Below are 72089 nucleotides of genomic sequence, written 5' to 3'. Positions count from 1 at the left end.
TATTGATGACCTATTGTAAGAACTTCCCAAAGGCAACTAGATTGCATTGACAAAAACCAGACCAGATTCCATACACCTTTGATCTAATCTAGGAGAAATAAATGATGGAAAAGGTTGGAGGGATTCATGTAAACCTTTGCCTAAATTTAACAGATGTCTTAACAGATAATAACAGATAATCAGAGTTGGACGGGACCTTATAAATCATCCAGTCCAACCCTCCCGCCTAAGCGGGAGACCCTACACCATTTCTGACAAATGGCAGTCCAATCTCTTCTTGAAAGTCTCCAGTGACAAATCTAGATATCTCCCTATTCCCTTCAAAGTAAAATAAAGGGATTTTTACTCCTTTCCACTTCTTATACCTTTGTAATCTAGATCAAAAATGTTAAAAAACCAAGATCTGAAGTATGATAAATGAGATGCCACTTACATCTTGAAGTGGAAAGGGACAGGACTTCCTTTATTTCATCTTTGAAGGGAATGAGATCTCTAGATTTATCAGAAAACATCTGTTAAACTTAGGCAAAGGTTTACATAAGTTTTTTTCTTTCCTTTTCCATCATTTATTTTAATTAATTATGGTATTTTAATAAGCATCAAACCCATGGACTATACATTGCTTATGTCTGGTTTAGATAAAAGTATCTCTGCTAGAAGCATAATCAGATGCCTTTTAAATCCTACCCACAGGGAGGATGTTGTGCATTTATTTCTTTTGCTGTGCCACTATATAGTTGAAAACCCACTCTACGCATCACACTGTTACCTAACACAGAATCGCCATTTTACATGCCCTCAATCCCTCATTTTACTTCCATTTCCTCCAGAGACATACCTATGGCTGAATCCAGAGGTGGTATTCAGCAGGTTCTGACCAGTTCTGGAAAACCGGTAGTGGAAATTTTGAGTAGTTCAGAGAATCGGCAAATACCACCTCTGACTGGAGATTTTACAGTATCCTTCTCCTGCCCAAGCCACACACACAGAACGGATAGTAAAAACATTTGAATCCCACCACTGGCTGGGGCTAATTTTATTTCTTTTAGAGCTCAGAGTTCCCATCTGGCCCAAGGACATAAGAAACACATAAAATATAAAAGCCGTCATCATTTCCTTAGTCAGGAATACAGTCTTATGGCAGTTTTCATTGTGACATTGCAACACATATTTTACCCCTTGCCTTGCTCCTGTGTGTTTCAAAGGCTCCATGTGAAGATATCTCTAGAAGATACAAATGACTCCTTGGGAGACCTTGTCCTTGGGTGGGGGAAGGGCTTTTGAGACACGCAGGAGGAGGGGAAATGGTAAAATGTGTGTTGTTGTTGCAATGTCACAATGAAGACTCTGTCCATGGCATATTGGTGGGTGTTGTTGTAATACAAACATGAAAGGATGGAGCTTCTATCATGACATACACTTTTCGTTATTTTGACCTATCGTTTTGGTTGGGAACAGAACCACATACTTTGAGAATTAGACTCCAGTACTGCCTATTATATTTTAAAATATATATATTTCTTTAGTAATACATAGATTAAAAAGGGAAGGAGTTGGATATTATTTCTGTAAAAGCAGGAGCTCACAATCTAGATTGGCATTATATCATGTAGGCTTTTTTAAATGTAATTCATGGCTATATTTAAAGGCATATTTTAGCAGAACTCAGATTTTAAATAATTCCAATGATGTTTAAATGGTTGGTTTTAAATTCCGTGTTGCAGCCTTCTGAGAATTCTGAACTTGATTTCCCATTATAAATTGCAGAGAACATAGTTTTCAAATACATTTGAACATCATGGCTAAAATGTCATTCCCTCCCCTTCTTGTTTTGCATGTAGATGCCTTGGCTCAAAACTGAAGCATACTAACTTGGGAGAGGAGTTCAGCTAAGGGCAGAGGATGCAAATTATATGGATTGCATCCAGAGTTCCAATGAATGAAATTCTACTCATGGGACACACCCATTTAAACAAAGAGGAAGGGAATTTCACAGATTTGTGCTTCCTCACAAATTGTTCTTGGTGATTGAATAACCTTTTAGAACAATACCAGTGCAGAATGATAAGAGAATGGAAGGATTGGGGAAGTCATTGTTAAAGTCTCCATTGCAACTCAGATCTTTCATAGAAGTTCTGTGAGTCATGAAAAGATAATCTAAGTTCTTGGCCTTCTGTTAAGTGCAACATTTTACAAGTCAGGAAGATATATTGATGAGTTACATAGGCAATTTCATCCAATATTATGTTTGCAAGGACATGTATCCAAATGTCTCTTGAAATTTCACAAGTGAAGCATGATGTTTATGACCCACACTACTGATTTTATTTTCAAACGATAAGAGGGTAATTTTGAGTATAATATTTCCAGATAGTAATAGCAGACCATGGGTTCATCTTCCATCAATTTATATCATACCTTTTTAAAGCCTTCTAAGGCAGCAGCTATAACCATATCTTGTGGTAACAATTTTGATGGATAAATTCATGCATCATGTGAAACTGTTATGCTTTTGGCAGAGCAACTGTAGTTTCTAAATGATGTTTTACTATTTAAAGTGTTTCAGGATTCCACAATATTGTAATTTTTTTCAGAAAACAGAGTTAAACAAAATCTGGCTTAGCGCAATCTTGAAACTCAAATTATTACCAACATCTCCCTCCCTTCTCCCCCCGCTTCTCTTTCATATGCTGTCCATTTGGGGAAGAAAAAATTCAATGCACGTAAATTAAGAACCTACTAAATGCCTCAACACACACAAAGTCTTCCAAAATAAATAGGCCTTTGGAAGACTATTTAATGCAAGATTTTTTTTAATGAGATCTTGAAGAAAAAGGATCTGAAATACTGACTAATGAAACTGTACAGGCCCTTATGCTGTGTGATACACTGTCTAAAATTGTACGGGAAGATTCTCTAAAGCAGGTCATTCCTGAAACATGAAGCACTATAAAAATAACTATTTCCAAGCACTTATTTCAAATATGGTTTGATATCTTGTTGTCATTTCCTGGGACTAGGAGACAAGCATCAAAACCTTCTACCTCATTTTTTTCTTTTTAGTCATCTTCAGGGCAAGTGGCACATAAAGTTGATATGGATCAGCATAACAACGTTCTTATGCCTTACCCACCACAAAAGCTTCTGGAGGCAAGTTGTTCCTTAATTAATAGTTAAGTAATTAATTAATTAATTGTTCCCACTGTCAGGAAATTTCTCCTTAGTTCTAGGTTGGATCTCTCTTTGATAAGTTCCCAACTGATACTCTCTCGGGTGCTTCAGAAAATAGAACAATTCCTTCCTCTCTGGGGCAACCACTCAAATACTGGAAGACTGCTATCATGTCATTCCTAGTCCTTTTCTTTGTTAAACCAAGTTTACACAAAGTTCCTGCAACCATTCATCATGTGTTTTATCCTCAAATTATTGTTGTTATTCTCTACACTCATTCTAGAGCAGGGGTTCCCAACCGGGGGTGCGAGACGATATTACAGGGGGTGCGAGAAAAGTCCAGGTAAATAATAGGATATTGGCTATATGTTGGCATTTTTATTTATTATTTATTTCAGGGGGTGTGAGGTTCAAGTGAAATTTCTTTAGGGGTGCGGGGAGAAAAAAAGGTTGGGAACCAATGTTCTAGAGTCTCAATACCATTTTTTGTATCCTCGTGACCAATCGTCATGGCCAGGGAGGCATTGGCCTCCCTCCAGGTAGATATAGTTCAATTGAGGAATACACTTTAAGTTTTGTTGGTCAACCAGTTACGAATCCATCTGGTAATGATACTAACCAGCACAATTTTTTTAAATCTTATCACAAAGTAGGCTGTGGTCTGGGTACCTTATCAAATGCCTTGCTGAAGTCCAAATATACGACGTCCAAAGCATTTCACTGGTCCACTAATTTAGTAATTTTGTCAAAGAGTTTAGTCTGACATAATCTGCTTTTGACAAACTGATGTTGGTTTCTAGGGGTTTACAGATCTGTTGCTTGATTATCTTTTCCAGGATCTTGCTGGGTTTCCCTCAGTGCATGATTGCAATGCTAGAATTGCAATGAATAAATACATTGAAGAAATATTGCCTGTCATTTAGCTCCTGTCATAAATATATAACAAAACTCATGAAACAAAATTGTGAGAAAGTAACGAAGCAAAAATGCATTTTTTAATATAAAAACTCTGCTCATAGGAAACCCATTTTCAAATACAACTCTTGGCTTCCTTATCTTTTCCTATTCTAGCCTGGCAGCAATAAAGTAATATGTGCATTGCTTTACAAAGAGGAAGTCATATCTACTTTAACAGACTGCCACAATTCTTTCTAGAGGGTGGAAGGGAAACAGTTTACCAGTATAAAACAGAACAAATGGAACACATCCAAACCAATTATATAAAATGAAATATGGAGAAAATGGAGAAGAGCATTAAAATAGTATTTATCTATATATTTGTTATATTTATGTTATTCTTTTTCCTCCAGGAGCTTTATCCTACATTTTCCCCAAAAACACATTTAATAGGTAGGTTGAGCTGGAAAAGGGTTGACTGGCCCCAAGTCACCAAGAGAATTTTTATAGCTTAGTGTGGATTTCTTTCTAGTGCAAAAGTCAAAAGTATTATTAGAATAAATAGAGATGTGTCAGTTACATTATTATTTATTCTTAACTCTCAGTTACGCCAACATAGACATACTTAACTACTCTGGCTAGTGAGTTGTGATAGATGCTATTCCTTTCCTATTAAATGGAATTAATTTTGCAAAATACATTTGCTTGCTTGTTTGTCTTGGGCATGTAATGAATTCAGTTTTACGACTTGAGAAGGGCTAATGGAAAATGTATAATCTTGAGTCAATTGATACAACTAAGGATAAATGCAGGACATCATAGCTTTTCAGACTCCCAAGTAACCAGGAAATGGACATTGCAAGTAATGGAATAACGGCAAGCTTGTTAAATAAGGATTTCCCCAATTGCAGACATAATTGCTCTTCAACCCACTAATTTCAAGCAGGATTCCAAGGAAAGTAGAAAGCCTCCTCCAATCCAATCTACTTACCATAGTAATTTATCTACAGGATGAGAAACAAAAAGTTTAACTTACAAGGAAATAGATGTTGGTTGAAGAACAGGAATATTTTTCTAATGGTAAAAGCTATTCAATAGTGATATGACTGTGTCAAGAGATGAAGGGTTCCCTTTGCTAGAGGTGTTTAAATAGAGAACTCCAAGGTCTCTTTCAACTTTCCATTCTATAATTCTAACACTGTCCAGTAGAGAATTTGTGAATCCCACTTTTTTTGCTGTCCATAAAAATGATTCAGCTTAAATATCTGATGTTTTTTTTTAAAAAAAAACCACTTCTACAGTAGGGGGAAATTTGCCTGCAAGTATTATCTAAATCTCTCAAATATTATCTAAATCTCTCTAAAACAAGAGAGGAGGAGGAGGAGGAGGAGGAGGAGGAGGAGGAGGAGGAAATGATGATGATGATGATGATGATAAAAGTCTCCTGTGCAAGCCAACCTACTTTTTTCTCTAAAATGGGATAGTCTAAATCGGAATGTTTTCATTCTGCTGAAAAGCAAACAAAATAAATTAAAACAAGGTGTACTTTTCCTATGCTAGTGAAAAAAAATAACCTTAGACTTTAAAGCAGTTGATTTCTTATTGACCCAAATTGAAATTGGTTGTTATTTTTCCCTTAAGGACAGAAGAGCTGAAGGATGCAGTCAATTTAATTTGCATTGGGTCAAGATGAGACAGCACCTGCACAATTTAATTTGAATAAGAATATTAATGATTCAAGACAAAGCATAGGGCAATTAAACAAGAAGGATTCAGAGAAGAAGACCAAAAACTGATTTGTTAAGATGCATTCTGTATTCCTGACCCTAATTCCTATATTATAATGCGGTGAAAACAGATCTGTGGATCTTAGAGCTAGGAAGGATGAAATGTTCTAACCATAAATTTATTCTTAGGTTGGAAAACCTCAGGGAACTGACAAATATACTGTTAAATAAGGCTTCATAAATATTCAGATTTTGGAATAAGATCTTACCTATGTAAATCTAACCCAGGAATATATGCATTGACTTTAAAAGTTTCTTGCTAGAAGAATATGGTGTTATCTCTGTCTGTCTATTTAAAAATATCCATCAATCATAAAAAACACCTTCTCATCCCTATGGGTGGTATATGCCTTTGTCACTCATGTCTTCTGCCAGAGACCAGGGAGTTTGTATCTTGGACACAATGTCGTTGGTCTTTGATTTATTGGCGTCACTCTCCTAATTTAAGAGTCACAACCCTGAGTATACTGGGACCACTTTGGCCTTTATGTTCCACAATCTTTCTAGTTCTTTTTTCAGGTCTTGTACTTCTCCAGCTTCTCGTACTTTTTCTTCCTGAGAAGAAGTCACTTGGCATCACTATATCTATCACCCTCACTGTCTTCTGGTCCTTATCTACTACCACGATGTTTGTCTCATGTGATAAAGCCCTGCTTCTACCACAATGTACCTGCCTGTCCACCTCTAACTGGAAGTCCCACATAGCCCTGTTATTCTCCGTGAACCTCTGTAGAATCTTCCTGGACTTGGGAGGGACTAGTCCCTTTGCAGAGGTTCCTGTACAGAATGCCAGATATTTGGTTGCACTGTTCAGCATATGGTCTTCCTGCTTGCATCTTACACTCTGGTGCTATTTTGGGGACTGGCTCTGAGGCCTTTCTCTGCAATCTGCACCTCAGGTCCTGTCTGGTGTGGTAAAACCCTGCTTCTATAGAAGTGTTGCTTATTGTCGAGACTTGTGTTGCTGTGACTCAACATGAAGCCACTTTAGCTGTAAGAAATAGGCAATTCTGTTTCTTATTCTTTGCGGTAATTCAGGTGGTTCTCTTAAACAAATTATTTTACAGGTGGTTTTTTGTATATAAATGTGGTTAACTTTTTGTGCAAATGCTGTGCTGAGCTAAACCAATTTTTATAATCTTTTGATACTAGTTTTGCTTGATACACATCTTATTGAAGATCTGGATTTTAATATAAAGGCACAAAAACTCTTGTGAGATGATTTAATGTTAAAGTACTGTGCATTTAAGATATCCTACATTAGACAAAGGAAAAAAATTAAACTATTTCTAATTTTTTTTCCTGGCATACAGAAAGAGCTGGCATAATTATATGGTGGAAAGATCCTTCTTGTCAACTTTCTTTGTTAATTAAAAACCATTTTGTTGATTCTTTATATAAAAATACAATGATACGCTTAATTCAAGGGAAGCTCCGGCTTTTGCAGCTGAGTTAATTGCTAGCCTATTGTAGCAGTTTCACTTGATCTCTGCTCACAGTCTCATGCCCCAACTTTGTTGACCTTTTTTAGATACACCAAAATGAAGACCGCCACCAACATTTATATTTTCAACCTTGCTCTAGCCGATGCCTTAGCAACAAGTACGCTGCCATTTCAAAGCGTGAATTATCTGCTGGGAACATGGCCATTCGGTACCACTATTTGCAAGATTGTAATATCCATAGATTACTATAACATGTTCACAAGTATTTTCACTCTCTGCACCATGAGTGTCGATCGCTACATAGCAGTTTGCCACCCGGTCAAGGCTTTGGATTTCCGCACCCCTCGAAATGCCAAGATTGTCAACGTGTGTAACTGGATTATTTCTTCAGCAATTGGCATTCCAGTGATGGTGATGGCAACCACCAAAGAGAGTAATGGTAAGTTAGAATTTCTTTTCTTGCCTTCAAATGGACACTGAATGTTTCTTTACCTGAACGCCCATAGCTGGGTCTGGGGCAGGTTTATGAGGAAACAAATTCCTAAGGTAGTAGTTCCAAAACAAATTGGGAAGAGCCATTGTGGCACAGTGGTTAGAATGAGGGATTTCAGGCTAATTCTGCTGACTGCCAGAGGTTCGATCCTCACTGGCTCGGAGTTGACTCAGCTTTCCATCCTTCTGAGGCAGTGGTGGGGTTCACATTTTTTTACTACCAGTTCTGTGGGCATGGCTTGGTAGGCGGGGCAGGATGGGGCTTGGAGGGGATGGCAGGGGAAAGATGCTGTAAAATCTCTATTCTCACTCCATTCCACAGGGGAAGGTTACTGCAAAATCTCCATTCCCTCCCCACCCCACTAACCTGCTTTCCAGCTCCATTTTCCTGGGCAGGGCAACAAAAGAAGACCCAGCCAATCAGCTGGGACTCAGGAGGCACAGAATAGATGGGGGAAGGGTCAGTCAGAGGTAGTATTTGCCAGTTCTCTGAACTACTCAAAATATCCACTACCAGTTCTCCAGCACTGGTCAGAACCTGCTGAATACCACCTCTGTAAAATGAGAACCCAGATTGTTGGGAGCAATTTAATGACTTTGTATGCCACTTAGAGGGGGCTGTAAAGTACAGTGAGGCAGTATATAAGTCTAAGTGCTATTGCTATTGCTAAATTAGAATCAGGAACTGTACCAGGACTGCAATTATGCTATTTATCATATTTTAAATAAAGAATTATTGTGCCTTTTGAAACTCGCTGTTTTCTAAATGTAAGCCTCTCTCTCTGTCTCTCTCTCTCTCTCTCTGTCTCTCTCTCTCTGTCTCTCTCTCTGTGTCTCCCTCTCTCTCTCCCTCTCTCTTTCTCCCTCCCTCCCTCCCTCCGTCCCTCCCTCCCCCCCTCTCTCTCTCCCTCCCTCTCTCTGATTTTATACTTTGCCCTACTAACAGGAAATATATTTCCAGAAATCCAACTGGTTCTTATTTCCAAAATTACCTGCCTTACGGGGCTTGACATTAATCCTGAAAGCCTGCTAAACTCTCCAGATCACTTTACACCTAATTAAGACAGAGTTACTTTAAGTTGTTTTCTCATGCTTCCTACCTTTCCTGGGCTGACGGGTTGCTTTTTTCAATTTTTGTGTTTTCTCCCTCCATCTTCCCAGAAAGGCATTCCTAGGCATCCCTTCAAACTGTCTATCAATTTAGGTTCAAGATTTATTTCAGAATGACCCTTCAACCTGAGACCAAGAAGTATAGTTTGAAAGGCCCGGATACTCTGCAGAAAGAAGGAAGGGAAGAGAACCAAGAGTTTCACGAATATGCAAAAATTTTAACATTACTTAAAATAGGCATTGGTTACTAGAAAAAGTCTCAGATTTGGGCATTTTCACTTGAAGAAATGCATTTCCATCTCTGCCTCCTCAATAAAACAATTGAGTTTAATGGAAATACTCCCAAGTGCTTAACTAAGTATCAGAATGTAACAGTGGAAAGGACTACTCAACCGTTGGGTGTAAATTCCATTGTGTTTGATGAGGCTTTACTTTGGACTAAGTGTATATAAGAATACTGTCTAAATGTCAGATATTTAAGAAATACTAATAGATAAACCGGACCATTTGTGCTTCTCTCAATTTATTCATTTATTAATAAAGCCATGCTATCTTGCATTAATGTGAGCAGAATTTTAAAATTAATATAACAAGTGTTTTAGACGGGGTGTGTGTGAAACCCTGTAGATAGATATGCATTTATTTATATGTTTATATAAATGTAGCCATATATAAATAACTATTCACATATGGAAATTTTTAAGTCCATTTTAAAGGAAGAAGTACAATGCAAAATTTGAAAAAAGCAACCATGTTTCACTCCAATCACGTGGCAACATTTAGACAATGCTGAGTGGTTTTTTAAAAAGCTAACCATCGTTTGGCCTGGTACTGTCTGAGTGGGAGACTATCAGGAAATAACACAATTATACATTACGCTGGGAAATAAAATCACACAAAACATTATAGAAGAATGTTTTGTAGAAGAGAAATGTTTTTTATTTTGATATCCAGGAAGTTTCCAAGAGTTAAAGAGTTAAAGAGAAGCTTCTATTTTAATTGTTTTTCTTTTAACAATATGACTTCAAACTAACTTTGCAAAAATCAGATTTTTCAAGCATCCTTAAAAAAGCTTCTGTCTACAGTTCTCCCTCAAATTACCCAATTACATCTCTCTCTCTCCCTCATTACATCGGACTGTCTCATTAGATAAGCCACCTGGGAAAGTCAAGGAAATCATCAAAACCGTAAAAAAGCAAAAGTTACAATATTTTGGACATTGTGGGAGTTCAATAACCAGTCATTTCAGTGTGCAAAGATGTCTGACTGCCCGAGCAGCATTTATTACCTTTTATAGGGTTTTTACAAGTAGACAAAGGCAACATAGATACAGCATTTGGATTGGTGAATCCCCTCAACCAATCCTTAAGAATAGTGGTGATGTTAGTAAGGTGAGATCATGGACAAGTCTGGGACTTTCCAGCCCAAGATAGTAGGGAGTGAGATCATGCAGAGGCCCCTGTATTAGCAGTTTGTTGCTTTCGCCATCTACAGGATCTCTATTGCTACTACAGGTCATGTGATGCTACACCCAGAAAATAAAAATAGGATAAAAATAGTTGATAAAAATAGGATCGCCAACATGATCACCAATGTCCGATGATGGATATGGCACAAGAAGAAGAAGAAGAGTCTCATTAGATCTGGCAAGAAAAAAGTGTTATGGCCAGGGACTTGCATTTGGTAGGTCCCAGAGAGATGGGTCTTCCCTGCCATGGCACCCTCCTTGTGAAACATTGTCCCCACCCGAAGCAAGGCTTAACTACTTTAAGAAATCCTTCAAAATCTGGTTATGTCCTAAGGAATTTGAGAACTGGAGACAATACTTGCTCTTTCCCTGGTTTGTAGATTTAATTTTTTTAAAACTGATATGCTTATTTAAACAATTACTTTTTATCTTGAAAGATGGCTGTTTTTATTTGTCTGCTGTTTTATTCAATTATTGAACGTCACCCAGAGTTGCTTTGTGTGAGATGGGTGGCCACGTAAATATGGTTAATCAATCAATAAAGAATAGATGTGTTTTTAGATTAATACAAACTGTTTGTGTTATCTTTTCTCCCAATGGTGGCGGTGACACTTTGTTTTGTTCACAAAACAAAGATTGCAAGTAGGTTTCATTTCAAGTTACGTAAAAGCAATGGTTTCTTATCACTTGTTCTTGGGAGGGGGTGGAGGGACAATAACAGTGAAAGAAATTTGCTTAAATTCATTTGTCTTCTTTTAATTTTCATAGGATCTATTGATTGCACGCTTAAGTTCTCGCATCCAGCCTGGTACTGGGAGAACCTACTGAAAATCTGTGTTTTCATCTTTGCCTTCATCATGCCCATCTTAATCATAACGGTCTGCTATGGATTGATGATTTTACGCCTGAAGAGTGTCCGAATGCTCTCTGGCTCCAAGGAAAAGGACAGAAATCTTCGGAGAATCACCAGGATGGTTCTTGTGGTTGTGGCCGTTTTCATTGTCTGCTGGACTCCGATCCACATTTATGTCATCATCAAAGCCTTGATCCATATTCCAGAAACTACTTTCCAAACCATCTCCTGGCACTTCTGTATTGCATTAGGATACACAAACAGTTGTCTCAATCCCATCCTTTACGCCTTCCTAGATGAAAACTTCAAAAGATGTTTCAGGGAATTCTGTATCCCGACAACTTCGACCATTGAACAGCAAAACTCCACCCGCATCCGTCAGCACACCCGTGAGCATGCCTCCAGTGCCCATACAATGGACAGGACTAACCAGCAGGTATGACTAGAAGTGGAGATGTCAACCTTGGAAACAAGAATTCCTCCTGGAGATGACATGAATTCTGAAGTCACGGTCTTGACTGAATTGTAGCTTCTGGAAGTTTTATAAAAATTCTTCCGGTTTATTTTTCCCTGGCTGAGGTGATACATGAAGATGGAAAGACTTATCCAGATGCACTAGGAAGGTTGTGCCAGTCCTACTATGATCCTGGGGAAGCTAGAGAACTCCTCAAGTTGCTTCTTGTATAGCCAGAGTCGGTCTGGGTATCATTGTGTTATATATTCAGTACGCTGAAAACAGAAGAGATGCTTTCATTGTCTTTGCTTACTGAATGCTTGCTACTCCAGCTTTCGAGAACTTTGTGTATTTAGAAACTTCTTATACTAAATCAGAGCATTGGGCTATGTGACCTATGTGAACTAGCAGCTGCTTCATAACCAGTTCTCCAATATTTAATAGTCCTGCAATTACTGGTAGTCCTCAACTTACAACAGTTCATTTAGTGACTGCTCAAAGTCACCATAAAAAGTTACTTGGGATCATTTTTTACAGTTGAAACCTTTATAATTGTGACTTTGTGGCATCCCCATGATCGCACGTCCAAAATTCAGACACTTGGCAACTGGCTCATACTTCTCACCATTGCTATGTCCCAGAGTTACTTGATCCCCTTTCGCAACCTTTTGACAAACAAAGTCAATGGGGAAGCCGGATTCATTTAACAACCGTGTCACTAGAGTGATTCACTTAACAACTGCGCCAAGAAAGGTCATAAAATGGGACAACACTCCCTTGACAAATGTCTCACTGAACAACAGAAATTCTGCTCTCAGTTGTGGTCATAAGTCAAGGACTACCTGTACTAGAGACTTCTTGCAAATATATAAAGGCAGTCCTTGGCCTTACGACCATAATCGGCACCAGAATTTCCATTGCTAAGCAAGGTAGTTGTTAAGTGAGTCATGTCCAATTTTATGAACTTTTCTTGCTATGGTTGTTAAGCAAATCATTGCAATTGTTAAGCAAATGTCATGGTTGTTAAGCTAATCCAGCTTCCTTTTTGATCATGGGAATGCTAGAACAGTTGTAAGGGTGAGTGATTGGATGAAAGTCACTTTTTTCAGTGCCATGGTAACTTTTAGTAGTCACTAAATGAATGGTTCTAAATCAAGGACTACTTTGTATAGGCAAGTTAGCATCACCACAACTGATACACTTACAGTACACTGTTTTTTTTGTTTTTTTATATTTTGTGACTATTACCTACCGCACAGGTGTCAAAGTTGTGGCGTCATGTTGCCATCACATGACATTTCATCTGTTAAAACATTTTATTAGATTATCAAAGTATAAAATACAAAAAAAAAAAAATAACATGGAAAAGTAAGAAAAAAGGAAGGCAAAAAGTGAGGATATAGTGTAATGGGAGAAAACAAGGAAAAAAGCACCAACATTCGACTGTCTTTGGCACAGTCAAAGGTAACAACAGTACAAATACAACTTTTTGCTTTTACAAACAGTAAAACCCGTAGGCCGCCAGTTTGACACCTCTGACCTACTGTATGGGATTGCTGGAATGTAATTTAGCTTGCCAATTAATTATAGTTAACATATATATCCAGGGGTGGGAGTCAAATTTTTTAACAACTGGTTCTGTGGGCATGGCTTAGTTGGTTGGCATGGTTTGGTGGTCATGTGACTGGGTGGATATGGCTTGGTGGTCATGTTATTGGCTGGGTGTGGCCAACTCAATATCACTCACATCGAGGCACGCATCTCCTCGCCTGGCCTCTCATGATTGTGGGGATGCTGCAACAGTCATAAGTGTGAAAAATGGTCATAAGTCACTTTTTTCAGTGCCATTGTAACTTTGAATGGTCACTCCACACAAGCAAAGTACCAGCAAAGGAAGGAAAAAAAACTCCAGAGAAGTTCCTGAGACAGAAAGTCTAGTCCTGCCAAGAATATAATAAGGGTTAATGGAGAGGCAGTTTCTGTAAGCAACACCAGAATGTTTCCTTCCTGCCTTCCTTACAGGATTAGGCCAGTAATTTCTTCTAACAACTGGTTCTCCAAACTGCTTAGAATGTTGACAACCGATTCTAGCGAATAGGTGCAGACTGGTAGAATCCCACCCCTGTATATATCCCAAAAGGAACATTCATTATGAGAAATCCACCTTGAGGAAATATTACTGGAGGTTTGTTGCCTCAAGTCAATCAAAAGGCTCAAATCAAGTGGCTCACTCTGTGAATAAAAGTGGGGTTGCTTCAGGTCCTCCTCAGGGATACATGTCTATGGAGATTCTCAGTCATCCAAGGCATGGTTGACCCAAAGGTTCTTGTTCAAAAGGCAACTGGATTTTATTGGTTTTTCCTTGAAGATGTTTCATTTCTCATCCAAGAAGCTTCTTCAGTTCAGATTTCTCACTTTTCTACTTCATCAAAGGAAGCAGGAATTGAGCCACATAAAATATTCACAGTGTAGAAATGAGGGGAATATAACCAAGGTGGAAATCAGAGATGGTATTCAGCAGGTTCTGGCCAGTTCTGGAGAACCGGTAGTGGAAATTTTGAGTAGTTCAGAGAACCAGCAAATACCACCTCTGCCTGGAGATTTTACAGTATCCTTCCCCTGCCATGCCCACCAAGCCACGTCCACAGAACTGGTAGAAATTTTTTTAAATCCCACCACTAGTGGAAATGATATGTTTTGATAACTAGGGAGGCAAGATAACCACAGTGATAGCTCACAAGCAATTTGGGTGGGTAGAAATAACTGAGTCCGAAATAATGGAGGCATCTCTATGCTTATTTTGATGGCAGATTTGAGTATCCAATCTTTCTTTCTGAGATTTGATCTGTGTTATCATTTGGACACCACAACAACTGTGATTTTTCTCTAAATTAAGTAGAAAACTTTTAATAGAAAAGAAAAGCTATAAACAATCTTCTCTCAGTTCTTCTGTTTTTCAGATGCATGTCTGAGGGGGAAAATTACCTTGGGCATAATAAATGGGCATATCTCCGCTCATGATCAAAAGAAGTAATAAAGGTAACATGTTTTAGAAAAAATATGCAGAATATTGTTCTAATTGTCTTTCCTATTCCAAAAATGGATATCTCTAGGCAAATCTGAACTTAATAATTGTTAAATTTGATAATTAAAATTATGATATCATAAATTATTCTTTAAGACCAGTAAATCCTTGGATTTTCCTCCTATTCTTTGGACCAACCAACATAATGGAAGTTTCAATTGTATATAATTTGCCAAGCAGATGGCAGCAACTTTTAAGCCATGCCTACTGTTGCAGTCTTATATATTTGCCTTTAAATTAGTCATTGTGTTGTAGGAAATTAGCACCCACCCCTCACCTTGAAAAATGAAATATACTGGGAAATATTAAAAAGGCAGAATATTTCCCCTAAAAAGAGAAATAGAAACTTCAGGGAGGCAGAAACTCAGCCCCACCACCTTTGCTAATGGGCCATTAAGGCCTAGGCCAGAGGCCTACATAATAAAGGCCTCTACCCATCTCACCACCTGGCCTGGAAAGATTGAATCAGCCAACACTCAGGTGAAGCCACGTGGTCCAGACAGCCTACAAAGTTAGTTAAGCCCCCACCCCTGGGAGTCTGACAGCCAATGGGATACATTTCTTGCACAGGAACAGGAAACACTAAGGTGGGGCCCAACAGAGGGTATATAAGGATCTCTCAACATCTTGGCCTCCCTTTTTCTCTTTTTCTTCACCTTGGAGCATGTGATCATACTTCTAAGCCATATGGTCCTGTCCACCATTAAACCATCTTTCCAAATAGCCTCCATGTTTCCAGTGTCTTTTTCCCCACTTCGAACTGAACCCAGAAGGATAATTATTTCAACAATTTTCTCTCTCTCTCTGGGTTTCTATTTCTCTTTTTCGCGGAAATATTCTGCCTTTTTAATATTTATCAGTACATTTCATTTTTCTAGGAGAAGGGTGGGTGCTAACTTCCTAATGCATCATCCCACATTATATTTTCATGCAGTTGAAGAAATAAGCGTAGCATATAAAATTAAAGGCAAATATCAATACACTACTACATTGTTATCTTCAGTTACTATTGTGTAGTGTTCAAAATATTCACACGTGCAATACTTGGACCCATATTTCAAATCATAATGACTTTTGAATGCAGTATGCCAATTATTAATAATAGTGTAGCTGTTGTTAGTATGTCTATAATTAATGTTTTAATGATATTTTCTGACATTATTCATATTCAATAGGTATAAGGTTCCCCCATAAGAAGAAATAACCAGACATAAATGTACTGTATATACATAATATAGTTCTATAAATTAACACATTGTTTTACTGATTACTTTCATATTTACTCTCTAGGCAAGAAATATCTCTTGCTACAAAGGTTACTCTCACAGATAAACTGAAAGGTGTTAAAAAGACTTGCTAAAATTCAAAGATGGCTTTTTGCAATTATTATTATTATTATTATTATTTTGGACGTTGGTTATTCCTATCACCTAACACTCTTTAAATCTACTGAAAGGCTCAGGCTTAAGTAACAACTCACAAAAACTGTCCCTTGTGAGTGTTTCTGCCATTAAATTTCTAACCAAGACTGTCAGGAAGGTGCTTTGTGGGTTTGATTGCTAAATGGTGCTGATCCTTTCCTTGCATCTTCTTAACAGAGAACGAGAAGAATCCATTAAAGCTGGTCTCTTTATTATACAAGAAAGATCCCCACAGAAAACAAACATCACAATATTTTGTTTTTTGTTTTACTTGAGAAACCCCGTTAGGAAAATGGAAATCAATGAGTGTAAAAAAACTATGTGCATCGCTGAAGTAGTTGTTCGTTCATTCGTGACAAAATAAGGTTTACAGAAGGGTATCTCCAGTTTTGAAGTCTTTGAAACAGTGTGCACTAGATCTCTTGCAATCCCTGGCTTCGGTGCGGGGATCAGATTGACTGATTGGAGCTGACCATTTACAGACCAGATGCCCTTCCTGATGCCTATGTGGAGTTCACAGCAGACAATTACTCTCCTAGAGAGAGAAATATCTGCCACTACCTGGGATCGAACTGACAGCCTCCTGATTGATCATGAGGCGAGAACTCCACCTCTAGGCCACCACACTGTTCACTAGATCTCTCTATTCTAACCTGTAGAAAAGCCTCTGGCAATAAACATTCTCAGAATGTGCAAAAATTTAGATTGGGTACATGCCAACGATCCTTCTATTAAAGAAGGAAGCTATTATATTCATGCAGATCTTCAGGAATAGACTGAATGAAAGCATAGCAAGGGCAGGGCCCAATTCACTTCTGAACTGATAGGGTGGCCTTGTTCTTGGTCTCTTCCTTCAAATATTGCCATTGTTGGGAGCTAGGGAGCATGCCTTTTCTGTGGCAGCCCCTTCCTCTTGAATTTTGACAAGCTATCCTCCTATCCTTCTCAAAAGCACTGGAGACCTGGCTTTTCCTCCCAAGGACTGTAATAGGATGAGCATCTTCAAAGCTTAGGAAAGCTGATGGTTTTCAATGACATTACTGGATTACTCAGCATGCTCAGCATATAAGGATTACGTTAAGGCAAGCACAGTAGCTTTTCACCCATGGCTCAAAGCAAAAAGAAATACAGGAACATGTTTTCTACCAATATGTTGACAGAAGCCATTTAAAACCTGCTGTATATTATCCCTTGTGTCTGTTAATATATGTTTGTTAAAGATTTCTCTCTGTTCAGTGTGGCTGGTTTTGAATGAATAGGATGTGAACTGGTAATATCATGTTTGAATAAGTGAAGAACTGCCAATACACAAGATGAGGATCTGCCTGACATCTTACAATGTCTCTGCTAGACAGTCCCAATTACTGCTGCTGATATTTATTACGGAGAACCTTGAAAAGTTTGGAAGTATAGTATTACCTTGATGGCAGAACTCTCTAGGTAAACACAAACCAATTTTCAAAGACTCTTCTTGCATCTCCAGACATATTTGGAATTCAAAGAGCTGTGCAGGAGAATTTGTTAGAAGAGAAATAAAAGTTTGAAACCATTGCTGGAGAGATCTCAAAGACTCTTGAACATGAGAGGTGCAGATGAGTAAGGAAAAGATGGCAAGAGTTTACAGCTTAACTTTAAGAATCAGAGCTGATTTTGAGTGGGATAACAAAGATTGATGATCTACTGCTAATTCTTTGGAAGCTGAGAAGCAAGTATTTTAATATAACGCTAGAGAGGTATTTTTAGTCTTGGAGCTGGCAATCTTCTTTCTGGAACAATCGGTTAGAGATTGCTATTTTAAACCAAGCCCAAACTCCATGCAATGCAAGCTAATTCCACTTCCATCTCACCCCATAAATAATGTGTGTCATGGAAAACAAATGTATGATAAAGACCTATCAACATATTAAGTGCAGTTGTGTATAGGCGTTTGAAACAAATCCCCTCAGGTATAAATAATTGTAAAGATTTTTTGTTGGTGAAAATATTCTTAGCATCTAATCCTTTGCGGGGTGAGGGGAGTACAAGCTAGCTGCAATGATAAAATAGGTCAGAGCTAACTCTGAGATATTGAAAAAAGACATTCATATGCTAAAAGTACAATCCACATCAACTGAAGATCACCCTTTCATAATAATTGAAGCTTCTATCTATATTGTCTGTGTTCCCTTCAACACCAAACACCTTTGTTACATGTGGAAAAATAGTGTGAACGAACCATCTTCTCCAGCCAGGTACAATTCCAAAATTACCAGAAGTATCAGATTATGTAAATATTCTTTTTCAGACAGATCATATGTGAACAATAGCTAGGTAGTAATTCACATTAATTTTGCATTTTGTATCAAAAGTGGCTAGTGATAGCCAGTTCTGTAAATACTATTGTCAATATCTGTACAATGCTAACATTTGGGCGATGAAATATATGACAGTACTTCATTTTTAAAGAAATATATTCATCCAATTTGATTTTATACCATGTATTTAAATAATAAATTTTCTGTTTCAAAATCTGCATATGTTGAGTAATAGAATAAGATTACATGTATATGTTATGACTCTTATAAAATAATGTCATTATGTATAAATGTGTGCAAAAATGTAAGTGTAATTGTATATGTAAAGTAGTGAAGCATTTCTACGTATACATTAAGAAAAAATATTGACGCAGCATGAAATTAAACAATTTGTTTCAAAAATAAAATATAGCTTTATGTATATAATATATACTGTATAATGCATACAATGTGTTATACAAAGTTTTCTACATCATTGCAAATGTTCTCATTTGTCTCTTTGTGATTGCCACTACAGTAATTAACTTACAAATGTATATTCAAGTCAAAATAAGAAGCTTTTGGAACAAGCAAGAGTAATAATCAAACAGATCATTTGTAGTTAAATAATATGTTATACTTGTTTAGTGTTTCTGCAATTAAATTGTCAAAATGCACATGGGAAACAAAAAAAGAGTATTTTTGTTCTGATTATAAAAAAAAACCTTACCCATTGCTCTCTTTTAAAAATGTCTAGCACTGCATTTTCACTGCTAGTTTGTGAAAGAAAAAGTTTGTAGGAAGAAAATGCACATCTTGAGTGAAAATGTGAGTTGAATAAAATCAGATCAAATTATAAAAACTTATGTATTTATGCATGGAGACTCTCTGTAATCATGCTCTTATCAGGTTCAACAATTGGCAAATCACTTCTCTGTTAATTTATCACTGGTGTAATTTATATCAGTCATACAGGTAGTCCTTTACTTACAAAAGTTCATTTAGTGACCATTTGAAGTTACAACGGCACTGAAAAAAAGTGAGCTACGAACATTTTTGACACTTATGTCCATTGCAGCTTCCCCATGGTCATGTGATCAAATCTCAGAAGCTTGGCAACTGACTCATATTTATTACATTGTACTGTCCTGGGATGATGTGAACATATTTTGCAACCTTCTGACAAGCAAAATCAATCAGAAAGCCAGATTCATTTAACAACTGCATTACTAATTTAACAACTGGGGTATTCACTTAACAACGGTGGCAGGAAAGGTTGTAAAATGGGGCAAAATTCACTTAACAAATGTCTCACTTAGCAACAAAAAATTGGGGGATGGATTGTGGTCATAAGTCAAGGACTATTTGTATTTTCACCCTCACTGGCCATCTGGCCAGCATCTGAAAAGAGTTCACTCTACCCCAACCAATTGATGTGTTCCAATCCTTCCTTTTCAGAAGTTCCTTATTTAATCCATTTTCAATATTTGGATCTAATCTGCCTTCGAAGAAAGAACAGAAAGAAAAGCAAAATAACAAAGGATCAAATAACCATACCAGCAATTAGGAATGGATAAGAACAGCACACAAGTAGCTTTCTCTGAGGCTCATTTAAGATTTAGTAAGAACAATTTGAAGCAATCACATGACAACTGCAGCAGGTAACTTTGCCTTCAAACATGGACAGACAGTTCAAAGATTCTTACTCTACTCTTCCAAGAATTACCAATCTCCCCTGAGAAAACTGCCCAAAATGCCCTTGGAAAATTTGGAGAAAAGAAATTAGCAATGCAGTCTTCTATTCTTTCCACATTATTTGAAATATTGTAGATAAATTTCTCATAGCAGTCAGAAGAAAATTTTTGATGCTAAACATAGATTATTTCTATAGCTAAACTCATCCAATGCCTTTAATTTGTTTTGCAAGATTGCACAGTGTATTAAATCACAATGTGCATTTCTTCAATGCCAAATCTTCAAAGAATTTACCAAAGACTAAAATTAACCAATTGCAATAACATGTAATAGGAATGCTGCCACTAAGTTTTAAACTAATCTAGTTAAAGATACAAACCCAGCCACTAAATAGCCTAAGTAACTGAGAAAGGTGCTGGCTGGGGAATTCTGGGAATTGACATTCACACATCTTAAAGTTGCCAAGTCTGAAAAACATTAGTCTAGATAATGGTCTACCTGAGATGTGTGGCTGAAATGAAGCTTGCTAACAGAACATTTCTAAGTGCTAAACTACTAAGCTGTGAAATGCTTACAGTAGGTTTTGCAGGCTCAGTCAATAGATTATGACATGTTTTCAGCAGCTATCGATCAAGACACACACCCCAATTCCTGAGTTTTGGTAATCTCTCCATCAACCATATACTCATGTTTCATTTTTCTAGAGTCAGATGCAAATAGAATGGGAAAAATAGTCACTAAATTCCAAAACATCTGGAGATACCAGGTTCAAGATGTTTATATAGTATGGTACTTCTATGAAAAGTCAAGGAAGGCTACATTTCTTTGGATTTCTCTGTATGGTGAGCTGCTGAATTGAAGGAAGCTGTATTCTATCAAAATAAATTCATTCACAATTTGCCTTGATCCTAACCACTTAGAATGGATTTTTCCACATAGAAACATGTCAAAACAGGGATTCCCAAACACAATTACATTTTGTATCCTTTGATATCCTTTGGTGTATCACATTGGATTTGTCCTTCTATAGTTTTGATAGGTGTGGCTGCATTTTTACTTTTTGGGGGAGGATTAGAATTTGAAAAGATAAAAAAGTAGAGAATTAAAATGTTCCCCCTAAGCTCTTCAAAATTGTCCAGTAAGGCACTGCTGGGGTTGATGGGGAGTTAATATCTGCAAGGGTTAAGGCACTCATTTTGCCTCGTAAATTCTAATTTTCAGAAATCAGAACATGCATGGGGTGCCTTTGGTGGTACATAACCAGCTGGTGGTTCCTATGGTCCCTGGGTCTCCCCTCCCCTCTACTCTACAAACAAGCAATTTTAGGGACATGTCTTTCTTTCTTTCTTTCTTTCTTTTGTAAATTTTATTTGAGTTTTCACAAAAAAAATACAAATAAAACATCTTTTTTGAAAGTAGCGTAATCCCAGGTTACATTTCTTCGTATAGACACAAATTCAATTTCATGCTCATTCTTATGTTCTATTCCATATCTTATTACTGTTTTACATTTTCTACATAGCTTCTCCCCTCTTTTAATTTTCTCAATTTTATTTTAATTATCTCATCTCAATTCAAATCATTATATTTATACTTTTTGTCTGTCCTGTTTCAATTATCTATTATCTTTTCTCATTAAACAAAATTTCTCCTGTAGTTACTGATTGGAGTATGACGCCTTTATATCTTTTAAGTTTATCCATTTAACTCTTATTTAGGCTTCAATATATACCCTAAAGTTATAACATTCAATATAATACATAACTTCCATTCGGATTCTGCTTGGTACATTCTTAAAATACACACTATATTCATTAAAAAAGAAAGATTATAAATATATGTAATTAAAACAACACATTCCATTCCAATTCAATTCTATCATTAATGTTAATAGTCACTAAAATCTTAACTTCTTTAACATTACTTTTCAATTAAATATCATACTTCTATGGGAACAGTTATAAGCTTTCCATAATTGATTCCCCCTCCCTCTTCACTTATATTTTAACATTAACTAATTAAAATGTTCCCGTCCCTTCCTAATTCAATTTTCTCATTTATTTTATTTCATTTGTTTTATTAACAAACATTTCACTAAATTACACTAACTATTTTATTCCTCATTTTAATCATACATTGTTTCCAATTTTCTAAAGTTTTTTCTATTACTAATATAACAATACAATCTTATGTACCTTTACAGAATCCCTTTTTCAGTTAAATTTTCACCCATTATCTCTAAATAGGCCCTGTTTCTCTATATCTTGTTTCAGTCCTTTGTAACTTCTTTTCCTTTCCTTCTTCCCTCTCTTCTTCTCTCTCTCCTTTTTACCTCCTTGTCTCTCTACCTCTATTTCTCTCTTCTGTATTCCCCTCTTCTGTTGCTTTCCAGTATTATACTTATTTTTCGAATTATTTTTCTTTTCTTTGGTTGTTTTTTTAAGTCTTAAATTCTCCATTCTCTTTCCCCCCTTTCCTTTTTCTTCCCCACATAGAATTACTTGTTCATTAAAGATGGCTTCTTCTTTGTCCCAGTCTTCTTGTTTTGGAGACTTTTCTTGTTGTTTCTCATAGTTCCAAATCTCCATTTCTAAGAATTGAAAAACGAAGCCAAAAGAACCCCTCCCTTCTTATTCATCTTCTTTGTACTTTTTAAGTTCCGTTTTCAATTCATCCAGAAGTAGTGCCATTGTATAAATTTTTAAACAACTACCCGATTAATTTTAGTCATTCAAATGCAATAACCAAGAATCCAAAGATCACCAAGTAATCCAAATACACGCAAGCTGTTTCTTTTTGCTTTTTTTCACTCTTCCTGGGGTTCTACTGTTTAGTTGCCAAGTTTCAGTTAAAATGTATCTTTTGTAAAATGTATCTGTCTTGTTGAAGTTTTACTGTAGATTCCTTTTAATTCCAGGCAGTCTCCTCCCTCTTTCCAGATCCTGCCCTTTTATTCTTTTTCTCTGCTTTCCTGTTTATAAAAAAAATTTTTAGTGTTCAGAAATCTTTATTATCCCTTTGACATTTTGTATTTATTTTCAGTTTAATTGCCTGTTAATGTCAAAGCGGATTTTTCCAATTTCTTATTTAAGTCTCTTACTTGTCAGTATAGGGAAAGGGAGAGAAGAAAAAAACCCCAAACCTTTCCCTTTTCACTTTCCTTCACTGCTTCAGGCTCTTCTTTGGGAACGATGTTATTTTTTTGTAAGTTTAAATTCCAGGATACCTTAGTTGTTGCTTTTGCAATTTAACCCAGTCAGCCAAAACTTTCACTTCTTATCTTCCTCCTGCACATTCTTTTCCAGTCAAGTTCTTCTTTGAGGTGGCCATTTCTGACCACCGCTGCAACTGCCTTCAGGAAAGGGAGTAATGGCCAGCTGAGGAGGAGAGATGTGGCTCTCCTCAACCCTGCTGGCAGTCTCCACCCTCTTCACCACCTCTACAGGGTGGCTTAGCCCCGAAACCAGCCAGCTCGGGGCGCTCCAACGGCGAGCCCAGACCGAAATCATGCACGATCACGGATTTTTGTCTGTCGCCGAAGAAGCTCAAACCGGAAGCTGAGACATGTCTTTCTGAGAATGGTAGGCAAAATGCATAGCTAGACAAAGCATCAGTCTGCTTACCCACCAGTTCCTTTGCTAATTTATGATTATGAAAAGAAAACAATGGAAGGGAAATGTTCATGACATTGCCTAAGCATGAAAAATTGTGATTTAACTGTTGCATGTACTGATGGATGTGAACTTATGGCTTTAAACAAAGGGTGGAATGATTTTGTACTGACGCAAAATCCAATGTTTTTTTTTCCTCTTCCCAATTGTTTCCAGCCAATTTTCTTTTATTTCTTGGAATGTTTTTTTCTTTTTCTTTTCTTTATAGTGGATACTGCTTTTTTTTAAGCAGAATGCCTTACAGCTAAATTTCTTTTCTTAAATACATATATCTCTTTCCTTTGGTATTTGATAATAGATAGATAGATAGATAGATAGATAGATAGATAGATAGATAGATAGATAGATGATAGAAAAGAGAGACTGCAAAATGTTTTCAGATTTAACTAAATTATGGTGTTAGCATCTTCAAGTGACTAAATAGTATTCAATTTTTTTTTTTAAAAATGAATACAGTAGGAAAAATAGAGTAATTGCCATTTGTAACCCCCTGAAATGCCACAAGGTTGCACTCATGTACCATATCAGTTTCATAGCACTTACATGCAGCAAAAGCTTACAATATATGTGGCTTAGTTTGAAAAAAATAAATTAGATTCTTTCCTTGAATAACCTGGAAAGGAGATGGAGGAAATGGTGATGTTGGGAAATACATTTTTTTTTCTTCTGAAAAAGAATCTGCCTGAGTATTTTTTTAAAGATGGGGATTTATTTTTTCTACCATAGATATTATTACATCATTCATCCAAAATGGTGATGAATTCAGGCTACATTGAAGTTATGATAAGAAAGAAAGAATTCCATATCTGTTAATCGTGTACTTTGGAGACTGTAATCCTATAACCCTACATAAGATTGACACGTGATCAATCTTTTAGCAAACCCTAGTTTCAAAGGAAGTATTTTAAGTGATTTTGTTTTAGGTAGATATTGGCTGCATTTGCACTTAAGAAGAAATTAAACTTATTGAGCCCATCATTTTCAGACTGGTATTCTGTTGGTTGCAGTCATCACTCACGATCAGGCCACATGTAACTGTTCTGATCATGGTCTCGTACTCAGTTTAAAATACTTTAACATTGCATTGCACATTTAATGTGCAAAGCAGCAGAAAAAGAAGCCATTGGTAACTTTTCTTCCAGAATATTGAGAGAATATTGGGCCCCAGGAAACAGGTCACCATTGGATACTGTTATATGCAAGGTGATGGATAAATCCCTCCCTACATGCTTAAATGTTCAAACCTGCAATTGTTCTGCACAAGCATTCCCTTAATTTTCAACTCAGCCACAAGGCTTAAATTGGCAATTGTGTGCCAGTAGTATACTTTCTGGGCAGCAGCAGGTGCTGCAACCAACAATCCTAACAATTCAACTCAACCCTTAGCATTCTGAATATGGTCATTAGGCTGACCAATACAGAACCCTTTTTTAAAAAAAAAATTACTAGTTTTCTTTCTCTGTCTTAGGGCAGGCTTATGTCACAATAATAGAAACCACAGAACCTTCTTCCTGTTGTTAGAAAGTTCAGCCATTCTGTAAAGTTGCTTTTCCTTGATTAGTGGCCATTTCATGATTTAACTACTTGTGCATGTGTAAAATTAGGTCTAATTTCAAATAGGGGACTGCGACCAGAAAAGGACATGCAAAATGCAAGCATAATGGTGTGAGCTGGGTGACCAATTGTGTGCATTTTTATAGGGATTCCCTGCAGGAAAAAGGGCAATATTGAAGTGCTAGGCTTTGTTTAGATGGACTGTTGACTTGCTTCTATTTCATCCAGCTAATAAATATACTAAAGATATATATACGCATGCAAATTTGGAAAGGTTTCAAATTTGAGAAGAACTGTCAAGATGCCTGTCATAGATACTGAGATTTAAGAGTCGTGGTGGTGTTAAAATGCAGTATTGCAGGCTAATTCTGCTGACTACCAGGAGTTCGAGTCTCACTGGCTCAAAGGTTGACTCAGTCTCCCATCCCTCCAAGGTTGGTAAAATGAGGTCCCAGATTGTTGGGGGAAATATGCTGACTCTTTAAACCACTTAGAGAGAGTTGTAAAAAGCACTGTAAAGCAGTATATAAGTCTATTGCTATTGCTATATCTAAGTAGTTTTCAGAGCAACAAATACAAACCTTGGCATGTATTTGTTGTCTCAAAGTCATTTTACTGATAAGTAGCAGCTATAAAAAAAATCTAGAAAACCTGCAGAAAACCTGCCATTGCTTATCTATGGACTGTTGTTGTTGTTTACTTCAAAATCTAATTTATACTACTTGACTTTCCTCACGATCTTCTATCCAAGGACAATTCAGGTCTGGTTTGGCTTAGCTTTTTGAGATCAATCACATATGGCTAAGTGAGACTGAAAAAATATCTACATTTTCACAAAAAAAAACAGAAGCAAAGCTTATATGTCTGTGTTTTGTATTTGTTTTCATTTACAGTTAGGTTTATGCTCCATAAAACATTGAGGAAAGGTGGACACATAACATTTTGCCCAATGAATTTATTTGCTCATAAAAACCAATTCAAACACAACTTCGCAGACATGATAAATGGATTTTTTTCATAAACTTGAAAATATTATGGCTGCAACTGTGTCCTTTGAGTAGATCATGAGAAGGCTACATAGAATACAAACACCAACCTTCTTTTATTTATTTCTTCTGTGACTAAAAACCATCCATCAGCAGGAGCAATTAAAGCATTGACAAGCTGTTGCAAAATAGTGCATTTTGTATAATTCTTCCCCTGGTGGTTTTTTTTCCAACCTGAAGTGTTCTGCTTCTCTCTCAACCAAATTTTAAATGGCCCAAGTCTTCTTGTGTACATATCCTACATTCAGAAAACTGACAAAACACGTTTTCTAAAATATTATTCTTATTGCAAAGTTGGCTGATTTTACAAAAGATCATCTCAATTCTCATCCATCAAAGAAATATTCTTCTTAGATTTGTAACAATAGTGGTATCATGATGTGATCATTAGAGGAGATTTTTCCTATCTTCATGAAATTTCAAAAAGGGAGGTCATGCTCTGGACAACAGACTCTGTGTTCCAGGGCCAGATTAATATCAATTGATGTTCTAAACCTGATAATAATAATAATAATACTCTAATAATACTTCTCCTCAATTTTTCCATTGATTAATTGACAAGACATAAGACCAGTAGTGGGATTCAATTATTTTTACTACTGGTTCTGTGGGCATGGCTTGGTAGGCATGTCAGGGGAAGGGTACCGTAAAATCTCCAGTCAGAGGTGGTATTTGCCGGTTCTCCGAACTACTCAAAATTTCCGCTACCGGTTCTCCAGAACTGGTCAGAACCTGCTGAATACTGCCTCTGATTAAGACTTAGTAAGTGTTGAAAACTAAAGCTGAGTGTGGCAGTGAAAGAATTAAAGACATGATCACTAGGGGAAAAAACCTCTATGCCCCCCTTCCTTGGTACCCTGAGCATATGCTTATTTTTCTTGTTGGTTGTTGGTTAATCCAGGGCTGCTCATAGAAAGTACCAGTACCTACAGAAGCAAAACCTGAAGATGTAGCAGTTTAAACAGAATGACTGAAGAGATCAGTGATAAAAAGTTCCTCAGATAGTATTTCCAGTCAATACTTTTTATCCAACAAAAGATGACTGTGGGGTCATTTCTGATTCTGTGTTGTCTCCTTCAGTTGTAGACATAGTGTCTGGTGGCTGATAGATATCTTGAATCAAAATGGAGTTTGTATTCTTCCACTCTCTATACTTTCTTGCTGTTAGCTTATGATCCTCCAGCAGCTGGTTTATCATGGCCAAGTCATGTTCTTTGCACTAGTCAACACAAGAAGAAAAAACAAGTTACTAGAAGTAAACATTGGGAAAGATAAATGACCCAAGTCTTCTTGTGTGCATATATCCAACATTCAGAAAACTGAAAAAACAAAAACAAAAAAATGGTCTGTCAGCTTTGGAAGCCATATTAGCACCAGATGCTTCCACACTGTCACATTCTTGAGCCTGGGAAAATGAGAGGGGGGATTTCTTGAAGTGTATGTGGTTAGACATAATAGCATTCTTCTTCTAAGTCAAGGTCATGTTATTTCTGCACCTGGTTGAAAGGACATCTCAAGTTGGGACTGATGATGATTGGAGCATGCGATGGGTGCAGGGGGTGAATTTGTAATTTTTTACTTATTGCAAGGAAACCGGAACTTTCAGATTTAGGATTTCCCAGATGTGCCAGTTTACTACTCTAATAAAAAGAACCTTGGAGAGGATGTCTGGAGTGGAGGTTTTCTGGAACACTGACACCGTCTCTCAAATGTCAAGTCCCCTGATCTTTCCACTACTTGTTTTCAAAGAAAAACTATTTCCCATAATTACTAATAAGTTCCCTTGTTTTTTAAAAAGTAATCATTTCATAATAGATAAAAATATTTTTAACTGTTGTTAAATATCCTACTGGTCATAATAGTTATATTTGCATTATATAAATAATAGACTGCATTACAAAGTAACTAAATAACTGGGTTTTTACGAAAAGCTAAGCTATAATCATACATGCATGCACATATTCACTAACCAGAACTAAAATTAACTACTTGCAGTCCATCAGCTGAATGCAACCATTGCTCTTTTCACTAGTCTAATTAAGCTGTTCATGTGAATACACCCAAAGTCTCTCTCCCAAATCCAAAATAGCTAGAAAGAACATCTCTCCTTCATCAATCTTTACCTTTAAGGTGCTATTCAGAGCTCGGATTTTATGAAGTTTCTCATTTACAGAAGGGTTTTTGCTCCTTTTGATAAAGGACTTTCTCAACTCTTTCTTAGTAGAAGGTCGCCGGTCCCCAATGGGAGATAAACTTGCTTGCTCTAAAGACTTGTACAGCTTCTCCATTTCATCCACAGAACACTTGGTACGATCTGCATGGGAGACAAAAGAGAGGATTCAGTGATAGAATGCAGGTGAGCTAGTTTTTTTTAAGAAAACCATGTTTGGTGAATGGGAGAGGGCATCTTCTGGTGGTCTGGAGGAAACTAGGGGAGGGAAGCAATTTATGAACTATTTTGACATTCTCATCCAGGAGTTGCTCTGTGGAGATACTGTATGAAGAATACTAAAAACAAGACTCAAGATTTCAGGTGCAATAGCCAAAAATGTACACGTATCAGAAATGATGCATTAATGATGGATGTCTCTATTCTAGCAACTTATGATTGAAATGTCTGGACTTTTATAGGAAACATTTTCTCCACCTAGCACTCTATAACTGTGCATATGATTGTACCAGGTCTATTATTTTATTTTTAATAGCAATGTTATAATACAATGGTGCACCTCAAACATTTGTAATTAAATACTCCCTAATATGTCTGTTTCATATATTTTATAGAATTATGCAAGTATAAACATGCCATAATTGTCCTTGGATAAAGGCTAAATTTAGGTTACTACTTTAGCCCAATGCTGAAGAAAATGCCCGGACTCTAGCAGAACAGCCTGTTATAATAGCCAATATGACCTGGATGACTGAGAATCTCGAAAGACTAATAGCCAATATGCTATTTTACTGTTTCGTTCTGACTGATCACCTCACTAAATGTGACTCAGTTTGTTGTAGGAAAAATCCAATGTAAGCTATAGTTAATTAAGCAAGAGCCAGTCAGGCAAATTTTATCTCCACGGCTTGAATGAGAATAGGTAGAAAAAAATGTAGAATTTCTCTGCATGGTGTTAATTTCAACTTTTGCTAAACATCTACCTAAGCTTAGCAGTTAAAGAACTGAGGAGGTAGTCATCTTTGGAACCTATACGATCCACTGTCTTTACTTGAAGTATACTAAGGTTTTTTTAGGTCTTATTCTCTGACACAATCAATCATCTTAACTTTTTTCAAAGATCTCTAGAATCCTCCATAAGGGAGTGGATGACATTGATAAATTAAAGCCTTATTTCTAAACTGGAATTCTTATAAAGATCTCACCAAAATCTAGTAAAATCAAGGTGACTCTGCTCTCTGTACTTTGGAATGCCACCTAGACATTCAAGCTGCCAATTCCCCACTGACAATGTGCAAAAGTATTAAAATAACATTATTCCAACAAGCTTTTAGCCAGGATTAAGGGTTTCTAGTGTCTATGATTTCTAGACTTTGAGTGACTTTGGATCAATTTAATTTATTTCCACGTTTTCCTTTAGGCCTTCAGTAAGTACCCTTATCACTAGGAAAATGTTTTGGCCACAATTATTATTATTTTTTTCAAATGAAAAAAATATGGATGATATCCCACTTGGATAGAAGAGCTTAAATTCTAGATATATCAAAGCACTACTCCCACCCTTCTGCATTTCAAAGGTACCTAGAAGCTTCTGTCTATCTCGCTTGAATCCATTCATTTCTGAAAATCAAGTCTTAGAATTGTTTAAAGCCATTGTCTCCCAAGTATACCTTCTAATGAGGCAATAAAATACAGAGAAAAATTATTGAACATAAAATGCATTGGACCTGACTCGCCTATAACAATTGTCTGCAAATGTCTCTAAATATCTCAGAAAAGAGAGTGTTACTGCTATCATAGATGAACAATACAACGTAAGTAAGGCCCATTCTGTTGTAGCTGTGTTTCTATAATTTCTTCTTTATTATTATTAGTTTTTATAGCCTCCTGTTAAAACCAAGCATATGCAACTCACATCAAATGAAAAGAAAAATGACAGCAACTAGCTGTTGCTTCTATCTGTTCTTTAGATTAGAAGTAAACCTCTGGATTAAAGATACATGTGCCAATCCTTGTGTATAGTTTTACAATCAAACATTGTACAACTGGGAATTCTGGATATTTTTTTACCATGTGCTCCTGCTTTGTTGTTGTTTTCTGCTTTTAATAAAGATAGCTAGTCAATCATGGCAGACTGATTTACTCTCTTTTTCTCTAGTCATTTATCCAGGTTTTTTTTCCACAGAGGCCACATACATGTTTGCATATATTAAAAAGCATGTATTTCCTTTCACAGAAGGAAATAATAGAAGCCACATAAATATTTGCATATATTGATTAAACATATGTATTTTAATTAAATTAAATACATGTATTTAATTAAAAAATTAAAAAGTGTGTATTTTAATACATGCAAACATTTGAATTTTAAGTTTAAAAATGGGCATTCAGTAGTGTGTGTGAAAACGGGCATTCAATAGCATGTGAAACTCCTGTGATACTAGTATTTGGTTTCCTGCTTCTTGAAAAGCTTTTAAAATCATTTCACACTTTTCATAAGAGGACATGCAAATGATTCTATTCAGTAAGAAACTAGCTAAAGTTTCCCAACAGAATAAGCATCTATCAGGATTCTGTTAACTCGTGTTCAAAAATGCAGTAAACCCTCCATTTAAATAGACAATTCAGAAGGCAGAAAAGGTATATCCATCATGAATGACTATTAAATCCCTGATGGATGTAAACTGTCTGTGCTGCAATTATTCACTATTTTGACTTGACCTCTAGAGAGAAAGTTTGTCTGTTATATTTGAAGTCTGCTAAACAATTTTTTTTTTAAATCAAGAATTTGGTATCTATAGAAAATATATTGCTATAGGAATTTCAATGAATTTGGCATCTTGTTAAGAATTGTTAAACCAATAGTAGAAATGCAGCTGTGTGGCAGAAGCAGCATCTGGATTGACTCAATCCAGTTTAATTATATAGACTGGAGTTATGAATACACATATGTGATTATTCTAAATAGAAAAAGAAATACATGCACACACACATACACACAATGAAAATTCCAATATATATCATCCCTAGGGAGTTGTATTAATATAGAACATCTAGGATTGCACATAAACAATAGTTTTCTTCCCATGACAATTTCTCATGACAGTTTTCTTCCAATTAAGACAGCCAGTCTGGGCAACCAAAGCAGTTTTAGTGCTTTATCTTGGTCTAAAATGAAAGTGAAATGGCCCTTGATCATTGGCTTCTTTTAAGTATATCTGTGCACATCCAACTACAGATGTCTTGGAAAAAATGACTAATCAAGATCTATTCCAATTTGGTTTCAGGCCTGAATAAAAGCCAGGTCCTCAAAATTCAAGGAGAGCGCTTTCTTTCCACATAATAGGTATAATTCTTTTCTTAACTCAGAAGCCAAAGGATTTAGATCTCGGCTGAATTGCAATATATGTGAAGGCTATTTTTTAAAATTATTGGAAAAACAATACAGCTACCTGGATTTTGAAAGTACAAGAGTATTGGACTACATTTCATTAAAGTTCAGACAATTTTATAGGGTGCCTGCCTGCTTCCAACGGCGGGGGGCGGGGCGAATTCAGCTGCAATGACTCAGATATTAAATCACCTCCTGGGAAGCTTTGAACCACACTTTCTATCAAGCAAAATAATGTGCATTCTTGGAAATGTTTATTTTTATTACAGTATCTATCTTGTCTTCCTGCCTGCATAAGTAATTCAGATTCTTGCCAATGCTTTCTTTTTTTTTATTTGCCAGCTCTTTTGCTGGTAGTCCTCAACATATAGCTGCAATTGAGCCAGAAATTATATAGGTTGTGGGAGTTGTTAAGCAAGTGACTATGTGATCATACTCACTTTATGATCTTTTTACTGGTGGTCATTAAGTAAATGCAATGGTTGTTAAACAAACCCATTTTTTTCAATGGGAAGGTTTTTTGCCAGAAACCAACAAAAACTGCTGAACATCGTGATTGTGTAATAGCAATAGCAACAGCACTTCCACTTATATACCACCCCATGGTACCACGGTGCAATATGGGCCAATTGTTAAGTACCACACATGACTAAGTGGGTGGGCACAGTGGTGAGATTAAAAAAAAATTAGTACCAGTTCTGTGGGCGTGGCTTGGTGGGCGTGGTTAGATGAGCATGGCCATGTGACTGGGTAGGCGTGGCTTCTTTTTCTCATCCACCCCCCACCCAATTTTTTAGGCCTTTTGGGCCTCAGGGAAGCCTCCTGGCGAGGTGTTTTTGCTCCCAAAAGGCTCCCCTGGGGCTCAGGAAGGCAAAAAAATGGAGGGGGGCTGTGCCCCTCCCTCCATTTTTTGCCTTCCTGGGCCTAAGCAAGGAGAATCCCAGCACAGTTGATCGTATAAAAAGATAATTGTTGGGAGGGGAAAAAAAGAAATACCTTAAGGGGCAAGAGTCAGGCGGACAGGGTGAGCAAGCATTGGGTGGGTGGGGCAAGCGAGACTGGGAGACTGGGCAACCAGGTCAGGGCATGGCCAGCCAGAACTTACTACTGGTTCGGTGACCCACGCCATGAATACCACCGCCTGAATACCACCAGTGGGTGGGCATCTTTGGAACTCCAGAACTGGATCATAAGTACCTTGAGGGAGGAGGGGGGTCCATCATAATGTCAAATGGGTGACTGGTTGTTAAGCAAGGACTACTTGCTTAGCTTTAAATAAACTATCTTTTAGTTTCATAAGACAATTTTGATTTAAAAGATGGATTAAAAGCAAAAGTGGAGGAGCTACTTGAATAATGTATAGGGTTGCTTTTTTTTCCTTTTTTTTTTTACTCACCTTTACTTAGAGTTGCTGATGCTATTTTTCCAGGTACAGCTAAGTTATCATTGACCTTGCCTAATGAAGATTTGTCTTCATTCACTGTAATCGGATTGCTTTCCTTGGATCTGCTGGTACCGCTTTCCACGCTTTCATTACAGTCTGTCAACCTGCAATCAATGTCTGAAGAGTCACCAGAGGCAGCTGGAGGTTGATTGTCCACTTCGTCTTGAGCAGAAGAGCTGTCAATTAAGTCCAGCCATGACTGTCTCTCTGAATACAATAGGTTGCACAGCGAGGAAGAAGAGGAGCCTGGAGATTTCATCATGCTGCTTTCTGGGGAAGATAAGAACTGTGGTACTTCATTTAGAAGGTGTGGTGTTGAGGAAAGCTCTTGTTGGGCCTGGTTTCCAGAACAAATAAAATAAATAAATAAAAGATAAAGGCTTGTATTATTGTTATTGCCTGGAACTTAGGACTACTCTCATTTCATACTTCTAATATTATTAATTAATAAGTAATTAATTAATTATTAATATTATTAATATTAGCCTGTGATCTCAACTGGGCTAACCACCCCTTGCAGCAATTCTGAAACAGAAAACAGATGCAAACTGCAATATTAATCCTGAGGTAGGCTTAACACATTTTCAAAAACAAAGAAAAATAATACCCCATCGCTAGAAAATGGACAAAAATATCCAGCCTTGTGTACATGTATGGTGTGACTCTAAGCACTTTGATCCAGGAAATATACTTATTTACTTTAATATGCCCCTTGTTAAGTTTGGGGCCTACTCAAGAATTGGTTGGCTATCATTCTTTACGCTGTAGTTCACCCATCATTTTTACATAATATTTTTAGGTTTAGGGCCAGAGTTTCCACAGGAAGTGCTCTTCTCAAGGACAAGATGATTTTTTTATGGGTACAGGTAGTCCTTGATTTACAACAATTCCTTTAGTGACTGTTTGAACTTAGAACAGGATTGAAAAAAAGTGACTCCTAATCATTGTCCACGCGTATGATTGTTGCAACATCCCTGCAGTCATGTGATCAAAATTCAGCTGCTGTACAACTGGTTCATATTTATGACAGTTGCAGTGTCCTGGTGGGGATGACATGATCCCCACCTGTGACTTCTGACAAGCAAAGTCAAAGGGGAAGCCAGATTTACTTAATAACCATGTTACGGACTCAACAATTTCAGTGATTCACTTGACAAGAAAAATCGCAACATGGACAAAACCCTCTTAAGAAATGTTTCACTTAACGACAGAAATGTTGGGCTCAATTGTGGTTGTAAGTCGAGGACCACCTGTACATTTTTTTCCCATACAAAATCTATTCTGAAGGTTGGAGGATCTCTCAGAATCGCATAGGAAGGCTGCAACGAAAATGACAAAAACAGGGAACAATAGACAGGGACCCTCACTCTGTCAAGGACCTTGGAGTTCTCATCTCTGATGATCTAAATGCTACAGCCCACTGTAACAACATTAGGCATTAAGGCATTAAGGCATTAAGACTTGTCAACCTAATTCTGTGATGCTTTTTCTCCAGTAATATTGTACTACTGACTAGGGCATACAAAACATTTGCTAGACCAATTCTTGAATACAGCTCATTTGTCTGGAATGCACACTGCATGTCGGACATTAATACAATCGAGAGAGTCCAGAAATATTTCACGAGAAGAGTCCTCCATTCCTCTACTTGCAACAGAATACTCTATGCCTTCAGACTTGAAATTTTAGGCTTAGAAAACTTAGAACTATGACTCCTTCAGTTTGACCTAAGTATAGTACATAAAATTATCTAGTTCAATGTCCTACCTGTCAATGACTACTTCAGCTTCAACCGCAGCAATACACAAGCACACAATAGGTACAAACTCAGGGTAAACTGCACAAAACTTGATTGCAGGAAATACGTCTTCAGCAGAATGGTCAATGCCTGGAATACTCTACTAACTCTATGGTTTCTTCCCCAAACACTTTAACCTCAGACTGTCTACTGTTGACCTCACCCATTCCTAAAAGGTCTGTAAGGGGTGTGCATAAGCACACCAATGTGCCTACCCTCCCTGTCTTAATGTTCCCCTTTATTCATATCTATTTATTATCAAATGCATGCTTGACAAAATAAATAAATAAAATAAATAGCCTATTCCTCTGGTAAGGAGGTTTTCAGAATTACAGACCTTTTTCACCATAAAATAGGAAAATGTGTTTAATTAAATTTATTTTTTTTCCTACCATGGACTTGCATAGGCAATGTGCATGTATGTGTGTATGGGTGCATATCTCTGCATGTGGGTGCACCATGTAATTGAACTGAGTTGGAGGCACATTGCCTATGCAAGTCCATGGAAAGGATTACCTTATCTTACTAAAAACAGAAGAAAACTATTAGGAGAAAATATTGGCATGCGCGTGGCCCTCTGTTCTAATAACATAATTCCTTATTTGATATTTGCAAACTTGACAAGTCTAAAACCTGTATGAGCCAGGCATCTTTCCTTTCCCCCAGCAAAAGGCCATTAATTCTATGTAAAATACCTCACTGGTGAATATTTAGAAGTAATTGTTGGGGATAACAGCTAGAAACTGGGCTGTCTGAATTACATGGAACCATAATTCAGGATAAACACTGAGGCAGTTTAAATCATTTTAATCCTCAATGCTTTCATAGAGTCTGTCGCAGATACATTACGTTTATTTTTACAAATTTTACCCTACATAGTCCAGAAGATGCTATTTTGAAAGGCTTATTCTCTAAACCAAGAATGTGAAATTTATCTGACTGCGGTTCTTTTGATAAGTTCTTACTAATGCTGGCTAAAATATTCTTTCCCCGGAACCTCTTTGTTCTATCACATATCCCAGTATTTCTCAACTTCAGCAATTTTAACATACATGGGCCACAAGTCAGCATACTTGCTGCGGAATTCTGGGGCTTGAGGTCCAAACAACTTAAAATTGTTGAGGCTGAGAAACTCATTATAGATGCTGATAGGCTTCCAGAAGAAGCACAACCCAAATATTTTACTATATTCCAGAGGTCTCCAATCTTGGCAACTTTAAGATTTGTGGACTTCAACACCCGAAGTCTACAAGTCTTAAAGTTGCTAAGTTTGGGGACCCCTGCTGTATTCCCTTGGTAGCTGGAGAATAGTACAAACTCTTGTTTCCTCTAGCCTCCTTCTTAGTTCCCATCATCTCTAATCTCCTCTTCAAATGAAGGTGCCATTTTTCTGTTCCTTTCCTGATGCTCTGAGGGATGGGCTACAGCATATCCCAGTCCCTAATGTGCCTGCTTGTTTGTTCTCTCTTTAAGTTTCAGCCCCCAAGTCAGCTCTCATTGGCTGACCTTGTTACTAAGCTCTGTTCCAGTTCATGAATATACTCTGACAATTCTTTGATAAATAAATCAAACTGTTGTAAGGGAAGAGAACCATGGTGTGCTTGTGTGATGAACCTTTCCTCGTGTGATGATTCTGGGAATTGAAGTCTGCAAGTCTTAAAGGTGCCAAGTTTGGGGACCCCTGCTGTATTCCCTTGGTAGCTGGAGAATAGTAGAAACTCTAGTTTCCTCTATCGTAGAAACTTTTCTCCTCAATTCCTTGCATCCCACTGTGCAAGGTTTTTTTTTTAAACCAACAGGGCAACCTTTGACCTTTGGTCAAAAATCCACCTTTGGTATGTGTAGTGCTTTGATTGTACCACCCTGGCCATCATCTTGAATTTGTTATGCATTTTGAAATTATAAACTGCCTGGAGAGGATTACATGACTGGTAGTTTAAAAGAAATGATACTTTAAAAGAAACAAACAAAAAAAATACCATAGCGAATCGCTTAACATTTCTTTCGTCACATGACTAGTTTTAAACAGTATAAACAATTCACAACTCTTTCTACGGATTGCTTGTCTTGGAGCTCTCTTTTAAAACGTACAGGGTGACATTTGGACAAGGCCATTTAGCAAATGGAAGCAAGTTAATTACTATAATTCATACCAAATTAGACAGCAGCAACTGATCTGAATATGGAGGGGGTGGTGTCTCTGCATTTATTTCTGGATCTTCATGCTCACTTTCACTATAGCATTCTGAAACAAGATTGCAACCATTAAAAATGTGGAAGACATTCTATTTTTAATGCCCTGTAAAATAATGCATATTTTCACGATCACTTTAATTGAAAGCAGAACACATTGATTTCTGACCCTATCGTTCAGAAAGGGTATTTTGAATGCAAACTTCTTTCCTGAAGAACAACTTTTGTTTTTTTCTACCCACTTTTAGAATAGAATAGAATAGAATAGAATAGAATAGAATAGAATAGAATAGAATAGAATAGAATAGAATAGAATAGATGTATAAAGCCTCTTGTAGCAAGAAATAACAAGAGAAGTAGCCAAATGTTCACAAAGGCAATGCAAAAGTCACTGTACAGGAGCAAATAAAATCCTTGTGTAAACTACCGTTTTAATCACCAGAAACATGGTGATTACATCTGTTAGAATGGAATGAGTTACCATATGTTCAGTCTATATTAGAATAGACTTTGGACTGAACAATACATAAGCCCTAGTAAATAGAAAAAAGGAAGGACTTTCTGCATTTACATCATTGGCAAAATCACAGTTTAGCCAGACTCAAATTACCAGTAAATCTATATTATACGATAATCTGATTCCATCCCACTTTTTCTTTACTCTTTCTACATTTGGATTTCTCTTTCAAATGATTTCTTTTGCAAGTCAGTGTGGTCACTTTTTAAAGTATCCAAGGATGCTATTTGTATAGTTCTACCTTTACTATGGGTTGCTGGATTAAACCTCCTCTTCTGCTTTTGTTTTTTTTTAAACAGATTATTAGTTGATGCTTTCTATTGGAAATATGAAAAAAACCCAAAGCTCTGGATATTTACGGATAGCCATGGAGGGGTCAGAAAAGTCAAGATAGTGGCTTTGATGACATCATTGAAGCCCTGCCCCTTTTTACATGTGTTCCTTGTGTCACCTGCTTCAAAACAATTAGGGCTGCAATCACACAATCATTGATACCATCCTGGATTTTTTTACACCCCATCCTGATTCACATGGGAAAAGAATAGGCCTTTTTAAAATATCACATATAGTGCAACAAAACTGATTAGCATCATCTAATCAAAGCCCAACCCTTAATTGCACCTACGTAATCAGGAACATCAAACAAGAAAGTCACTTGATTCCCTTCCTGGGTTGAGGTATTAGGTCTTTATAACTCTGCCTAACAACACACAGTAACCCAGAGACTGATTAATTTCTTCTCTGCCCAAAACTGTTCTCCTTTTGAAAATTACTGTTTGGATTTTATAGTAGCAAAAGCCATCCTGCAAGAAGAGGCTAAATTTTTCAGGCCATCAGTGATACTTACATCTATCAAGAACATGCCCAGAAATATGTCACTCATTTTCATCCTTTGTTTCAGATGAGACTCAACAGGGAAGTGAAATTTTGCTAGGCTTTGACAGTATTAGGATAAAACAAGCCTGTTAAAGTGACTGAACTTGCTAAACAGAGTAGCTGCTTAGTGTCTGCTGCTCTTTAGAACTACTGGTTCTACAGAACCAGGCCAAACCAGTAGCACCCTTGGTAACTGCTATATTCTTTGTTTTGGTACAAATAGAAATTGAGTCAGATGGCTTAAGAATGTACACTGAACCAAATCCTCTCATATCCCAGAACTAATCCTGTCCCTATCCTGCAAAATGTTAGAAGTTGTTCAATACTAAGGATTCATTTTGGTCTAATCAAATATTTAAACTCCCTATTGTTTTTTTTATAAACAGTAGTCTTCATATACAAAAGCACAGTGAGATTCCTTGTAAAAAGTTGACATCTGAACTTACCTTCTTCATTTTTTTTATTAGCCTGTTGCTCTAGGACTGCCACACCTAATTTATTTAGCCATCTGAAATTTAAAATGGAGATACATTTAAATAGAATGTCATATCAAGTCTGTCTTTAAAAAGTGTGAACTAATTAATATGTGTTCACGTAATTTACCAGAGTGTTTATTAAAGTAAACTAAATCAAACCTACCAAGCAAACATGATTCCTATTAAAGATCTTCACTCAAATGAAAATAATTGAAGATATTTATTTGCACTTCCACTGCTGTGTACAATTCAAATTTATTTATTATTTCTATAAAACATTTATACAGTTCCCTGACATGTTTCCTGAACTGAATGGAGAACTGAGAGGTGAAGTTTAACTTTCCCCATTTGCAATCTTCTTGAGTGCGTTTTACTTAGAAACTGTTGAGCCATAGCAAAGATGGAGTTGAATATGTTTGCACGGATCAGTGGATGAGAGAAAGAAAAAGAAGTAAGGTCCTTGCTGATTTTACATTCAGCCATGAAGATATGTGATCAGGAAAAAAGACAGACATCTTATGTTTGTTTTTTCCTGAGCTTTATTATTTTATTTTATCTTTGATAATTTTTTTTATCCTGCCTTGATTACTTTATAAGTAACTCCACACAGTGAATTTACATAATACTCCTTCCTCATCCTACTTTGGTCACAACAGCCCTGTGAGGTAAGTTGGACTGAGGGAGAAAGTTACTGGCCCAAAGTCACCCAGTTAGTTTTCAAGCCTAAAGGGGGACTAGAACTCACAGTTTCCTAGTTTGTAGGCCATCACCTTAACTAGTGCCATTGAACTGACACTTTAGACAACGGTCTACATAGAAATCATAATCAAAACAATACAATCAATCCACTGAAAGAAATTGAAGTTCCATATTTATTTTTACTTACATATTCATTTCATGTGCATTTTCTGCTGCAAAATAGAATGTCTTGATTTGTGGGTGTGTGATCTTCATCGCGCTTCCAAAACAAATTAAAATATATGGGAAAAAGTTAGACTTTCTAAAAGTTAGGCTGAATGAAAGAATCAGAAAGGTTTCAATACAATGAAATATCCCCAAAACCTAGTTTCATGAGGTATTCCAGAAGACTATCGTGGGGGGCAAAATATCCAGGTAATTCAAACAAGTTAAGAAGATCTTGCTCTCAAGATGACTTGAGCAATCTCAATCTCATATTTCATCTTAAATCCATACTGTGTCAAGAGCTGAAAACAGCCACTAACCTAGGAAAATCTTATGTATAAGTTTTAATTATTGTAATGAAATGCAAATTTTTTTGAAAATCTACTAGGCTGCAATATTGTGCACTCCTTTTTCCATTGCTTAACAATGTTCAATCCCAGCTTCTGCTTAATTTTTTTCATAATTCACAATAACTTCAAAATAATTTGTAATTTTCCCAAAGACCGAAATAAAAATGATAGACTTACTGTTTTTTCTTGCATTCTGTTGCTTGATCCACTGTGAAGTTGGGAAGGTTGAGGAAGCCTTCTGCTTTCTCTGCCTAACGGGGGGAGGGAACCACAAAATATTTATATATGCCCTGTTATTCATCAAAATTAGATATTGGAAATTAATTGAACTTCATATCATGGTTCACATTATGGAAAAGATATTTTAGCTTCTTGAACTAAATTGTAAACCATAGTATATTCTGAGGGATTTTCTCAGTAGTGTAAACAAATAGGGAATGAAATACGAGGGCTATCCACAAAATAGATTACGTTTTGCGATAGAAAAAAAACAAAGTGTAGGAAAAAAAATTTATTATATACACTTGAAAGTGACACTTAAATACTACTTTTCAACATATTCACCGAACAAATTGAGGCACTTATCATAGCAGTGAACATGCTTTGTAATTCCATTGTCATAAAATTCAGCCTCCTGGTGCAAGATCGGGGCTGTAGGGCAGATGAGGAAAAATCTCCCACTTGAAAGCATTCAGGACTTCTCGAGTGCGATTTGCTGTGTGTGGTCGAGCATTGTCATGCAAAAACAAATTTTTCGAGCTTAACTTTCCTCTACACTTGTTCTGAATTGCTTTTCTTACGAGGATGGAAATTTCAAACAGTTTATGGTTTTTTGCCAACAAAAACCTTATCACTGATCACACCTCACAACTCGCGGGATTTTCAATTGCAGCACACATTTCAAACGTTTGCTGTGAAATAACGGGCAACGATACGAACCTCCCACTCGCACGACTAGATTCAGACTGAGCAGCGCACCCACAGACCAAAGATGGCCGCGCTAGCCCCGCCCCTTCTTGCTACAGATGAAAACGTAATTTATTTTGTGGATAGCCCTCGTATATAGGGTCTTTGCTCCCTGCATTCTTATGCTCAAATGTTTACCAATTACTTAATTGGATAATATAGAATTTATATTCTCTCACTAGCTCATAGAATTCTAGACAGCTGTAAAATCGAAACTAACTGTGTACTCTAATAGAACTGCAGAAATTCAGATCAGTTCATGTGTAAACAAAACAAACAGACAAGCAAATACAGATAGTCCTCAATATACAACAGTCCATTCAGTGATTATTCATAGTTACAATGGCACTGAAAAAAGTGACTTTTGACCATTTTTCACAGTTACAACCTTTGCAGCTTCCCCGTAATCCTGTGATCAAAATTCAGATGCTTGGCAACTGGTTCATATTTATGACCAATGATTCACTTAACAACTGTGACAAGAAAGGTCGTAAAATGGGGCAAAACTCACTTAACAACAGAAATTTTGGGCTCACATGTGGTTGTAAGTCAAGGACTACCAGTATGACGTTACCATGGGTGTATATGAGCACATCATTCATTAGCTGATTTTTCTGAATGTAAGACAGTAGATACCATTTCCTATTAATAGAAAGCTGCTAAGTCATCCGCTTCTAAGATATTTCAAAAGGGGAAGTAAAGAAGAAGATTGGTGACTGATATATCATTGACCATGTATCGTTCTAGTGGAAGGTGCAGAAATAATTGTCATTCTCAAATTTTATATTAGAGTATGCTCTAATATAGAGTATACTGTAGAATATGCTATGAAATCCACACACACACCCCCAGGAGTAAAACTAGTGGATTTTTGTACTTGTGAAAACTGCATTTCTCACATATGGCACCAAGTAAGAAGCCTGCAAGGTTTTAGAAAGCTCCGTTCATTAATTTTTATTATGGAATGTGAGTGGAATGGAATGTGAGTCAGCTGCCCATTCCCTGGTCAAAAAAATTAGCAAATAAAAGATCAGAAAAACTGGTTCAGATATTAGTGAACTAAACCCTATTTAATACCTTTCGTGCAATCTGTTAAACTGTCCCTATTGTCAAGTAGGAAAGAGGGATAGATAGATATGGAACAAACCCTGGTAGAAATAGAAGAACATGAACAAGCACTTGTCATAATATACAATTTCATAAAAACCTTTTTTAATATCCCCACTTTCATGAGAATTATTAGCTAGAACCTAATATAATATGTAACCCCCTAAAGCACAATAGAATAGAATAGAATACAACACAACACAACACAACACAACACAATACAATACAATAACAGAGTTGGAAGGGAACTTGGAGGTCTTCTAGTCCAATCCCCTGCTTAGACAGGAATCCCTACACCACTTCAGACAAATGGTTATCCAATTTCTTCTTAAAAAATTCCAGTGTTGGAGCAGTTACTTGCTCTGGAGGCAACTTGTTCCACTGATTAATTGTTCTAACTGCCAGGAAATTTCTGCTTTAATTCTAAGTTGCTTCTCTCCTTGATTAGTTTCCACCCATTGCTTCTGGTCCTGTCCTCAGCTGCTTTGGAGAATAGCTTGACCTCTAAATCTTCTTTGTGGCAGCCCCTGAGATATTGGAACACTGCTATCATGTCACCCCTAGTCCTTTTTTTCATCAGACTAGACATACCCAGTTCCAGCAACTGTTCTTTATATGTTTTAGCCTCCAGTCCCCTAATCATCTTTGTTGCTCTTCTCTGCACTCTTTCTAGAATCTCAACATCTTTTTTACATCGTGGTGACCAAAACTGGATGCAGTATTCCAAGTGTGGCCTTACCAAGGCATTATAAAGTGTGGTATTAACACTTTGTGTGATCTTGGTTCTTGATTGAGAACTGCTGGACAGTTTTGGTAAACCATTTACTATAGTTACAAAGTAGATCCATCAGTAACAAAATTCTCTCCTTTTCTCTGTCAGGATTCTGGTAGTTACTCCAATTAAATCATGAGTCTCGAGCCAAACTTCTAAAACTTAATAGGAAATATTGGGTTTTAACATGCCGGCACAACCTGGGTGTAGCAGACTCTGAGACACATAATTCACTTTCACCCTTGATCCTGATTTCCACCCACCCACCCCTCTGGGTGTATCATAATTCATATTCTCCAATGAAACACGTCCATAGCCAAGTGTCATCAATTACGTTCTCTAGTTGGATTTTTGCACGGCAGAAACTTCAGTAACCTAGTTACAATCTCTGAAAAACTTTGCCTGGAATACACTTTCAATTCCAAACTGTCGCACTGCCCTTTCAAACCCCTTTCCCCTCTCCCTTTCTGTTGGCAACTATAAAACATCAATAGAAATGTTTTTTGAGTTGACAATCTAATTGTGACGTTTTCCCCAAGACAAAGAGTCTTGAAGGCCATGTATCCCTTGCATTGGCTTTGGTTACACAAACTGATTCACCAGCTCAGCTAAACATCTATCAGGTGCATGAAATAAACAGATAAATAAAAGTAATCCCTATTATTTTACATATTCTGAATCACTAACAATACTTTAGGGGGGATTCAGATTCACATCGGTGGGTTTTTAAAAAGAATTCCTAGTTCTCTGGGAAAGAATCTAACGCAAGTTAAGGCAGAAGGAAAGGGAAGAAGAGGATGACCAGCAGCAAGATGGATGGCCTCAGTTACAGCAATGATAAATGAACAGGATAAATCACCCTGGAGAAAGTCTATCCATGTAGTTGCTAGGATTCAAAAACAACTTGATACCAATAATCAATCAGTCAGTCACCGTGTCTGACTTTGCATGGTTCATTTCAGGATTTGCTAAAATCTAAAGTAGATCCCTATTTGCTACCAGCCACCGTGATTCAATGAGAATTGACCCTCACATAATTGGCAAATATATGTGGAAAGGGCAGAATGTAGGCTGAATTAATTTAAAAGCCTAACTAATATTTCTATTCTCTGGGATCTTACTGACAGACTAGGAGATACACTGCACCAATCTGCTGTTGCTAAGTTACATTTCCCCGAATCTCTGGGCGACAAAAGATATTGTTCTGAGACAATAGTCTTCTTCCTTCATTAAAAAAATATTACTTCCCATCCTGAAGAAGAATAAAGTGAGCATGGCAGGCCAGGCAATCAAAGGGTGAACAAGGTTTCTGCAACTAAGGTATCTGCCTCCACAAACAGATCAGTGCCTAAAATTTCCATTTACAACATTTGATTGTGAAATGAGGATAGGATTGCAGAGAATAGTGAAGGTTACAAATCACCATATTCCTAAAACCCCAGGAAATAATGGGTGCTAGGTTGCAATTACAATTTCTGCTTGCAGAAAAAGCTTTTGATCTTAAAAATTCTATTTCTATAGAGAGGCATAAAACAGCCTTGCAATGTTTATACCCAGTGCACTCTTGTTAACAGAAATCACCTGTTTATAGGGAAGCCCCAAGAAAAATAGATGCTAGCAAATGCTTTGGTTATACAAACTGATTCACCAGCTCAGCTAAACACCTATTAGGTGCATAAAATAAATCTGAAACCGAAAAGTTATATCTGGCCAAAATGGTTAGGATACAGTAGTCTTCCTCAACAAGAGAATTTGGGTTCAAGCTGTCTCCATCTCTGATAACCAAAAACAATGGAATTTAACTTCTCAACATGGCACTGGGTTCAAGAAAGCATTCCCATTATTGGAACTATCTTCTTTAGACGAAGACATTATGGGTGCATTAGAGCATTTCATCTCACAGTGGTACAAAGAAAATGAATGCTTGCACAGCAATTGTCTTTGCTTGGCAGTTAACTGTTTCCATGTGGAAGTGAAACCTGAATCATAAGTTCTGTTCTAGTACTAAAAATATTTTCTTTGCTCCTGAGGTCTGGGGTCTTCCACTGACAGGCATTCATGGAAAAACTTTTTCCTTCTCACAGTTAATGAATCTCTCTCCCTTGGGCATAAAAGATCATTCTAGAATTATGAGGTTATTTAATTTCAAGTCCTTATTTTACGCTGGGATTAGAGGGCCTGAGGTTAGCCACATGACCAAAGAAATCCATTGCTTTCCACCATGTGACTATTAGGTGGGAGAGACACATGTCTGCACATGTGACTGATGCCTTAAGTCTGTGATGGCGAACCTATGGCATGCGCCAGAGGTGGCATGCAGCGCCCTCTCTGATGGCACGCAAGCCGTCGACCCAGTTCATCTCTGATGCACATGCATGTGTGCCTCCTGCTGGCCAGCTGGCCTTTGGGTCTCTGCTGTGCATGCATGGGGACAGGGCACATGCAGGGAGCTGTACGTACATGTGTGTGGGCTGCAGGCGCATGGGCAAGGGCATGTAGGGGTTGCGCATGCATGTGTGGAGAAGGTGGGGCACAGGGGGCAAGGTGCATGCCTGGGGGGCAATGGTGATATTCAAAATTACTACCGGTTTTGTGCTTGGTGGGCGTGATGTGGCTTGGTAGATGTGGTGTGGCTTGGTGGGCATGGCTTGGTGGGCATGACAGGGGAAGGATACTGCAAAATCTCCATTCACTCCCCACCCTGCTAACCTGCTTTCCAGCTCTGTTCTCATGTGCAGGTTAACAAAAAAAGACTCAGCCGATCAGCTGGAACTCGGGAGGCAGAGAATAGATGGGGGCGGGGCCAGTCAGAGGTGCAATTTGCCGCTTCTCCGAACTACTCAAAATTTCTGCTACCGGTTCTCCAGAACTGGTCAGAACCTGCTAAACACCACCTCTGCTTCCAACTCTGTTATTCTATTTTATTCTAGTCAATGGGGAAGCCGTATTTACTTAACAACTGTTCTACTGACTTAACAACTACAGGGATTCACTTAACAGCTGTAGCAAATAAGGTCATAAAATAGTAAAATAGCAAAATGTCAGAACTGGCTGAATACCGCCTCTGCCGGGGAGTGTGGGAACGCATTGTATTTTGGGGGTTCAGGCATACGTGCATGCTTTGGCCACTCAGTCCAGAAAAGTTTAGCTATCACTGCCTTAAGTACTTGGAGTACCACATGTTTTCAACTTATAAGAGCATTTCTTATGTAAGATGAATAAACTTTTAGTTGCTCTTTATTCATCAAAAATCACTTGTGGAGTAGTAACCTAAAAAGAGCAAGACTTCTATTGATCAGCTATGATTTCTAGTTGCAGAGCCTTCATGATCAGATAAAATTCAATTATCAGAATCTCTCTTTCCTTCACTATTCAGTAAAGATTGCTGCTGGCTGCAGTTTTAGTCTGGTTATCCATGGTACCTCCTATGGAAAGTTCCAAACTTTCAGAGGCCAGATAGAAGACAGACTGGTGCTTAAAGGTTGCTAAGATGTTCAGAATGCCTCCAGTGTAGACTGTCAAAAAGAATCAACTCCAGACTTCTCTACAGGTAAGGGACAATATATAGGTCTTATTGTGGTGGCAGTTCTCTGGGGACTCAACAGACCACAGCCAAAACCTTATTTCCAGCCTTGTCCTTTATATATATATATAGTCATCACATTTCCTTTTAAGCTAAGCAATATAATGCAGAGTACAGGAAAGAGATAAATGTCTACAGAGATTCTCAGTTATCTAGTCATGGTTGTCCCAAAGGTGCTTTTTTTCAAGAGGCAATTGGACTTTCTGGGTTTTCTTTGAAGACATTTCACTTCTCATCCAAGAAGCTTCTTTAGCTCTGAAGAAGCTTCTTGGATGAGTAGCAAAACATCTTCAAAGAAAAAACAGAAAGTCCAGTGGCCTCTTGGGGAAGAAAAAGCATATTTGGGACAGGAAAGAGATAAGAAATAATAAAAGGGAGGGAGGAAAGAAATAGTTTACAAATTAATAATATTCATTATAATTCTCCACACTTTTCCTCTCTTCAGACAGTCCCTGTTCCTATCACATCTACGTATTGCTTCAGGCACTGCCTTTTGACCTTTAAATTCCTCACTTCTGTAAATTCATCAACTCCATCCAATTCCACTTTCCTCTCTTCTCAGTTCATTCCATTTTCTTCATGCATTTGCTTTTCAGTCCAGTCCATGTTCATTCTGTCTATAGAACAACTCACTGCAATGTATCTTTTTTATATACCTGTTAGTCATTTTATATTCAGTCTATATAATTCAGCACTCGTCCATCTTCTGTTTTCTTCATGGTTTACCACAGACACTACCCTCTCCATTCAGTTTACTCTTTATATTTCTTTTGACGTACCTAGCTCTCATGTTTTGTAACAAGCTGAGCAAAATCATGTTCTTATACACAGACATTTTCATTTGACGATAATAATTTCTCAGAACAGACTACATATATTATATATTATCCACCACCATTCTACTAACATTTGCCCATCCAAACATTTTCCCTTTAATTTTTACCTCTTTAATAAACAATCTGCTGCGGTACAAAAGTATATGTTTATATTTTATTTAAGTATAACATGCAATCATTCACCCCATTTTTCCTGTCAGCTACAAATATGTTTGCCTTTGATATATTCATTTTCAGATCCATATTTCTTTTTGCATCATACAACTTAATATTCACTGAAAATCTTTCAGGTTTTCAATCAACAACATGGTGTTACCTTCATACAAAAATGTACATTCATGTACTTTGCCAAAAAGTCTGTAATATCACCAAAACATCTTGATATGTTTATAGATCAATTCTTTAAACAACCAAGTGGTCATATTCTGTTTGATGTTGAATATACACATTCTGTTTATCCTCACTCGTGGTTTAGTTCCAGCATGTACCTCTCTTATCATATTCAGAAACCAATCTGCTATGCTATATTAGCACAAAATATTCTATACTTTCAGCCTATTAATTGTATCATATATTTAACAAATGGCCTGAGTTGTGAGGGATAGGGCAGTTTAGAAATACAGGTAATGAATAAATCATACAGTTTCTGTAACCAAATCGACAGCTGTATTATAAATTTCTGAAATTCATACATTTCTTCCCCACTATTAATGGCAATCATGGAACTATTCTGTTGCTTGCAAAATATTCTGGAGCCCTGTCTGATTACATGTGACTATGGGCCAGTCACTCTCTTTCCAAATCATCTCACAGGATTATTGTGGACAAAATAGGATTAGGAAGGAGTATCGTGTGTGCTGAATTATTTATAAAAAAGAATAATAAAGATGGGATAATAAATAAATAAATAAATTGAGAAAAAACATAGAGCAGATGGAGTTCTTCTTATCATTTTGGCTACATTACAATGAAAATACAAGAAAAGCCATGCTAGACTAAAACAAAGGCCTACCAGGTCCAGCCATGTCCAGCATTCTTTTCCCACAATGGTCTGGAAGATACCACTGGGAGTCATAAGGTGGAAATCAATATCATCCCATTAGTCACATGAGATGTGAAGAGTCTGTAGCTCTCTAAATATTGGTGAGCAGGACTTTCTCAAGAATTGGAACTCTCGGGAATTAGAAATGAAAAACATTCAGGAATTAGAAATGAAAGCAGAGTCTGCAGGGAATGGTAGTTCAGAAAGATGTGGATGGGGAGGACTATATGCTAGTGGTTGTACAGTGATTCCCAACATTTTCTTCACCATGGACCCCCTTTAAATACCTTTTGTGGCAACAGACCACCAAGATTTAACTCAAGATTTAAATCATAACATTTTTTCAAGTCTTTGTGGACACCTTTGATGACATCGTGGCCCCACAGGGTCTACAGACCACAGGTTGAGAATCACTGTGTTAGCATATAGCCATTGGAATAATAATCGTAGTTTGATGGTTGATGACATGATATGTCATGACAATGGTGACAAATCAAATCCCAAAGGATTATAAGGAACAAAACTATGGACAGAAAACAGCAAGATACTTTCAGAAGTGTTGATCGTTCATAAGACTTGCTATAGTCTGAATCTTAATAGCAAACCCTAAATATATTATAATACACTAATTCACTCTAGGTTTTCAATAGAAATAGCTGGTAAATGCATAGATAGATGATAGATAGATAGATAGATAGATAGATAGATAGATAGATAGATAGATAATGTTTTTGTAGATTTTCACAGGTACAGATATGTAGGTCTAGGTGTGTTCAGGTCTTTTCCTGTGTAAGATTAAGAGTATCTTGGCGACGTCTCGGTGAGGTCCCACTCGCCATCCTCAGGCTGGTGCTTTTGGCTTCGTTCCAGTGCAAGCAGTTTGCTTGCACTGGCATATATATATGTGTGTGTGTGTGTTTTCTTAAGTTTTCACAGGTACTTACATGTATAGTATTCAGCTTTGTTTGGGTATTTTCCCACAGTCATTATAGTTGTGCTTTTAAAGTTGTAGCAACGTTTCGGCAGAATCTCATCTGCCATCATCAGGCTTCTGTATTGTGTTCATCAGATACCCGAACAAAGCTGAATACCATATATATATTTTTTTTTTCTTAAGTTTTTGCAGGTATTTATATGTATGGTATTCAGCTTTGTTCGGGTATTTTCCCACGTCATTATAGTTGTGCTTTTAAATACAGAAGCCTGATGATGGCAGATGAGATTCTGCCGAAACGTTGCTACAACTTTAAAAGCACAACTATAATGACGTGGGAAAATACCCGAGCAAAGCTGAATACCATACATATATATTCTCCTATCCAAGAATAACACAGGAATCAACAAAATTGAGCAATCAGTAATGAAGACCATAATTTCATTTTTTAACAAACAAATCATGTTAATCAACGTTGCGTAGCTTTCTCCATGAATATCTTCAACTATTTTAGAATCAGGCTTAAAATAATTCTTGTTAATTTTGTCTATATAATGTTTTTCTATTCTTCTTTTCAGTAAAATTTCAGAGGCACTGGTGAACCAAAATCGAAACTATCTGTTTAACAACACAGTTAAAACAAAAAGCAAGAGGAAGCCAGTAATAAACCCTAATTCAGCTTTTCATATCTTCAAACCTAATCAGGACACACTTCTCTCCAAAATCTTGATGCACACTATCCATGCTATCATTTAATAGGATATCACTAAAATACTGTTATATACATAGATTTAAGAGTAGGATTCTCTTAGAACAAACTTCTTAATGAAGGAGAACTTCTAGCACTAAACCTCTAGGACTAAAGATGTTGTCTAGTCCGATAACAAAATCTCTTCAAGAAAATATCCAAGAGAGCACCAAGGACTCCACAGTTACCAAAGTTTACAGTGGATCAAAGAGATACTGATGTCAGATTTATTTTTTTAAAATATCAAACCAACAGTAGCATCTTGACTACTGGACTCCCAGAAGACAACAAGAACTGGTTCTGTATTCAAATTGGATTAGAATCCCAATATTTAAATTGATCCATAATTCTAGTATCATCCTGGAGTCTCAAATGAATCATACTTTGGGGGAATAGTACTTTGTCCTGTTACCATAAGCACAGAAATTTAGTAACCCCCTAGTTTATTTTTTTTTAATGTTATGCCAGATTACCTTTATGAACACAGTATTAGTAAAAAAAAAAAAAATCCATATTCAAACACAAGTCCTACAATCTTCAAATAGGGCAGTGACTACAAATTATAGGTATTGTAACATGGAGACCACAAGAGTGGAAAAGACAGATAAAGACCAGTTGGCATAATAACAATAATAGAAACAGAAACTATTTATATTGTGCTTTGCTGACACTAATTTATCTGTGTAACTTTCTAAAAAATGAAGGACACATTCAAATTATTTAGAAAATGCCATCTTGGAACCATACTGCTGTAATGGAAAGGACATCTGTGAATTGTACATGGGTGTAAGAAAAGTAGGACATAAACACTTATATCCAATAAAGAGATTGCTTGGATTGTCGATCTATAAATTCACTTGCATCAAGCTAGTGAGAACAGTTAGGCAAAGAGAACACACACAGCTTTCATTTGTTGACTGATTCAATCACATTGATATTGCCGACCGTCCCACATAGTGATTTTGCACAATATTCAAAATAATAATCTAAATGTATATAAAAACATTAAAACAACTAATCTGAATGTTAAAAAACAAGGTGAAACCAATTTAAAAAAACAAAATAGCAGTAAAACCTCCCAAGATGATTTCCATTAATTGTCATACATAGCATCAAACAAGTTCCACTATCATGTTACACCCAACCCAGTTCCCAAACCATAGTTCAAGGCCTTCCAGAAGACCAGCAGGGTTGGTGCTAGCCTCATAGAGGGGTAGAGGGGAAGAATAGTCATTCTAACATACTCCAGTCATAACATTTTCCCTTTCCTACCTTACAAACTGGGTGAAAAAAGAATGTGGATAGGCTTGATTGCACACAAGTGGGAAATAAATATGTTCTCTTTTTACAAGCCCCAAACTTCCCTCATGAGATATGCTTTACTTAAATATTTTTCATCAAAAACAAACAATTATTCCTGTCAGAAAACAGTGTCTTTCCCACCATTGTTGAATTACCTCATATATGACACCAAAATGCACCAGATACAAACACACACAAACACACACACACCTACAATTTGAATTTTAGGCAGGATTTCATTGTAGGGAAGTAAGATTCTATTTTGATTTATCTATAGAAATGAAGAGATTGACATTCTTACCAGCTGATAGCTGTACCAGTATAAAGACGAAGCCTTCAGGACACACCAAAACTTTTTCCATTTGTTGCCAATAAAGCCTCCTTTTTCCTTTTTTTTATACAGCCAACCCTGACAATCAGCCAATCCAAGATCCTTACATGAGATCCTTCGGCGACTCATGCTGTGAAAACCTATGTAATTAGAAGTAAATATCACTTTTTGAAAAAAACAACAACAAGCAGAGTACTATATTTACTTTTAAATGCACACTGGGATTTTCAGGGTATGAACAGTCCACAAAGTTAAATTAGTGAAAGTGATGCTTTCAGGAAAAATCCCTCACAATGAAAATACATTTCCAATGAAAATCAGCTGCTAGTTTTTACTCTTAGAGATCTCTCCAGCAAGTATTAATAATATGGCTAAAATATCCTTCGAAGCTGATTTGCTCAAAATTATTTGTCACAGCTGATAAGACATTTGTCTTGTTTCACACACACACAAATGCAGATACACACACAGACACCATTATTGACATACCAAAGCAGTTTAGTCCAAATGAAGAGCATGTCATTGTTTTCCACTGTCAGTCAAACCCAAAACTGAACAGAGTACGAGACAGCAGCCGCCACCAGCACTATCACAAGCTAATTTGAAAAGCCCTCAGTTTCATAAACAAAAAGAGGAACAAAGCAGACTCAGTACCTTGATTTTTCTTCCTTGTCTTCTGACGCAAAGGGATCTGCAAGGCACGCAGAAAAGAAAGAAAAGAGGAAATTTCAATTGGTGTTGTAACATTTGCAGAAGACAGAAAAGGAGGAGGAGGAGGAAGAAGAAGAAGAGATGAAGGTAGAGCTTGCTATAGAATGCAATCTTTCAAACAGGCTCTCCACACAGCAAATGGGAAAGCCAGGAGCTGAAGCATAACATGCTCTAATTAAAATTGATTCATGTGGAGCTCCTAGAGAAAAAGTACTGCGCTTTTCTCTCTCTTTTTCAGTGTGGCTTCCTGTTTCACACCTGCAGCAAGCTAGTCTGTGTAAGGGTGGCTAGATACAGGAACACAAACCAAAAGCAACCATCTGAAAAATGAAGCTTTGCAGCTTTATATCGGTCCCTAATATTCAAGGGGTAAAAGAAAACACAGTGAAAACAAGGACTCGGTGGTATGTAAGGTATGAAAACCTGAACACCCCACATGGCATAACCACCACCTATCTTTGTATTACTCGGCAGCCATTCCCATGGCAGAGAATCAGGGGAAGGAGAGATTCAACCTATATTTTTATCACCAGTTCGTACCACAACACAGCCAAGGTAATCCTACTGAAATCGATGAGACATAAATGTGAAGGTTTATTTATTTTATTTATTCATTTATTCGTTTGTTTGTCAAACATGTACAAGATAACAAGTATAAGTGTGAACATAAACAAGAACAAAGGAAGTAAATACAGATAAATGGCGACAGTAAGACAGGGATGGTAGGCATGCTGGTGCGCTTATGCACACCCCCTTTAAGGACCTCTTAGGAATGGGGGAAGGGCCATGGTAGACAGTTTGAGGTTGAAGCTGTGAAGGGTTGAGTCTGTAACAACGGAGTTGGGTAGGGCGTTCCAGGCGTTGACCACTCTGTTGCTGAAGTCTTATCTTCTGCAATCGAGTTTGGAGCGGGTTCAACTGACAAACATCACACAGTGAATCCTTCCTTGAGGACTAGCAGTTAAACATATGAATCACCTCTAGTGGAAGTAGTGTGGTTACCGTGGTCATGTATTTGTAGATTTTGAACCGGAATGAAGTTTTACCCATTGGTGTGTCACATAGCTGGTCATTCACATATTTAATCAATGTAAGTATGCAAAGTTGTACGTTCTTTGTTCAACCCTGGCAATAAAGGGTGTTATGCTTCGCTTTAGTATCTCAATTCACCACACTTTGTCTTATTGAATTTTTAAATTTCTCCATAACATAACACATTTTACTTGTGATAGTTCACAACTATTTCTCCATAACATAACACATTTTAGTTGTGATATTTTTGTTCATTATATGCACTGTGGGTTATAACTTGGGAAAGAGCACAACTTGTCTCTGGGTTAAATTCCTAAAATTTCAATAATGTTGATTTAAAAAATCAAGGAAAAAGGCAAAATCGTCTTCACAAAGATAAAGGCTTCGAAAAGCATCACATAGCTATACTTGGGTTTGATATTCAGTGGTCTTCCATTAGGGCAAGAGATTCCTGGATTGTCTTGCAAGAATAACTTGCCTTCTTCCAAACCCATTGTCCCTTTTGAGATTCCTCTCACAACACCTATCCATACCCAAACCATTTCCCATTCTCATGTGTGTGCTATGCCAACTCTTACTTTACTACTGCCTGTAAATTCTTTTATATCCACAGAGCCCATTTCCCAACTGTGTCTCTTTAGTCTACAGCTGATATTTCATATTATAACATACATTCTTACCTGGAGCCTCATCCCCATAACTAAGCACCTCCCCACATTGAATTTGCCCTTTAAGCAAAATGCCACATGCCCATACTACAGCTTGCTAGAAATGTGGAGCTTCAAAGTTGAGTGGCAGATGTAGCCAAGATGCCCTTGATCACCTCAGCATGAACAGCTACTGTTCTTGATAAGGTCATGCCTTGCTATGGTGACATATATGCCTTAGTTGCATCTATATGCAATTGTTGGAATGTGCTCTGCCTTGGCCTTCCTTCGCATCTTTGGGAACTGGAATTCCCAAAGTGGAAAAAGTGGAAGTCAGGATCATACTACCTGATCCAGCAAGGGTCTATTAGATACTCTGTTTGTTTGTTTGTTTGTTTGTGGGCACTATTATTGATAATGAGATTTAAAGTCCAAAAAGATGAGGGCTGAAATAATCCTCCCTTCTGAAATATTAGCTTGACCACAGCTTAAGATCTGATGGTGAGGCCACAATTGGTATAATTAGTATGGAACAGAGAAGGGCCACTGGTCACACTTAAATTATGGAGTTTTCGTCTCAGACAGAACTGGCACTCAATCTGCTTATCTATCTGATTTTGCTGGCCTCAAGTACTAAAAATTTTCCTTGAGTCTTAAAATAGAAAGGCCAACATCAACACCTTCCAGACCACAACTAGCACATTTCATAAGTTAAAAGGCAGGTTTCGAGGCAGGTCTGCCTGAACTGAAGCTCAAGAGAAAGACTTCACTATTCATGCAGGTAAGTATGTTAAACTTGAATGCTTTGTTCTCACTAGCCGGACCCTAAGATCTGAGATCTTTCTTCATGGATGCCTACCTAGTAAGGCAAAAGGGGTGGCCACAGGGAAGAACTTGTTCAATAGTTATTCCTCCTTCCTCCACTATGCCATCTGTGAACTGAATCTTTTGGACACTTTTCTGATATCTGCTGAAGACCTTTTTAATCTAAAGGCAGTTGAAGAAAATTTATTAAGCATATCAACTATTATTTTTCCAGACGGATTTATTATTATTTTAACTACTGTTGTTATTACTGTTGTTTTTGTTTTACAGTTATTTGTTTTACTTTTTTTCTTTTCTTTTCAAAAATTGTACACTTTCAGGGAATTGTAATCAACCAAGAAATAAAAGCCGAGCAGACATGCAGAAACTCTCTGAAAGTGTAATCTTGTCTTGGAATCATAGCGTTAGAATGGAGGCAGGCAGGGGTGGGATTCTACCTGGTCAGACCAGTCCTATAGAACTGGTTGTTAAAATTCTGTGCAGTTCGGAGAACTGGCAAATCGCAGCACTGGCTCTCCCCTCCCCGCCCACTCACTCCTTAAACTGCCATGCACAACATCCAACTTGCCTGCATTGCGCCTTCGCCTAATTTTTGATAAGTTGCTATTTTTCCTTTTTTTTCCCCCAACCATCAGCTGTTCCAACTGCCAGCGGTGCCAGGAGATTTAGATTAGCTAGAAAGCAGGCAAATGTTGGATTTCTTGCTTTCTAGCTAATCTAAAAGCAGAGCTGAACCTTCCTTAGCACTGAAGCTTCTATTTTTCAGTACGGACTCAGGAAACAGATTGCAGATAGATAGATCTCTAAGAGAATCTGTGATTCTGTGAGCAACTCAATGTGCCTGCCTGCTTTGCCTGATTTTGGGTAAAAGTTGATCTTTTTAATAAAAAATTCAATATTTACATAAATATTTATAATATAAATATAAGCCACACCCAGCCAGTCTTGTGACCACCAAGCCACACCCACAATTAGGCCATGCCCACATACCTGTTGTTAAGAACTTTAAATTCCACCCCTGGAGGCAAGAGAATTATTTCTCCCAGGATGCGGGTATGGAGCTAATCCATGGCATTTCAAATGACTTCAGTCAAAATATTTGAGCAGTATTTTTGTCCTGGTGAGCAACATAGATGAGCAGTCTCATTGACAGGGCCAACATATTCCAATCCCTTTTGGATTTTGTGGGCATTTTAAGGGGCAAAATAGTTTAAAAAAATAAAGGATTCATTTTGCTCCTTAAAAACAGAAGGAGTTAGAGTTTTCAAGGGTGTCTTATATATCTTAGGTATCCATTTTGAATCTTAACCTCTTCAAAACATGGGAAGTTGAAAACACTTATGGAATGCTGGAGATTGCATAAGATCTATAAAGACAAAAGTTACTTTCATTTTACTGAATGGGAGGTTAGAAACTAATCTCAATCAAGGTAAATTAAAATGTTTCAGATGTGAATTGAACTGTCCCCTCCCTTAGGGAACTATCACATCATCTCTGTCTCAAAGACTGTGTCGAAAGCACAATGCTTTCTCATCATCATCCTGGCGATGAGTAAACAACACACTGCATTGTCACAGAAGCAACATGGATGTCAACAGAGAAGAAAATTGGTAACATCATAACCAGAAATTGTTCTTTCACCTAGTTTTAGTTGCCTCATGAAAATGTATTTGAATTTAGTCTGGATCTATGTGAATTCTTTTTCAAAAAATTATTTATAGACTGTTCAGGTCACAGTTTCGGGGATTTCTTAAAATCTACAACTTGAAATAAACAATTGAATGTACTTAACCTGAGGGAGATTGTTGTTACAGAAATTGTTAACGTATTAAAATAAAAGTGAATTGGCACTAAAAAGAGCATCCGATGTCAAACACACACAACACACACACACACACACACACACTTTGTTGATGCCAAATGTACTCTCTTTGGAAGATGCTCCAAAATTTGCAGAAATCGCTGAGATCCTTTTGTCCTTTTCACAGACAGAATAAAAAGATGACGTTCCCCTGATAATCTCAATGCACAGGGTTTATATGCAAGGAAGGACTCCTTTAGACATATGCCTCATCCATTGGTTGTTAAAGGCATACAAATAGACAGCTAATATGGCTCTTTCAGAAATAATATAACATGGATTCATCTAGATAGACCATCTAAGACATTGATATCAGTGCTGCACTAGTTGAAATTTCTAGGTCACTTCCAACAAGTAGAATGCTTTTCAATCCAATCTATAATGAATAATGATTATTACTGTAGCCAGACTATGTAACCTATAAATGACCCAGCAGATGGATTGATCCAAAGTTCAAACCAAATAGACTGTTATGTAAATCAGAAATGACAGAATACAGTGAAATTTGAAGACTTCTATGTTAGGGGCTTAAACAGAATTCCCATGACACTACTTTTTAAACTTGAACTTGCAGGTAATAGTGAAACTGTTAGGACAATTTAGTTATCTAAGCTCAGATACATAGAAGACAGCTTAGAGCAGTGGTCACCAACTGGTGGGCCGCAGCCCATTGGTGGGCCATGAGAAAATTTTGGTGGGCTGCAGAGAAATCTCACCCCCAGAGCATCCCCCCAAAGCAATTAATCCAGGCTGCACAGAAACACAAGGCTGTGCAGCCCACATGGCCCGCAGGAACCCTCCCTGCCCACTCACTCCTTACATGGCAAACTTGCCTGCTAAATTGCTATTTTTCCTTTTTCCGATTGTCATCTGTTCTGCTGTGTTGGGAGATTTAGATTAGCTAGGAAGCAGGAAATGGCTGGATTTCTTGCTTTCTAGCTATTCTTTAGATCTTTGGCTCTGCTTTTAAACACAGCCGAACCTTCCTTAGGACTGAAGGTTCTATTATTCAGTGCAGACTCATGGCAAGCAAATTTGAGAGACTAAGCTAGCCGATGGCAGATAGATAGATCACTGAATGATTCTGTGAGCAACTCAATCTTCCTGCCTGCTTTGCCTGATTTTGGGTAAAAGTTACTCTTTTTATAAAAAAATTCAATATTTATATAAATATTTATAATATTTACATCCAAGCCATGCCCAGCCAGTCACATGACCGCCAAGCCACAGCTACAAATTAGGCCATGCCCACAGAACCGGTTAGTGGTCCCTGGGATTTAAAATTATGAGTTTGGTGATCCCTGAGGCCCAAAAAGTTGGCGACCCCTGTCTTAGAGCACACAATAGTTACACACTGCATGTTCTTCTCCCACTCTTTGGGGAGGCAATGATAAAAGTAATGAAGGTGCTGATTACTTCCCTAAACTGAGGGGGGAAAGCTTAGGTTATGGTCTTCGTTCAGTTGGACTGATATCTGCTTCTCAGATACCTGGCCCCAAAGAGAATGTTCATGACTGTACAACACTTACTACATTATTACAGGTGTCAAGAGGGCATCTTCATTCAAAGCATTCTCCTCCGGAAATATTGAATTGCTAACTAGAGCATACAAAACTTTTGTTAGACCAATACTCAAATACAGCTCATCAGTCTGGAATTCGCATTGTATATCGGACATTAATGCAATTGAGCAAGTCCAGAAGTATTTCACAAGAAGAGTACTACACTCCTCTGTTTGTAACAGAATACCCTATATCACCAGGCTTGAAATTTTGGGCTTGGACAACCTTGAACTATGCCGCTTATGGTTGGACTTAAGCATAGTACACAAAATTATCTGCTACAATTTCCTACCAGTCAATGACTACTTCAGCTTCAACCGCAACAACACAAGAGCACACAACAGATACAAACTCAATGTTAACCGCTACAAACTTGATTGCAGAAAGTACGACTTCAGCAACAGAGTGGTCAATGCCTGGAATGCACTACCTGGCACTGTTGTTACATCCTCTAACCCCCACTCCTTTAACCTCAAACTATCCACCATTGACCTCACTCCATTCCTAAGGGGTCTGTAAGGGATGTGCATAAGTGCACCATCATGCCTACCATCCCTGTCCTATTGTCCTCATTTATTCGTACCTATTTCCTGTATTCTTACTCATGTTTCTACTTATACCTATTATCTTGTAAGCAATTGACATATCAAATAAATAAAATAAAAATCTGTTCCTGATTTCCTAATCAACGTATTTGTACAAATAAAGGCATTAGCTGAATCTTTGTCTTCATCCTTAGCCTTGCCAATTGAAATTAGTCTTGCAGAAAATATTATGTTCTGGATTAGGGGTCTGTGAAGCTTCAACATAGAAATTGCATTTGAAATTGATTCGGTCAAATCTCTGGATCAAAACAATCCTCTACAGTGAATTTGAAGTCAAAGAAAATTGTGAAATTGAATTAAATGCAATGAAGTTATTTCAACAACTTGCAAGCATTTGCCACATTTGTAAATTTCTTAAACAGATTCAGAAAATTGAAGCAGTTTGATTTTTTTTCTGAACATTTTTCCTGGAACTTATTAGTGATACTCTCTAAGTCAGAACAGCTATAAATAATTTCATTCCACACCACACTAAGACTTCAAGGACTGCAACCACTCTTTAAGAACATGGTGCTCATGACAATGTCTTCTTCATATCCCCTAAGCTTAGTCAACTGCTACTAATTGTCTGACCCATTGTGGAATGAGTATCTTTCATATTCCCTCAACAGAAACCTTACTACTTGCATGATTGTGGCACTTTAGCGGTGATGGAGATGATTATGTAAAGGGGACTGTCATCTGCCCATTTCCTGTTGAATAAGCTGGAGACTAGCATGTCTGGCATTCTATCAATCATACCGGGTGAATAGAAACTGACAAGCAGATCATGTGACAGAAAGGGAAAGTCTTACTCTATGAAGTCATCCCTTCCCAGATCATTGCACAGCCTCCCTGCAGGTAGCACAGGAGTTGAAGCTGGCTAAAGAGGGGAACTTTCCCTGTTAACCTGAAGCGTGCCCTGGAATATCTCCCTGGCTTCAGTCTGTGCTCTCTCCCCACACCACACCACAAGATTAGGGAGTGGGGTGACTCTAACTTTGTTAGCTAAATTTGTATGCCACTGTATCTTTTCAAATTCAAGGTAACTTACAACAGTACCATATATCATAATATGTCCTTGGTAAGAATAACCCTTTAAAAATAAACACTACAACAAAATCAATAAAATGACATTAATACAGAATCCAAGTGAAACATACCATTGGTGAACAATCATTCTAAAAGACCCTTTGGGAAAGTTTGGTCTTCACCAGTTTCCAAATACATAGAGCATGTCCTGCTTGGCAGCCCATAACAAACCCCATGGCCCACCATGTAAGCAACTGATACGCAGGAATGTGATGAGTTCACTCTATTCCATGGCTAAAGCATTGCAGAAGATCCACGCAGTTGGCAGGAGCAAGGGAGAGTACCAGAAGTGGTATTCAGCAGGTTCTGACCAGTTCTGGAGAACCAGTACTGGATATTTTGAGTAGTTCGCAGAACTGGCAAATACCACCTCTGACTGGAGATTTTACAGTATCTTTTCCCTGCCACGCCCAACAAGCCACACCCACAGAACTGGGAGTAAAAAAAAAAATTGAATCCCACCACTGGAGAGAACAAAGTGGCACTGACCTGTCAACATGCCTAAAATTGCTTCTGGCAGAACTCCATCCCACCAGGGATAGCAATTTGTGCTTCTTTTTTTTCCCACCTGGCAAATGAGAATGTTAATGGGAGGGAAAACTCAGCCACCAATCACTGCAACTTAAGTGGCCCTACGGTGAACTGCCAGGACAACACCATTGTAATTTTCACTGCCATCAAGTATAGACATAGTCATTATGAAACAGCAATTCAGCCATGAACCCGACTACATCAGCATTTCCAATTTTCCAGTAAACGGAGGAGCTGGTTAGACAGAATGGCAAAGGAGAGGCCCAGGAGCCCCTTTGTCAACCATTGGTGTCTTCTATTTCTGAAATTGGGTGGGGATTTTTAAGCCAATTGCTTAATACATAGCCAAATGCTATGTAATAATGCACAATATCCTATGCACCAGAGGGACTGCACACCCACATTTTTTGAGAGGAAAATACCTTAGAAAGGGAGAAATATTTCATAGTTTGTTGAGTTATGAAAACCAAGGAGATGATAATGGAATGGACCATCTAGAATTCTGATCAGAATAATTCTGTATTCCAACATCTTGTTCAGGCTTGTTGCTTTAAATTAAGCCTGGGAAAGAGACAAATCTAGACAATTATATAGCCCAATGCTTTTTTTTCCAAGTGGATTTGAGAAAACCCTTCCATGAAGCTTCTAATCTGCCTCATCTGTATTAGAAAAATGGTTTGTATACAGCCTTCTAATTTGTGCATTATTCTTTTCAGCAGTATAATACAGCAATGCACCTAGTTACCTGAAGAACAATCTACATTGTTTCACATTATTGAAAAGAAGACTGGTAGCCAAACTGACAATCTTAACCTCTAGGAGCCAGAAGAGCTGAAGATGCTTTTTGGGAGACAAACACTGAATTCAAGAAGGTGTCATTAGATTGCATCTTGTTTCAAAAAAGCAAATCAAGAAGTGACCAATGCAGCCATTTGGGAGTAGAAATCATCAGATGTTCATTCTTACCCATTTTTTCTGCAAAGATACTTATTACCTCAGGAAGAAAACTTCCCATTAACCATTCTCCCATAGATGTTGGCATGTTATCTCAGCGAACGGAGTAGGGTGTGTGTGTGTGTGTGTGTGTGTAGTGGCAAAATGGTAGTTGTGACTGTGAGAGTGAAGCTTTTTTGCATATGCATATATAATGAACATTAAAATGGGATGGGGCCTGAATCACATGGAGACAGCCACCATCTTGATTTTTTTTTTAACTTTGCTGCAGATCCTGCTGGTGTTTTTACAAGGAGAATGCGACCCATTATTAGGAAGGCAACAACTCTACCATGTCATTTTTCTGTATGTAATAAAACTACTGTATCTCTTTTGGCACTAAAAAGTGCCAAAGGCTGGGTTGCAAATATTCTCGCCATATGGTCAGATCCTGGAGTGTCATCCATGATGCATTGTTTACTAAGTACTGTATCTAAGTATCATCTGGCAGTGGCACTTTAGAAAGTGTTTTCATCTGAAAAAATAAATCAGATTTTTCACAATTTACAATGTTCCTGTCAAAGTCATTATCCCCTTTAGGTACCTGAAAGTTTACTGGATGCTTCAGTGGCCAAAAAGAACAGAGAAAAGGCTTTTATAACCCCACCAAATAACTTTCTCACTAAATGAATAATATTAATTTCTTTTCTCTCATTAACGTTAAAAATTATATACTCACAGTGGCTTTACCATCAGCTGCCATCCAAAGTATTGAAATAAACGGAGAAGCTGGAAAACAAAGAGGATAAGTATATTTTAGAAAGTAATAATGCTAGGAAAATGCTTGCCATTAGCATTTAATAGACATACTGGAGTGCTGCTAGTTACACTGTGCTGTATTCCATGCAACAGAATTCAAAGGAGCTCTCTAAATAGCAAACATACAGAAGAAATAGACTCAGTCCCTGAGGCCATGAGTTCAGGATTGAACCAAGGAACCAAAGATAAACAGGCCAAAAGGAAAGAAAGGGTTCCTTTCACACATAGCACTGAACTTGAATTCTTTAAATCATAGTTTGTTATGTTAGAAATTGCCTGGTTGATACACAGTGGATTAGCCCCAAGTGGGTTTGTATACATTGGCTAAAAATGAATAGCCCTCTCCACTTCCAGCAATTGACTATACAAGATGCGGCTTGGGGAAGCAGGATATGTAGGCTGAAACCCATGAGGAGAAAAGGACAAAGGATAAATAGTGAAGAAGAGGAAAAAGTTCTCCAGGGATTTACAATTATACCATCGGTGCAACTCCCTGATTGTTTAGACAAGAATCAAATATTTCATCAGACATTTTCCTCTCTTCTTCACCCAACACTGTGACTTAGAAGCCAAAGGCCCCAATTGCCAAGTAGGAAAGTCTTTGATGTGTGGGGCCATTGTTGCAGGAATATTTGTTCTGAGCATAATTTTCACTCAGTGGGCAATAACAACAAATGGAGTACATATCCACTGTGCTTAAAACAGGATCACAAGGCACACAATGGTGCACACTATGATGTTAGAAAGCTTGGGTGTATTTTTTTCATCTATAGCTCTACAAAGGCAGGCTCCAATTTCTACGGTTTAGAAATTAAATCTTTGATTGCCACCTTCACCCTCAATGAAGAAATGTCTTTATTTTAAATTTTGTGCCTCTCCAAATTGTCTCCAACTCTCCCATGGCACTGTTCTAACCAATGTCTTTTTCTAACAAATTAAACACAATTCAAAAGGAACAGAAACCTTGTAATGCTTTTACAAAATAATTAGCTGTAATAAGCACAAGCCTTGCCAAACTGTGTGAGACTTGCCAAAAGATAAGACGAGGAAATAATCTGCAAAATAAGAATCTTCAAATACAAACTCAGGATACTGGAATGTCCACGAGGCTGTAGTTTCAAAATGCCTTTGCCTTCTGCAAAGTACATTGTTTCACAACTGGCTTTATCTTTTTGAAAGAGGGGTCATTACCTTGCAGTCTTACTCCTGAGTCGCCCATGCTGTTGTAACTGCTCATTCCTATGCACAAGCCTGTGTGCACATGCACTTGGCACAGGCTCCTCGGAAACTTCCTCATCACTTCTGCCAGCCCCCACAATATCTGAAGGCAGCAGTCCAATCCCTAATGGTCCTGGCCCCTCATCTGAGTCCTTGCATTCCTCAGCCATCCACACCTGCTGCCAGCTAACCACAACAGGCACTGAAAGGAGGCATAACTGATGCAGGCATAATTATGTAGTGACACAACTCTAATACTTCAACCATCCATACAACTGGTTTTGGAACAATTCCCATTAGTAAAATATGATATTAAGGATTGAAGCACATTTTGACAAACCACAGAGCTTCAATTACTTAGAGATTCTTTGTAAAAATATTTTTCTCTGCCTTTTCAAAAATATTTGGCCTAAGGAACGGAAAGTTAACTTAACCAAAAATAAAATTACTTTATATATGGACAGACACACAGATGAATTTGAACAACACAGTTTCATAAGAACAACTTCGATGCATTATTTTTTATTTAAAAAACCACTGTGGCTAACAATAAATCAAAATATTTGTGTTATCATATTTAATTATAATGAATTAAAAATAATAGAGATGTTAAATTTGGCTATAAATGACTAACACAAAGTAAAAAAAAAACATTTTCAGTGCTGTATAAAAATTGGATCCCAAATATAAGCAGACAGATAGGAAACCCTTTCTTTGATATATACATTATAAGGAAGAATAAAAGTTAACCAGAAAAAGAGAAATAATGTTACAAACAATATTCTTATAATTTAAAACCTATAAGAAGCAGTGAAGAGAAAGGTGGACTATAGTGAAGTACTATTATTCCCATTACAACCAAGAGAGGGAAGTTATGAATGCCACCTACAAAATAGCAATAGCAGTAAGCACTTAGACTTATATACCACTTTGCAATGCTTTACAGCCCTCTCTAAGAGGTTTACAGAGTTAGCAAAATCTGTGTCATCATTTTATCAATCTCAGAAGGATGGAAGGCTGAGTCAATCTTCAGCAGGTGAGAATTGAACTGTTGGTAGTGAGCAGTGAATTAGCCTGCAATACTGCATTCTAACCAATGCACCACCACTACGGCTCTTATAGTTGTGTGTTTCTAGCATATCTGATGACATCTGGCTCTAAAGTTCTAAAGCTTCTTCCAATTTATTAGACACACTACTTTATGTTTATAATGGGATTAATGTAGGTCTGTTATCTTTGCCTGGAATTCTACAAAAGAATCTGAAAGAAGATTCACCAGACTCCATGGCAGCAGATGGAAATCATATTTACATTTTTTTTAACTGTGTAAAATAACCCAGCTTTGCTTAACCTCTAAAAACTCAGCTGTTGCAGAGAAACTTCTTCCTTCTCCAAGCCTTCCTGGAATGAGTGTGTGAATTTGCAATGTCATGAAGTCATATGAGAAAACCAGGAAATGCAGAGAAGACTTCCATCTACAAAAAGAGCCCATGCTTCCACCAGGGTTTTTAAAAGATTTAGAAAGATGAAAAGATCCCTAGTCTTTTGTTCAGTTTAGTAATTAAGTGAAACCCTCATAATGGGTTGTTTTCTTTTTTCCTGAAAAAAAGGAGGAAGGGAGACTGCACCTGGTCATTTCTGTTAGTATATATTCCTCTGTGGATCTGTTGTTACTTTAACCATTTAATCATGTCTGACTCTTGATGACTTTATAGGCAGCTGTTCTCCAGGCTACCCTTGTCAAGCACAGCTTCAATTGTTGGACGTTCAACTTTGTGTCAGATTTGATGTTATCAACCCAACGTGTTCTCTGCTTGCCTCGTCTTCTTGTTCTGCTAACCATCCCTAGCATTGTTGCCTTCTCCGATGAATTTGCACGCCTGACATGACCATACTAAATCAGACATAGCCTTATGGTTTTAGTTTCTAGCGATGTGTCTGGTGGATCTCTTTGGAGGAAAACAGCCAATTTTGCTTCCAGCAACACTCAGTGGATTGCTTATGACCCTATTAGATCAATGTCAGCTTTCAAGATCTTCTACTACTGCTTTGCATCTTTTGGCTGCCATAAGTAACGGGGGGAGGAGGGGGGATAATGTCTGGGAAGAGAGCTGGAGGTGTTACATTCTTGTGTTGTGTAAATGAGGAGTGGGAGGGAGTATAAATTCCTGCTTAAGTTTCTATTTCTCACTTAGCTTTCTTTTCTCTGCGCAGCTGCAAACCTTTATCAAAATATGCCAAGGTCAACGGACAGAGGCCTCATCACCACCCGAAGATGATCATATTCATGATCATATTCAGAACATTTCCATCACTTTGTATATGTGATTTGCGCGCCTTATTTCTCAGATTCAGAATCCTACTGATGCTACCACTTCATTTTCAGTAAAAGAATTCTTTTCTCTAATCTATGGAGTCTAAGTATTTCTTTCTTGAATTTTGAATGGAGCGCCGACTGACAATCACTGTCAGTCAGTAACTTTATGAAAACAAAGGCTCACATAATTTTAGGTGAGCCTGGCATGTATAATATGTCTTGGGAAAAGATAGCATTGTGCCACCTAGATGATTGGGATTACATAAACCCAGCTATCATAGCCAATGTCAGCTCAGATGTGGTATTCATCAGGTTCTGACCAGTTCCGGAGAACCGGTAGCAGACATTTTGAGTAGTTGGGAGAACCGGCAAATACTACTTCTGACTGGCCCCGCCCCCCATTGATTCTCTGCCATTGATCAGTCCCAGCTGATTGGCTGGGTCTTCATCTGTTGCCCTGCACAGGAGAATGGAGCTGGAAAGCAGGTCAGTGGGGTAGGGAGGGAATGGGATTTTGCAGTAACCTTCCCCCAGGAGTGGGGTGGGAACGGAGATTTTGCAGTATCCTTCCCCTGCCACTCCCACCAAGCCACACCCATAGAACCAGTAGTAAAAAAAAATTGAATCCCACCACTGTGTCAGCTGCTATGGCTATGTCAGTCCAGAGCAGACAGAATGCATCCATTTGCTTGCCCTGGCTTGAAATATTCCATTCCTATCATTCTCTAATTATCATCTGGAATGAAGGACAGTTCATATGCTTCCCTGTGCAACTTTGAGAAAATTCTCTGAACACTGCTCTTTGGCTATAACAGTAACTATTTTATAAAACAGTGCAGCATGATAAAAGATCCTTCAAACAGTAAGAAAGGTTTGAAACTGTCTGAATTTCCAATGCTTCCACACATTCAGACAGGGAAAATCTCCAGCTGCCCATCCTGACCGGACTAAAGCCATTGCTTCCTGAGTCATCTGAAAATATCCCCTTGCCAAATCTAAATACGAATTTTCAGGTAAGAACTGAAATGAGGACTTCACTATGTGAATAAGGGATGGGAAACCTATTGCTGTTTTGTTTTGTTAATATTGGTCTCTGCTCTTGTAAGAGTGGCTAGAAATTATTCTACCTTTCAAATTTATTGTTGTCTACCAATGTTAGATGGGTCAATCCAGAGGTGGTATTCAGCAGGTTCTGACCAGTTCTGGAGAACCGGTAGCAGAAATTTTGAGTTCAGAGAACCAGCAAATACTACCTCTGACTGTAGATTTTACAGTATCCTTCCCCTGCCATGCACACCAAGCCACACCCACAGAACCAGTAGTAAAAAAAATTGAATCCCACCACTGGGTCAATCTATTAGGGTTGGGGCTTAGTTTTAACCAGTAGGTAAAGATATTTATTCAGAGATTATTAGATCCAAATTAACTGACTCTCATTTCCCATCAAAGTATTTGTAATACAGGGGGAAATCTTGAAGGTATTTCTTAGTCATTTTGTTTGAATACTGCCTAAGATGATCCTAGGTAACATCATCCTGTCTCATCAATTGTTATTCAGGCCTTTTTTTTTTTTTTTGCTAAAAAGTCCACAGTTACTGTTTTGAATAACCTTTCCTAATAAACACCTTTTCATAAAAAGTAAATATTTTTAAATGTATTCATATTTACCTTTCATACACAGAGAGAGATAGGTTGAGTCAGCCTTCTATCCTTCCAAGGTCAGTAAAATGAGGACTTTGTAAGCCATCCAGAAAGTGCTATGAAGCAGTATGTAAGAATAAATGCTATTGCTATATATATTCTTTTGATCCTCGTTTCCAACTATATAACATTTGAACAGATTTGCAACTGGAGTGGAAAATAATGAATATTTGTATTGTCATTCATCGGTCCTGCAAATAATTCCATTTTGGCAGATGATGTTACTTCTAGGTCCAGAAGTCCATGTTGATTTTTATATACAGCAAAGCCGACAGGGTGATTGGGAAAATATTTGAATAGATGGCAGAAATGCAGTGTTATTATGACAAAAAGAGGAGTCAATTATCTGTGATAGGATTTATTGAATAGTGGTACATAGACCACTAAAGTGTAATTGATACCCAATTCCCCTGCTAACTTGAAAATAAAATAAAAGTTGATCTTTGGGCACAGATAAAGTTAAAAACTTCCAAAATTAGAAAAAGTTTTCTTGAATTGAAAGACTCCTTACCAGACCTGCATAAGAATCAGAGTCAATAGTAAAGAAAAAAACCAAATTGCTTACCTGAAGCAAAGTAAGATATGCTTTTGTTATTGCGTCTAAATGCTTGCTTCAGTGGTAAAAACCTGGGGGAGGGAGAGAAACAGGAGTGAAGGAAAAAGTAAGACTCATTGTGGAACAATCAGAAATAATAAACTGGAAAGAAAGTAACTTGTACAACATGCTACCTGTTAATTGCACAAATCAGCATCACAATGAAAGTGTGTTGCGCACATGCTGACGTTATACTTTGGCTAAATGAAGAGTTTGGGTTTGGGTTGTACCGATCAGATCACAGTGGTTTATTCTGTTCAATTGAAAATGAAATGTCTTCATTTGATATAATTTATCATCAACACAGTGAGAGGAATTTTCCATCAACCAGAAGAAAGATAATTACATAAGAAACTAGAGGTATGAACTCATATACTTAATACTGAATTAAAAATAAAAATGTGCATTGCCTTTAAAATTGATCTCATTTATTTCCTGGTTTATTTGTTCTTCTGTCTGGTAAAAAAAATAGTAAGGCCACTTTTTGCTATTTACTATGAGGCTGGCTTTCAACAATTGCTTAATTTTTAAATACTTTTTGTTCAGACACAATATGTGAAACTGAAAAGCACATATGAAATTGGTGTCTATTCATTACTTTAGTAGACAGTTTGCTGGTTTATATCCAAGAAGATAAGTAGGTGTGCTTCATGAATTGGAATAACTGTTAGGACCCCCTAATCTTTTTCTGTTTCTTGCAGAGTAATTAAGTAGTTATCAACTAAAAAGAAAAAGAAAAGAAAAAAGAAAAAAAGACTAAAAAATAGAAACTAGACAAAAGGCCATAACAAAAAAAAAAAAACCCATGCATAATTAGATATAAAATACTTATAAATATTAAGTATGTTTGCAATCTTAAGCAGAAGTGCAAAACATCAGTATTTATGTCTTGAAAAAAGAATATAGAGAGGAGCACTCTATAGCAGATTGCTTCATTAATATCAATAAAAATAAGACCAAATCTGACTAAAACAATGTTTAATTTTAAAATTCTTCAGAATTTTTTTGTGCTACATTTGTGTTGCATGATTTTTGCACCTCATCTTCTTTTCCACACTTTCAAATACCATTGTGGAAATGATGTACTTCAGTTTCATTGCGTTCTGAAATAATAAATCTGACGCATAACAAAAAAAACTGAATTAACCACTTGCACTGTACCATTGCATAGAACCAGAGGAAAATGAACACTAAAATCCTGTTAGAATTGATTAGCAAAAATTATTCTGTACTTTTAATTTTTTCCTCATTTCTTATTCCCTTATTTAAAATTTTAAATAAAATTGAGAATGCCCCAAAAGATAATATGGTCCAATTTGAAATTTCTCAAAGAAAACTAGAAAGATTGGAAACAGTACCACACACTTTTTATTTTTAGAATTAATTCCTGTAAATGTGCCAAAACATTTGAAACTTGTAATCAATTCTTCTGCAAAGTACATTAAGCAGAGCTAAATTTCCCATCAGGAGGCAAGCTTTCTCTGTCTCCCTCCCTTGAACTAGTCATATTTAACTTAGCAACTGGAGTAATCAAGGAATAGGAGTACCGGCAATGAAGACAAACATTGTTCCCAGTTTATCCAAACTTCTACAGGTAGTTTTATATAAAGTTTCGGGACAGTTGTTATGAGATGTCTTAGGATCTATGAAGAAACATATCAGGCTGCCTACCCCTTCTGAGTTCTGAATAATTTCACTCCTAGCTTGAATTGAAGAACACTGAAATGATGGGTATGAAACACCTCTGGTCAAGGCTAGAGATAAACAGTGTGGAAAAGCAACCCACAATTGAAGCAGAATTCAAGAGAGCTTGAGATGTGCCCTTTTGTGTGTAAATTTGTTTTTGTGCAATCTGACAGGTGAGGTCTGGTTTGCTGTTCTTGCTGTATTTCTATATTTATACTATGCATATTATAATAATGTATCACATTATAAAGCTAAGCAAAGTTTCTAATGCACAGTTGTTGAACCTTTTCCCAATCAGCCAAACATGTCACAAAACATAAGCTACAACTCCAGATAAATACAATTATAGTAGACAATCTTTCAAAAACACGAGTGCATGCACAGACAGAATTTTAAAAGCAAATTATCGATATTGCAAATTCTGACAACAAAGACTATACTCATTTGTACTTTGTTTTGATTGCAGTAATAAAACCTTTATTCTATACCTGAACTGTTCTGTTAGCATTTCTTCTACATTTCACTATGAAAGTTAAACACCATCTGAGTCCAATGAGCAGGATAAAAACCCAGAGGAAAAGATTTCTGTCCTTAGATTTCAATACATGCATTGAAGGCAGTAATTCAGAAATAAGCCCCTTTTCAAACAAGCTGACTTATTTAAATCTCTCTCCTTGAAATCAGTGGGAATGTAAAATGTTTAATTCTCTCCGGGCCATGCCCTATCTTCTCACTACTTATCTGCACTGCAAAACTGAAGGAAAAGAGGAAGTCACACTGATCTTTGAAAAAAGGAAAACAACAAAAGTGAGCAAATGCCTGTTCTCTATAATTAATTCCAAACAATTATTTTACAGTTGAAGTAAACACCAGAATGGCATTTGAGTTTTAAAAGGAGCAAATTGCACATACCGGAGAGCTAGGGGTTCTAAAGAATCTGCCAGAGGTCCCACCTTCTCCACTTTCTCAAAGGAGACAGGAAACTTTACTCATTTCTTTGAGTAAGAAATGTTCTGCAATGAAAGATTACACAAGAGGAAGCTGGAGGAAAAGTCTTGAGGAGGCAAACCAAAGGCAATAGTTTTGTTGGTATGACAACTGTAGAAAACCATTTGACCAACAGGCTTATTGCTCCAAATGAAGACATAGCATGGAGTTTTTCTCATTCAAAGTTGGATGAGCTCAGTTTATAAAACGAATGCAAGAAAAACTTGTGTAATTCATTTGTCGTTCATTTCAATGATACATTCATGGTACAAAATTAGGACAAAAAATAGCTTTTTTAAAGAAGATTGGCAGCCAGTTGTATTAATCAGTTATTTTTCTTAAGATTAGAACAGTCATCTTCTACTCCCTATTATTTATTTGTGAGGGAACATTTTAAAATTACCCAGAGAGGTTTTGTTGATATTTGTACAAAATATTTTGTACAAAGGAAATATAAAGGCATATTCTCCCTGGCAGAGCTGGGAGATCAAAAGCTCTCCAAATGTTACAGTGTTGGAGTTTTAGTCCAACAACTGGGTTTCCAGGAGTACAGGGCTTTGTGCCCTGGCAGTTCTTCTAAAGCATCAGTTCAGTTGCTATCTTGTTAAATGTCTGAGAGATCAATAATTTGCTGCCCTATCAAAGAGCGAAACTGTCAATTGTCTGTGGAAGCAAAGGACAAGCAAAGATCTTCATAATGTGCATTCAAAGTGCATTCTCATTTCTTACTTATGTGCCGTTTGTTTGAGCTCTTTTGTGTTAGCTCATGAAGGCAGGTTGGTTAAGATCACAATCCAACCCAAGAGTTTAATACTTGTTCTTCATTA

General features: G+C 37.3%; 2 protein-coding genes across 4 annotated transcripts in view; one reads left to right on the top strand and one right to left on the bottom strand.

Moving 5' to 3' along the window:
• The window catches only part of OPRM1 (opioid receptor mu 1), a 16204-nt gene extending 4406 nt beyond the window's left edge, over nt 1–11798 (top strand). The window contains exons 2-3 of the mRNA XM_026705252.2: nt 7387–7739; nt 11139–11798. Of these exons, the coding sequence (XP_026561037.1) occupies nt 7387–7739; nt 11139–11665 (880 nt within the window). The 3' untranslated portion in view covers nt 11666–11798. The remainder of the gene's footprint in view (nt 1–7386; nt 7740–11138) is intronic.
• Nucleotides 11799–27323: 15525 nt separating this feature from the next.
• IPCEF1 (interaction protein for cytohesin exchange factors 1) lies at nt 27324–71296 on the bottom strand. Of its 3 annotated transcripts, XM_026705031.2 has the most exons (12): nt 71188–71285; nt 68560–68621; nt 62679–62728; nt 52816–52852; nt 52132–52301; nt 40718–40791; nt 40174–40245; nt 39258–39319; nt 37379–37470; nt 33380–33764; nt 28546–28736; nt 27324–27641 (listed from the first exon to the last, which is right to left on the bottom strand). In XM_026705031.2, exons 3-12 carry the CDS (start codon nt 62700–62702, stop codon nt 27447–27449), a joined length of 1302 nt encoding a protein of 433 aa, XP_026560816.1. In that variant the 5' UTR covers nt 62703–62728; nt 68560–68621; nt 71188–71285; the 3' UTR covers nt 27324–27446. The 3 variants fall into 3 exon arrangements, with proteins under 3 accessions (XP_026560816.1, XP_087795433.1, XP_026560817.1); XM_087939307.1 differs by lacking the exon at nt 68560–68621 and having other exon boundaries at nt 71188–71296; XM_026705032.2 differs by lacking the exons at nt 52816–52852; nt 62679–62728; nt 68560–68621; nt 71188–71285 and adding an exon at nt 52651–52772.
• Nucleotides 71297–72089: the final 793 nt, after the last annotated feature.

The sequence above is a fragment of the Pseudonaja textilis genome, chromosome 1 (genome assembly GCF_049901715.1).
Source record: "Pseudonaja textilis isolate UNSWEBS1 chromosome 1, rPseTex1.2, whole genome shotgun sequence".
Taxonomy (NCBI): domain Eukaryota; kingdom Metazoa; phylum Chordata; class Lepidosauria; order Squamata; family Elapidae; genus Pseudonaja; species Pseudonaja textilis.
This window is presented reverse-complemented; position numbering and strand designations above follow the sequence as displayed.

Coding starts and splice junctions, on each gene's coding strand:
- IPCEF1 (XM_087939307.1), bottom strand. CDS start 62,702: ATGGCAGCTGATGGTAAAGCCACT. Junction 39,320..40,173: donor AATGCACATGAAATGAATAT/GTAAGTAAAAAT, acceptor TTTAAATTTCAG/ATGGCTAAATAAATTAGGTG. Junction 27,642..28,545: donor CTCTGAATAGCACCTTAAAG/GTAAAGATTGAT, acceptor TGTGTTGACTAG/TGCAAAGAACATGACTTGGC.